At 37.9% G+C, this 71892-nt stretch overlaps 5 protein-coding genes across 9 annotated transcripts in view; 4 read left to right on the top strand and 1 right to left on the bottom strand.

Moving 5' to 3' along the window:
- LOC306902762 (alpha-(1,3)-fucosyltransferase 7) overlaps positions 1-867 on the top strand; it is a gene marked incomplete at both ends in the record, with an annotated part of 1059 nt that extends 192 nt beyond the window's left edge. The window contains one exon of the mRNA XM_079471601.1: positions 1-867. This exon is cut by the window's left edge and continues 192 nt beyond it. Coding sequence (XP_079327727.1) covers positions 1-867 — 867 coding nt within the window.
- Positions 868-3173: 2306 nt separating this feature from the next.
- On the top strand, positions 3174-6855 carry carnmt1 (carnosine N-methyltransferase 1). The gene is made up of 8 exons (XM_079451158.1): positions 3174-3448; positions 3659-3854; positions 4024-4202; positions 4416-4556; positions 5432-5610; positions 5731-5844; positions 5945-6048; positions 6176-6855. Exons 1-8 carry the CDS (start codon positions 3216-3218, stop codon positions 6362-6364), a joined length of 1335 nt encoding a protein of 444 aa, XP_079307284.1. The 5' UTR covers positions 3174-3215; the 3' UTR covers positions 6365-6855.
- A 163-nt stretch (positions 6856-7018) lies between these two features.
- LOC306904122 (uncharacterized protein) lies at positions 7019-8522 on the top strand. Its single transcript, XM_079473808.1, has 3 exons — positions 7019-7251; positions 7339-7490; positions 7734-8522. Exons 1-3 carry the CDS (start codon positions 7137-7139, stop codon positions 7881-7883), a joined length of 417 nt encoding a protein of 138 aa, XP_079329934.1. The 5' UTR covers positions 7019-7136; the 3' UTR covers positions 7884-8522.
- A 289-nt stretch (positions 8523-8811) lies between these two features.
- On the top strand, positions 8812-28756 carry trpm6 (transient receptor potential cation channel, subfamily M, member 6). Of its 4 annotated transcripts, none has more exons than XM_079483352.1 (40): positions 8812-8904; positions 10571-10634; positions 10715-10794; positions 10889-10927; positions 11648-11831; positions 12078-12291; positions 12411-12535; positions 12733-12904; positions 13287-13461; positions 13650-13773; positions 15022-15094; positions 15822-15922; positions 16011-16142; positions 16228-16281; positions 16367-16507; positions 16638-16739; positions 16844-17091; positions 17804-18032; positions 18875-19030; positions 19109-19210; positions 19298-19426; positions 21203-21451; positions 21680-21854; positions 22373-22487; positions 22874-23064; positions 23169-23301; positions 23435-24375; positions 24457-24527; positions 24613-24733; positions 25147-25190; positions 25286-25350; positions 25440-25462; positions 25592-25642; positions 25723-25788; positions 25882-26174; positions 26296-26378; positions 26885-27090; positions 27179-27230; positions 27307-27416; positions 28055-28756. In XM_079483352.1, the coding sequence occupies exons 2-40, from the start codon at positions 10632-10634 to the stop codon at positions 28126-28128; spliced, it is 5646 nt and encodes a 1881-aa protein (XP_079339478.1). In that variant the 5' UTR covers positions 8812-8904; positions 10571-10631; the 3' UTR covers positions 28129-28756. The 4 variants fall into 4 exon arrangements, with proteins under 4 accessions (XP_079339478.1, XP_079339479.1, XP_079339477.1 ...); XM_079483353.1 differs by having other exon boundaries at positions 8853-8960; XM_079483351.1 differs by lacking the exon at positions 8812-8904 and adding an exon at positions 10037-10147.
- Positions 28757-30026: 1270 nt separating this feature from the next.
- rorb (RAR-related orphan receptor B) lies at positions 30027-52794 on the bottom strand. 2 transcript variants are annotated; one of them, XM_079485735.1, is made up of 10 exons: positions 52484-52794; positions 38022-38107; positions 37161-37302; positions 35761-36180; positions 35551-35672; positions 34470-34602; positions 34256-34363; positions 33648-33758; positions 33400-33512; positions 30027-33282 (listed from the first exon to the last, which is right to left on the bottom strand). In XM_079485735.1, exons 1-10 carry the CDS (start codon positions 52488-52490, stop codon positions 33124-33126), a joined length of 1401 nt encoding a protein of 466 aa, XP_079341861.1. In that variant the 5' UTR covers positions 52491-52794; the 3' UTR covers positions 30027-33123. The 2 variants fall into 2 exon arrangements, with proteins under 2 accessions (XP_079341861.1, XP_079341862.1); XM_079485736.1 differs by lacking the exon at positions 52484-52794 and adding an exon at positions 38689-38861.
- Between the last annotated feature and the right edge of the window lie 19098 nt (positions 52795-71892).

The following is a 71892-nucleotide window of genomic DNA, read 5'->3' as shown; positions in this document are numbered from 1 at the left end:
AGAGATGTGTGTTTGGAAAAATACGGAATCCCAAGATGCTTTCTGGAGGATAACCGATCCCTTTACACTCAAGCAGATGTTGTGGTGTTCCACCACCATGAACTCTGGACTGGACGCACCAAACTTCCTCTCCACCTCCCCCGTCCGCCTTTGCAGAAGTGGCTTTGGTTGTCATTGGAACCTCCTGTGAACAATCACAACCTCAGCAACTATAATGGCTTGTTTAACTGGACCATGACTTATCGACGTGACGCGGACATATTCATGCCATATGGAGAGCTTGTTCCGAAACACACCAATGAAACATTCATAATTCCTAAAAAGGGAAACTGCCTGATCGCCTGGGTGGTCAGCAGATACAACGCCAGTCAGAATCGCTCTCTAGTTTTCCAGCAGCTTTCGAAACACGTTCCATCTAAACTAATAGAAGTATATGGTAACTGGCCTAAGCGGCCACTGTCCAACAACAACCTGCTGTCCACTATATCTAGATGCTACTTCTACCTTGCTTTTGAAAACTCAATATCAACAGACTACATCACTGAGAAGCTGTGGAGAAACTCCCTTCAAGCAGGAATTGTGCCGTTGGTGCTCGGCCCACCCAGGAACGTTTATGAGCTTTCAATACCTAGAGAGTCGTTCATTCATGTAAATGACTTCAGCAGCATTAAGGCACTGGCTACTTTCTTAAGTCAAGTTGCCGTGAATAGAGAGCATTATGAATCTTATTTTAGATGGCACCGTCACTATAATGTTAAAACATACACAGACTGGAGAGAGAGACTCTGTAATATTTGCAAGCGTTATCAACAGTTATCTAAGCACAAGAAAGTGTACAATGATCTGTATAGCTGGGTCTACAGGTAACACTACTTATGGCAAATATTTTAGGCTATTGTTTATTTGATAAAATGTGTTTAGTTATGTGAAAAAACATTCTCATTTGCTCAAGGCAAAAGGTTACATCAAGACAAAAAGTTAAGCATCATTGAAGAAATTATTGGGCATGTTTTGGTCATAATGTGTCAGAGAACACCCTTCTGATATGCATATTCACTTTCCTCAGAATGGACTTAATTCTCTTCAGTTCTCGTATTGTTTCTCTTTTACAAGACTATTAATGGCTTATTTTTTGTTTGTTTTACCCCCAATTTCTCATACTTAGTTTCTCAACCGTTTGTTAAGATTAAGCAATACAGCACACTAATTCTGCACCCATGCTGCAAGGGTAGGGTATTCTCAGACTGAAAAAACTGCCAACAGAAAACCAAAATGAGTCACACCTCACCTCAATTTTGCAGCTGTGGGATGTCGGTTATATGCCAGGGTGTTGGTTTGATATAAAAGACATAACTTTTAAAAACAGCTTTGTTGTGCCCTTGTTTTACTAAAAATGTCCATCAAATGAAAGGATTGTGGGAATTATTAGATATATAAATCTTTATGTCAGCACAATGCTGTGTTGCCATATAAAAATAATTTGTTAAATTAAATATAAACAATAGAATATTATCCTATTTCATTTCTAATGTTGAAATGTATTAATATTTCTAAACATCCTGTGTAAAATCACACCATAAGTGAAGTGATACTCTACAATTTTTAGCAGTAGCACTTGTCAGTAAGGCTGCAGTTCACTTTCCTGTAGAGACCACAACAAGCCTTGGCTTAAAGGGATACTCCACCCAAAAAAGAAATTCTGTTATGAATAACTGTCTTGTTGTTCCAAATCTTTGTTCGGTTGACCACAAAGAAAGATATTTGGAATAATGTTAGCAGCTGAGAGTTCTGGGGCATCATACCATGGTAGAAAAAACATACATTTGAAAGAATGTAGGAAAGTAAACATACACATTCTAATATGGTAGTCAATGATGCCCAGAATTGTCAGTTGCTAACATTCTTCCAAATATCTTTCTTTGTGTTCAACCGAACAAAAACATTTTTACAGACCGTGGAACAACTAGAGAGTGAGTAATTTGTAACAGAATTTAAATTTTTGGGTGGAGTATCCCTTGCATATATTTTTTGGAATAACACCTTTATGGTACACAATAAGGTATTTAAAATAGGCTGTGTTGTTGTTTTAAATCTTATGATGAAACTGATAACGTACAGTATGTCTTGTAATCAGAAAAATACACCCTCTTTAACAATAAAGCATCTTGAGCAGATTGTTTTTGTGGTTTCATATAGTTAACCTTTCAGAAACGTTTACCGCAGGAAGGATAATATTCAAAAGAACTCAGTGTGATGCTTTTTGAAAGGTAGGATTTCATACCATAAAATGTGAGAAGAGCAAATGTCTTACTCTTAGGGAAAAAAGTTACATTTGGTAACAGCAATGATAAAAAAATGTGACAAATATAATATAAAAAGCTTTGACAGTAAAACATAACGTCATTTGTAGAATTATCGCTCATATGTTTGACTCTTTTTAATCCTCCTTCATTTTGTCATTGTCTGGGCTACACAGAAAACTGACTTAAATTTACAGCTTCAGAACATGTATGCTACATGCTATTTTCTGGTAATCAAACCCCTGACCTTGGCACAATGCATATAGCAAACAATGCCGCAGCAATAGCAACCAGTTTGTCAGCCAGCCTAACCTCCTGGGTTGTTTTGGATGATCAACCACCTGTATGATGTCTTTCAGAATCCTGGACCTAAATTAGCCCCAACATGGCATTTTCCCAAGTAATATCAATATTTTTTTTCTCTCTTTTTTTATTAACAACAAAAAGAATTCTTTACAAACATTCGTGTATACAATGAAATACAACATATATATAATAATGATTTGTACATTAGGGCGCTATTGTCAATTTACATGAAGATATTAAAGCATTTACAAATTTACAATGTTTTAATTGCTTTTTGCTTCATATAACATCGGAGTGAATCAATATAAAGCTCGGTTTCTTTCTTGAATGAAGTAAAACAGGGTTTTTGCAGGAAAATTTACATTTGTGAACATAAAATTTTGCCATTAAAAGAGTACAAAGAATTATATAAACCTGACTATGCTTGATTCTACTGTTCTCTCAAAGACCAAATAAAATATGTTTCCAAAACAACATAAATTGGTTATCAATGTTTCTAGTGATAAGATCACCATACATTTTGCCAGAATAAGTGAACCACAGTTTCAGGAAGTTGGCTCCAAAAGAAGCCTGTTCAATTTCAGTGTATGACGTCGCCAGATTGCATCGATGAATCGAGTGTGCACGTTCCATTATCTTTTCTGTATCTGGATATTTGGTCGATTGTCGATTACTTACGCCTGCGGTTGTACAGCAATGGCTGACAGCACGGATAAAACAGCATCTTCCAAACAAGAGGAAGTTTGCAACTACCGAGAAAGGATTAAATGCTCTCCTGAGCAGGAGGCGACATTAGAGAGACAGCATTTTTGGAATGTGATCAATGCGTTTAAATATTATAGGTAACAATGATTGCTTAAGCATCAAAAGTCCCCAACACTCCACAACAACACAAACGACGAAATGATGAAATTGGAAATAGATCTGTTTTTCTGATCCTTTGATATTTTTAGAGTTTCGATATTTATTTTAATAACTTATTTGATCTTTGTATACATTCCGAAACTGAATCTATATGTATTCGAATCCGTTTTCATTTCTCCTTGTTTCAGAACTCACGTTGACGAACGGGTGAATCGAGCCGAGAGGCATTTCCGATGCATTCCAGAACACCACCAGAAACTTTTGCCAAACTTTCTTCCCAACCTGTCTAAAATCAGCTACTGTATTGACCGAAACCAGGAGGTGCTGGAGGCCATAGTGCTCAACTGCATCCATATGTTTGAGAACATGGAATATGGAGAGGATGTAGGTGGCATGCCCTGGCAGTAGGTCTTACATTTGTTATTGTATTGCTGTAACTGCTGCTTTTTCTTTTGTGATGACTTTATAAGTGTGGCTTTTATGTTCTTATAGGATTGCAAATTGCATGCTTTAATTCTAAAGCGTCATGAGTGCATTGAACTTTTGTTTTTAGAGCTTTTTAAAAGATGACCCAAGAAAAATACGGCCTGCCTCAACTTTTGACATGGACAAACTCAAGTCCACTATTAAGCAGTTTGTTCGTGACTGGAGTGATGCAGGGAAGGCTGAAAGGGACAGCTGCTATAAACCACTTATAGACGAAATCCAGAGACTGTTTCCTCCTGACCAGTGGTAAATATGGCCATTCCGTGGATGTTTAACTATCTTATTTATGATTTGTTTGAACTTTTACCTGAAATGTGTGAGAGACAAGAAATGTGTCTTAGGGCAGAAACCGTTCAGAAAGATATTGTGTAACACAATTATCAGCAAAACAATGTTCTTTAATGTTTAGGACCTATAATAAAAGTATAAAAGTTATGGATCTTTAACGTCTCTCTGCAGTGATGTGTCTCAGATAAGAGTATTGGTGCCAGGAGCAGGTCTAGGTCGGCTGGCATGGGAGATTGCTCATCGGGGCTATTCGTGCCAAGGGAACGAGTGGAGCTTCTTCATGCTCTTCTCCTCTAATTTTGTTCTGAATAGGTATAACACATTTTCAAAGCAAGAAAGTGTATTTCTTTTATTTATCTATATACAGTTAGGTCCATAAATATTTGGACAGAAGCCAATTTTGTTATTTTAGCTGTGTAACAAAGTGTATTCGAGTTACAGTTTTATAATGGATATTGTCTTAAAGTACACACTCTCCGTCTACATCTAGATTAGCTGAAGGCTTTAGGAATTACAGCTCTTAAATATGAACCCCCCCCTTTTTCAAGGGACCAAAGCAATTGGACAGTTGAAACAAAAGCTGTTTTATTCAAAGGAATGTACTTTTCCTGAAATAATTTCTTCATAAATGAAGCATGTTAAAGGTCTGGAGTCTTTTCTAAGTGTGGGGTTCAGGGAGATCTCCATGCGAAAGTGAAACAGACCATAGTTAGATTTCAAAATCACAACAAATCCATCAGAAAGATGCAAGGAACATTTAAAGTGGCCAAATCAACAATTTGGTACATTCTGAGAAAAAAAACAGCTGAGCTCATCAACAAAACAATCCTGGGCGTCCATGAGATAAAAGTGGTGGATGATGACATCTCCATGATAAAGAAAAACATCTTCACAACATCCACAACTAATACATTTTGATACACAGCTAAAAGAACAAAAAATGTGCTTCTGTCCAAATATTAATGGACCTAACTGTATTTGTTTTCAGTTTCCCTCTGGCTCATAATAACACATCCTAATAATAAAACATTCACATTTTAAGGAAACGACCCTATGATTTTTGGTGATTATTTAGAAATGTACATTATGTTTAAACCGTTGAACCTCACCTTGAGGACAGGACACGTGTTGTACACACATACATTGTGTTGAATAAACCTTTTGAGAACAGAATTTTTGTTTTTCAGGTGTGATGAGGAGAATACTTTGACTTTGTATCCCTGGATTCACCAGTTCAGTAATAACAAAATGTCGTCGGATCAGATAAGACCGGTGTCCTTTCCAGATGTCAACCCACAGAGTCTCCCAGAAGACTCTGACTTCTCTATGGTCGCTGGAGACTTTCAAGAAGTATACACTGATACGGGTAAATCTTTTATAATTACAAACATGTCATTATTTAAGGGACTTAAACGGTGTTCTCACTTTTCGAGGAAATCATAATCCAAATGCAAAAAATTTGTTTTTGTCTTGGACTCTTATACAGATATTTGGGATTGTGTTGCTACATGTTTCTTCATCGACACAGCCCACAATGTTCTTGACTACATCGAAACCATCTGGAATATACTAAAACCTGGTGGTGTCTGGATGAATTTAGGTATGTGTGACATTGAAATGTTCTATTCTGTATCTACTCTGAACTTAAAGGTTATATAGTGTACGGGAGACTGAAAACAGTTTTGTTTTCGATCTCAAAGGTCCGCTTCTTTACCACTATGAAAATATGGCCAACGAATTGTCCATTGAGCTAAGCTATGAGGACATAAAGGCTGCAATTTTAAAATATGGATTTGTACTGGAGGTAAGCTTTTTTCAAAAATATCATATTGTCATATCGTACATGCATTAAAACTAGTTTGTCTCCGAGCAGTTCTGCAGAAAGAAAAATATTTTGTTAGAAAAATGTATCATATTTCTTATTTCCACAGTTGGAGAGAGATTCCGTTTCCAGCACATACACAGAAAATGATCGCTCCATGCTTAAGTACCTTTATGATAGTGTTTTTTTCATTGTACGGAAACCTGTGGATCAGTTGATCAATGGAGACCAGACACAGAAAGACGGCAAGATTGAGGATTCTTTATACACAGAAAACATGCTGGAAAAAGCAACATGACACTAAGAAGACTAAAGCTCTGGATCAATCATTGATAAATGGTCCAATAATAAACTGATGTTTTTTTAACCATAAATGCCAGTGTTATATCGAATTCCAAGAAGAACAAGATTGGATTATTATTGTGTGCTGAATTATTTCACATATGTATCAAATGTATTTGTCATGTTGTAGTGCCTCTCTTCACACTCATGTTCCTCAGGTTCTGTGTGCTGCTTCACATCATACAAATGATACTTTACACATGTCAGTGTTTTCTCAAGCTTGTTTACATTATCACAGATTTCCTTGCCCTGTTTTCTTGACTATTTCTCCTCTCACACAATGACTCCAGTCTATTTGAAGGACGAATATGACTGTGTTGGGAATTTAATTTGTAAAAGTTGTTTTAAACTTGACTGATTGTGAGTATGGTGCTCGTATGATATGATGCAATAAAGCTGTTTTCTACAATAAAAAACAAATCATGTTTAAAAAATGTTCAGGTTTTCGATACTTTAGAAATTGCGAGATAACCATCATAATACGGCAAGAGCTATATTAACATTGTCACAATTTTTAGGGAACAGGACTACGCAATAGATGTTCTGATGCTTTTTAAATCTCTCCATGCCATCATACAATGTACATATGCTAATGGCCACAGAGGGCGCTACAGTCCAACCGTGTTTCAACTTCATCGACGACACAACTGTCGTAAACGAAACACTGAACGTGCGCGGTTTTAATAAAACGTGCTACGTTACACTACTTCAAACGATTGGACGCACACATGACCAAACGGAGTGCAGAAAACGTTTTGCCTCCAGAAATTCCCCCCAAAAGGTGTCTTCGTTCTCTTTCCTACATCGACGACAAAACCGGAGGAGTGACTATGGTGCAAAACGGTAACGTAAATCTGTTACCACTTTTATCATGTGTTGGACAACGGTGCGGAAAAAGGGCGAACTATAATGAAGACTCGCACATTACAGATGACATACCGAGAAAGGTACCTGCAAACAGAGTCAATTCAGCGTTGGCAGATAAGAACACGTGCAGGTCTAGAAAATTCGAGAAGGCTGGTAAGCCTGTCGCGCCGGAGGATGAGACAAATGGACAGAATGATGTGCACACAGGAGACAAGGTGTAGTTTTTACTAAAATCACAATTGTTTGCAGGCGACGGTTGCAAGTAACACTCGAACGCAGACGAAGAAAGTTGCTGGAAGGTGTTGTATATGCAGTGGTTGTAGACGAACACGCGGGGGCGCTACAGGATTGTAATTACTCATTGCTTAGTGTGCCTCCAGTGTGTGATTTGTCATAAAGCAATAATTCACCCCAAAATAAAGTTATTTCAGCATTTGACAATTCTTATATCTCAATAGGTGATGCACACAGATGATGGGCTCTCTGCTTTTAACACCTTCCAGTTCTGGCGAGTTCCACTGCCAGAGTTGGACCTCTCTCTTCTGGAGACCACGGATGGGACCGGTACCGCAATTTCCACAAAAGATTTAGAAGCGATGGAAACCTGAGGAGTATCACGGAAGAGCATAGCAATGGAGAGGCTCATTCATGTTGAGATGCTAGGTGTCTCGACCTGACTTAACATGTGCACACACATTGGCTACTGATGAGGTGATTCTGTGTGACCTTGCCCTAGATATTTGTCTATTAATGAAGCCTTTTGTTGTTTGGAGGCCTGCAGCAAAAAGTCATTTCACGGGAACATATGATGGACACATGACCTTAGTGTTCAGAAGTGGGCAAGTATGTACTAGTAAATGTTGGCATTAGATTAATCATGGATTTGTTTTATTTCTGTCAGTTGCTGTAAAAGCAGTATCTGTGAAATTGTTCTGTGCAGCATCTCAAAAAAGGTTTTGTAAGCAATGCGTAGAGATGGAGTTCAAAGTATAGGATTGCCTGATTCATAGTGTTCAGTAGGACTTAACCAGTTCTATTTCGTCACTGTTCTATTTTTTACTTTAAATTCTTGTTTCTTTTCTCTGAGCCACTTTTTGTAAGATTGACACTTCCTAACGGTATTTTTCATAGAGCTCCAGAATGCTTGCCGGGTTAATAAATGCTCTGTATGTTTCGGCAGCCGTCATTGTAATTGCACTCTGATGTTTTTGAAATTGCTCAACAGCAATAAAAAGTTTTTTATACGAGTTTTGCTCGCGCAGTCTTGTTCATCCTTGACATAGAAACACGCTTTAGTTTGCCAACCTTACACAACATGTCTATTTCAATGTTTCTTTCATTCTTTACTAAAGTTGGTGATTACATTTATAGCCGAGCTTCAGTCTTTAATGGCTGTTCCCTCTCCATCAAAGGGAAGTGAAATATACCTTTTTCCACGCTGTTGTGTTGTTGACCTTTGATCTAGGAGGGTACCGAGTGAAACTGGAGAGCAAGCCGTCTTTATCAGGGGATTGCATTGCCACTGATCAACTATTAGAGAAACGTATGTTCATCTGATAAACGAAAGCAAGCGTATAAATCGCTTAAACACATCACTTGGATGCAGAATGGAGCCAAATGGAAATATCTGTAAGTGACCTGTATTGGATTTGTTGGACCAAGCTTCAATAGATTCTGCATAGCTGGTAATTATTGTAGCTGTAAATAGTGCAAATATCTTTGATGTATGATTTGCTTGCTTTTGATAATAATGTCCACATGTCAGGTATTCTTAAACACGAACCACTCGGGATTTAGGAGAATGTTTAGAATTTGTCATGTGTACTACCATATACAAGCTTGAGACAGGACTAGGCCTTAGGATATAAATCAGGATATTGAAAGGTCTAGTGTGTCATTTTTGGGATGATCTATTCATAGAAATGCCTTCAGAGGTGTATAAAGGGCGTACACAATGAAGCGTTATGTTTTTGTTATCTTAGAATGAACTTATTCTATTTACATATACCACGGGTCCCCTTGCATAATTCGCCGTGTTCTGTCAGTCGATGTAGTGTTTCGAAAGGTAAGGGACGGGGTGGAGTGAGCATGGTTGCATTTCGCAACCTTGCTGCTAGATATTACTGACTGGACCTTTAAGTTGTATTTAAAATATACTTTACAAAAAAACATTACTGGTGTGAATCTTGACACAAAACCATCACACTGATATATTTGAACATGCTGTATGTCAGTGCCAGTTGTTTTCGATCAAGCCACCTCTAACATTTAAGTTAGTCTGGAACTAGTCTTAAGCCCTGTCTGGGAAACTGCATGGCACAACACTTCACAGTATGCAATACAATTATATAGTCATGGGATAACAATAAAAAAAAGAGTTGTTCAAATGTAAGATTTAGAAAACTTTACACTGAATAAAAATAAATATATATAAGTGCAGAAATACTTAAATACACAAAGAATCAGTGGATACATAAATATGATTATTAAATGATGCAAGACTAGATGCATTTTAATTTCTAGAGGTTACAGATACAGAAAAATGATGGTATGTTGTTTATCTGTTCATATATTTCCATTATTTGGACTAACTACCGTGAAACGGTACAACAAGTATATTGACCCCGTGGCTTCCCAGAAACACACAGAAAGCTAGACTGAAAGTCAGTCGGTACGAATTCTAATGCAACTTCTATCGGACTTGAGTTCCAGCGGCGTGTCCACACTTGACACTTTACAATCTAAGACCACCCACTTCCCAGGGGTTTGTATCACTTCAAGTATGCGCGACTGCATAACTTAACACAGGGATATTATTCGCCGACTTTATATAAAGCATGACTGGGAAAACGAGACTGTTATCCGCACACAGGTAAATAAAGTCCTCGTCAGTTCAATGATGTGTTTATGTTTTGACTTATGTAACGTGTATATTAAATCGACAAATTAAATCGTCGGGGGAGTTTTAAGGCATGTTAAAACGTGCGAGTTATTTCATCCTCATTCCACAGCTGCTTTGCGTGGACTTGTAAGCGCCTTTTCGCCAAACGCACAAATGTATCGATGAATGTTTATATGCATGTAGTTGTATGATGTGTTTCTGTTGTTGTAAGTGAAACCGGACAGTACTTTGCGTTATTGTTTTTGCAACGGGACCCTCCTTTGTTGTGTTTTTCTATTCTTCGGCTAGATGGCGTCATTCGTGGTTAGTAGTTTTAGTCTTCACAATTCCTGGAAAAGGATGTATACACGGAGTTTTCCACCTCACGGGTATGCATTGTTTTTTTTGGCGTAGGAATGACTGAAAATCGTCATTGGTGACTCGAGGACTAACGTGACAGCTAGAGACTTGGAAAATGGTATGTTAAACTACCTATAACTTTCTCTCTTAGTATTCCAGTTGAGTTATAATAAACATAATACAACTATTTCTCTCCAGTCTAGACGGACTTGGATACAGGCCACTTTTAACAAGAGAGAATGTGTCGAATTTCTGCCATTCTCACGTGACCATCACAGGTATGTTCTGAATATATCTGTTGTTATCTTTAAGCAATGATTGTGAGTATAAAGATGGACACATGATATGACAGCAGATTTAACTATTTTGCAGATGTGATCCAGTCTGTCAAGTGTGCCAAAGCTTAGTGAGGTATCATGTTGATCATCACAAACTTTCTTTCTTTCTTTCTTTCTTTCTTTCTTTCTTTCTTTCTTTCTTTCTTTCTTTCTTTCTTTCTTTCTTTCTTTCTTTCTTTCTTTCTTTCTTTCTTTCTTTCTTTCTTTCTTTCTTTCTTTCTTTCTTTCTTTCTTTCTTTCTTTCTTTCTTCCTTCCTTCCTTCCTTCCTTCCTTCCTTCCTTCCTTCCTTCCTTCCTTCCTTCCTTCCTTCCTTCCTTCCTTCCTTCCTTCCTTCCTTCCTTCCTTCCTTCCTTCCTTCCTTCCTTCCTTCCTTCCTTCCTTCCTTCCTTCCTTCCTTCCTTCCTTCCTTCCTTCCTTCCTTCCTTCCTTCCTTTCTTTCTTTCTTTCTTTCTTTCTTTCATAGAATAGAACTATAAATAAAACATTACAGTCTTACATATATATTTTGACAATCTAATAATTAATACATTTTGCATTTGCAATGCATTTTGCATTATTCAGTTTTCTTCTAATGTATATGCCTTTTTATTCCTTGAATCTCAACTTTTTGTTTTCTAACCTGTTTTTTTTTCCGGAAACTTTGCAACATTGCAAAACTGTGAAAAGTGCTACAGAAACGTATTTGAAATTCTTTCTCTCTTGAACTCCCAGAAAGGCTCTGTTTTGACTAAAAATAATCTAGAAATGCAGCGTCCTCCTTTATCTAGATTTTATTCTCACCTCCTTCGTCAGATGTTGTTGTGGGAGGCTTATCCTGGAGCATGTGGGTCCTTATTCCGGTCTCCTGGGACCCAGCCCTGGCTCCGCTGACGGGGAGGAGGAGTGGTCAGTTCAGCGACACACCAGCGTCAGCCCTACTGATGCTTTTGGATCACTAGACTTCCAGGGCAGCACGAAACGCACATGTCGTGCTAAGGTTGGTGAACACGAGAGCAATGTCTGTTTATAATATATACACAGAATTACAGTCTCACAGAAAATACATTTTTGAAGGGGCACTAGTGAAAGTCTTGGTATTGTGCGTCTTTTGTATTAAATGAAAGATTGTGTATTCTTTGTTCAGCGTGATGGAGTTAACTCAACCTACAACCAAGCAAATTCCCAACCAAACTTGACCGCAGCAAAAATAAACCTGTAAACTTTATATCCTTTTTTTCTGCAGTATGTGCGTCTTTCCAGTGACACTCCATCAGAGCACCTGCTCCAGCTGATGCTGAGAGAATGGCACATGGAGATGCCCAAGCTGGTGATTTCAGTGCATGGAGGAACAGATAACTTCTCCCTGTCACCACGAGTGTGCCAGGCCTTCAGTACAGGACTCATCAGAGCTGCAGAGAGCACTGGAGCATGGATACTGACGGATGGGATTAATATAGGTTTCTGATGTTTAATGCACTTTACTTGTTTTCTTGCTATTTTTCTAGAAAGTAGTGCATATGCCTCAAATGATATCTGTTAAGCATGCTGCTCAGCCTTTTTTTGCCATTCTCTCTAGGTGTGTCTAGGTATGTGGGTGATGCCGTAAAAGAGTATGGATCTCATGACCACAGGAAGAGGAATGTTGTGGGAATCACGCCGTGGGGTATCATTGAGAATAACAGTGACCTTATTGGCAGAGATGTGAGTTTGTTACACTGTATTATTGAACTACATTGTAATGTATATACAATCTGTTCTGAAAAAATATATATAATTATATACATTCAAATAAAAAAGAGTTTGTGTGATAAGTTTGCATTTATTATTGATCTGCTGTTATGTATATTGAGTATACGCATAAATTAGCTAGATGTTGGGATGCATTGTCGTTTTATCAGATGCTGAGGCACTACCAAGCTTTGGGTAATCCCCTGAGTAAACGTGCCAGTCTGAATGGCATGCATTCCCACTTCCTGTTAGTTGATGATGGAACTATGGGTAAATCTGGATGTCAGGTAGACCTGAGGAAGAGACTGGAGAGGTACATACATTTTCAGAAGATCCACCCCAGTAAGTGTCCCTGTGTTTTGGGTCCACCTGTGTAAACTGTAACTTAAAAGGAAGAGGATGTTTAAAGGGATCTTCACTCAAAAATAAACATTTGTGATCATTTATTCACCCTCATGCCATTCAAAACTCGTGTTTGTCTCTTTCTTTTGTGTAACACGATAGACGATAGACGTTTGAGAAATGTCTCAATGGTTTTCTGTCCATACAATGGAAGTCAATGAGGGGCCAATGTTGTTTTGTTATTGACGTTTTCCGAAATATTGTTTGTGTTCAGCAGAACAAAGAAATGTATACAGGTTTAAGACCATTTGAGGGAGAGTAAATGATGACAGAATTTATTGTGTGTATTGTGTGTGAATCTGTTTGTGTGTGTTCTTTTTAGGATTGCATCAGCATGTGCCTTTGGTGTGTGTTGTAGTCGAGGGGGGTCCTGCCGTCCTCTCTGTCGTCTTGGAGTATGTGTGCCGAAGTTCCCCGGTACCTGTGCTGGTGTTTGAGGGAACAGGCAAAGCAGCAGATCTGCTGGCTTTATTTCACAAAGAGACTGCTCTAGACAGGTGTGTTTACTGAATGTAGCAGTAGCAAAACTACAAAAAAAGTACAAGTTTCCATTAGATAGATTATGTACTCAATGATGTGCAATGTCTAGTTTGCACTTCCTGTTTCTGGTGTTTTATGACTTCTTGTGTAATCTACAGCATCTAGTTTTTTTGTGTATCATGTGTTATGTCTCTGTTGCCCATAGAAAGCTGGATTCAGATATTAAAGAAGATTTTGTACAGAGGATTCAGGAGATGTTTAGTGTGGATAGACCAGAGGCGGTTGATCTTCTCAACACACTTATGGAATGTATGGAACACAGAGAGGCTGTGAGTGAAATAACCTGAATTATTTGCAGATAGAAAAACTGAACCAGCTTGGACTGCTGGACTCCTCTTCTGCTAGAGCTGAAATTAGAATTTTTGGAGGTGACATCACTTTATGAGATACAGATCAGCTAGGAAGTATATTTGAAGATTTTGATCTTCAATTCAGGAAATGAAATTCAGTTCTCCCAATTAACTCACGCCCATGCCATCCCCAACTTCCTTCAGTCAAACACAATTTTTTCAAATAAAAATATTCTTCACCCTACTTGTCCAAACTTGTTAAAGCTCCAAAAAAGGGCATCTAACCATCACAAAAGCAATATATATCACATGTTTTCACATCTCTGATGATGTCAGTCCAAACAAATGTACTAGATAAATCTAGATTAAAATGACAAAAAACATCATAATTATATAAAACAACAAATTTGCATGTGTAATTTCTGCTTCTTACACTTAGCGTAGCTATTAACTTGCATGGAATCCACCACAAAGGTAAAATGGACTAAATTTGTTTTCATTTTGAGGGGATTTTAGTCATGAACTCTTTACTCAACAGAAACATTTCTTTTAAACTCTAGGCCCAAAATATTCAAACCCTTCAGCATTTGTACATTCTTTCTCTCTTCCTGTCTCTCTCTCTTGCCGTTTCCTCTTCTTCTGTGTCTTCCTCTCTCCTCCTACTTGGCGGTAAACAGTGGTTGTTTTGTGTGATAAGATGCCTGCTGTGTATCATCTCCGTCATTTTGCCGAAAGCTCTGATGTTAAGCCTCCATCAAACAGAATGTTGTAGTTTACCACACCCTTCCCACATCTCCAAGCTTCTAAATTGAGAGAGAACAGAATAATTGGAATGATGGCGCATGAGACGTATTTCCATATTAATCGAATAGAAGGGATTAATTTGCTCCCCAGGCGCGCAGATTCTTTGATTGGCTATGAATCACTCATGTGAAATTGAAATGCCAAAGGCACGTTAAGAGAAGAAACATCTCCTCTGGGTGTCTTATAGAGTTACATGCCTTTAGATGTTGACACAGGATGCCGGTGGTTTCACGCTAATACCAAACCAAATAAATAACTGCTGGCGGTATTGAAGATGACACAATGGCAACAACACTAATTTACAAATCTGTTTTAATGTTGGCCATCCTTATTAGTTGCAGTTGTTTTTTGTGTTCAGTTGAAAAATAACTTTTTTTGGACGTGTTGATGAAGTTCTTTAACGTATGTCTTTTTACATTTTAGATCACCGTTTATGACTCAGAATCAGAGGATCTTCAGGAGGCAGATGTTGCTATTCTCACGACATCACTGAGAGGTGTGAATGTTGTAAAAAACATTTTATTTTCCAACACAAGATGTTTCTCCTAAAGTTGCTTAAATAGAAACAAACCGGTAAAAATCTTAACATGCATTAATGCCGTGGAGCTGTAATTTAATGTAGATTGTATAATCAATCAAAAAATCTAAAATGTATTCAATTGATATAAAAATATTGACCTGTTTCTCTGGAGAAACAGTTAAGACACGACACTTAAAGGACACTTAAAGTTCAACCAAATATACAAATTCTGGCATCATTTACTCAAGATCATCATCACCCTCAAGATGTTTCAAACCAAGTTTCTTTGTTCTGTTGAACATAAAGAAAGATTTTTGGAAAACTGTACTGAGCCGTCATCCACTACCATAGTAGTACAAAATTCTGTTGAACACAAAATGAGATTTAGGAAGAATTTAGGAAACTATCCGGTTCTGGGGACCTTTGACTACCATTTATTTTTTGCTACTATGGTACTCGATGTCCCAGAACTGGTAGCATTTCTTCAAAATATCTTTCTCGGTTATTACACGAGGGTGAGAAAAAATGATATCCCTAAAAAACTATCCCTTTAAGCAAAAACTTCCATTTGCTCTCCCTATAATAACATTAACGTGCAGAAGAATAACTGAGATATTAAAGAGATCTCATCTGTGATTTTGAATTCTTATGGGTGGGTCTGGTTCTGGAACTTTACATTGTAAACTGCTACATGGAAATGCAGGTACCAGAGCCTCTCCTGATGACCAGTTGAGTATCTCATTGGCCTGGAACAGAGCTGATATTGCAAGGGATTACATCCTCGTGTATGGGCAACAATGGCAGGTACAGAGACCCGTTTATATTTGTATCATGATTATACAGCCAGAAATGGAGCTTGTAATGTATTGAAGTGGTTCGCTGGGTGTTTAAGGTAGGATCCCTTGAGCAGACCATGTTGGATGCTCTGGTGATGGACCGTGTCAGTTTCGCGAAGCTTCTGATCGAGAACGGCATGACGATGAGCCCCTTCTTGACCATCTCTCGCCTGGAGCAACTCTACGTAGTAATGACAGATCCACACATTCATAATGCTTTTATATCCAGTACAAGCGAGCAAGGACGCTTATGTGATATTTGATATTTTTTAGCAAAAAGGTGGAACAGATAATTTTTTACGACACCTCATTGAAGATGCCAGACAGGTTTGTACATTGCTACAGTAGATCGATAAATGTTCTACTTGTATATTCTGTGTATGTTTCTATGAGCACGCGTGTTTTTGTGCAGACTCGACTGCCCGCTGTTTATAAGATCTCTTTGATTGACATTGGAATGGTGATTGAATACCTGATTGGTGGAGCTTATCGAAGCACCTATACACGCAAGAGCTTCAGAACAATGTACAGTCGCCTTTACACCACAGCGAAGGTATGTCTTCCTTCAACAGATCAGATGCGTTGTGTACGCACAGTATATACAGTGCATATGCACTGCACTTGAATTCCTAGTATTGTAATAAATATATAATGTTTGAATGATCTATTTTGGTCTGAGCCAGGAGGGTTCCAGCCCCTTCAGCAAAGGCAAGAAAGCCTCTGCAACTCCCGAGACCACCCCACCTCGCTCCTATTTCTACAGAACTGCTCAGCCTTGCAGACAGGTCCTTGAACTTTCTGTTTTCAGACACCATAATGTGTCATATGCTTTTTGTGACATTCCCAACCATGCCATTTATTAAAAACAATCAGAACTGTGTCTTTGCAGGAGGGTGCGGTAGTGCCTCAGGACCTGAAGTCAGCCCCGAGCTCCGAGTTTGTATGCACTTTTAATGACCTCTTTGTGTGGGCAGTGCTCAAGCATCGGCAGGAGATGGCGCTGTTCCTGTGGCAGCATGGAGAGCAGGCTATGGCCAGGGCCGTGGTGGCCTGCAAGCTCTACCGGGCCATGGCAGCACAAGCTAAGCAGAGCAATATGGATGACAGCACAGCTGAGCAGCTGAAGAAGAACTCGCTGTCAGTTTCATGTTTTTTATGCTTATTTCAGACTCTACTGTGAACAATGTGTGCTCTAAATGGATATATATATATATTAAAACTCTTTATAGTATTAAAAATATAATAATAGTATTTATAGTATTACATTTTTTTTTTAAAAGGTCCGGTGTGTAATTTTTGGATGATCTGTTGACAGAAATGCAATATAGTATATATAACTATGTCTTCAGCGGTGTATTAAGACCATACACAATGAAGCCCTATGTTTTTATTACCTTAGAATGAACTACCTACACCGCAGGTCCCCTTGCATGGAATCGGCCATGTTGTTTCTACAGTAGCCCTAAACGGACAAACTGCTCTTCCCGGTGCATTTCGTAAATACCTTATCGCCTTTGGCCGCTAAATTTCATACGCTGGACCTTTAAGTTGAGTTTAAAGCAGTTTCATTTCAATATCACTCTAGTAATTAATAAAAAATAGTGATTGGTTTCAGACAGGTTTTCGGAATAGTTTCTCATCTGCCATTGGTCAGACAAATGAAAGTTCCGCCCCATCTTACACTATTGGTTGAGCCAATGTTGTAAAAGCATCACAGTTTTTACTTTTTAGTGTTGGGAGAACAAATTGACTTTGGATAATAAAACATAACATTGAAAATGTAACACACTAAGATTTAGTGTCAAAAAGTAACGCACAACAATAAAGTGATATTGACTTATTTCATTAGAGAGTTCGGTCAGTTGGCTGTCGATCTTCTGGACAAAGCCTTCAGAGAAAACGAACGCATGGCAATGAAGCTGCTGACGTGGGAAATGAAGGACTGGAGTAACTTCACCTGTCTGCAGATGGCCGTCTCCTCCAGACTCCGACCCTTTGTGGCTCACAAGTGCACTCAGATGCTCCTTACAGATCTGTGGATGGGCCGGCTCAACATGAGAAAAAACTCCTGGTTTAAGGTTAGTTCTATTGAGATGCTACGTACATGGTGATGATGTACAAGGAATACTGTTTTAAAGTTTTAGTTTAACATAGAATAACCTGTTGTTCTGGACAGTAATAGTAAATTTCCTATTCAGAGATAGCTTAAAGGGAGAGTTCAACCAAAAATGAAAGTTCTGTTACAATTTACTCACCCTCAAGTTGTTTCAAACCTGTTTTGTTGTTCTGCTGAACACAAAGAAAGATATTTGGATGAAAGTTTGTAACCAAATGGTACTGGGGCACTATAGAGAATGTGAAGCCATGTCACAGTGTGTTGCTCCATCTTGGGAGGATCGCTACCAGTGCGTTCAATGCAGTGTTTTGTTTTTCTTGTTTGATTAGGAAATATAACTATGGTGGGCTGGTCTTTCGCTGTTAAAATCTGCAATAACAGTACGCAGAGTCATTCAGGAAAAGCCCATCGTTCTTTCCCTTTCGATTTCTCCAAATATCAAACAAAACAAGTAACGGTACATATCAAAACAATAATAGCAGTGGAGTATGAGCCTCCCAAGATGGCAGCGCCACTACAACATGCAACATATGGCGTTACGTCAGCTTCACATTATCCATTGACTGCCATAGTAGAAAAACTACAAGGGTATTTAAAGATGCCCCAGAACAGTTCAGTTCCCGATATACATTCTTCAAAGTATATTATTTTGTGTCCAACAGAACAAGATATGTATACAGGTTTGGAATAACTTAAGGGTGAATAAATGTTTTGGGTGAACTATCCCTTTAAGCTCATTCCCACTTTGATCTAGATCTGCACTTTCAAGAGCCTGTTGTTCAAAACCACATCCTTTCTTATCAGATCATTGCCAGTATCCTGATGCCTGTGTCCATTCAGCTGCTAGAATTTAAGAGTCAGGCAGAGATGTCCCACGTTCCTCAGCCCCAGGAGGCCTTGCAGTTTGGGTGGGAAACAGGAGGCACAGGAGCATCAGAACAGGAAGGGACACCAAATATAGTGAGACTCATACTATGTACACATATTATACACTAAAAGCGGCATCCTTTCCATCTCACTTCATTTTGACATCTTTAGAACCAGGGTGACGAGGAGAAAGGAGCCAACTGTCTTCCTTCCTGGACCAGAAAAGTGTATGACTTCTACACTGCTCCTGTAGTCAAATTTTGGTTTCACACAGTACGTTTCTCTTAGTTCTATACATATCCTTCTTGACTTTTCTATCTGACCATCATTAAATTGCTGATTTCTGATTTAAACGTACAGATGGTGTTCCTGGGCTTCCTCATGCTGTTCTCTTACACCGTGCTGGTAAAGATGGAGGATAAGCCCAACGTTCAGGAATGTTTGGTCATAATGTATGTACTGAGCACGGCGGCAGAGAAAGCTCGAGAGGTGAGCACCCTCAAAATCACAGTCCTCTGAAAGATACTCTTGAAGTATGGCTGTTAGAAGATAAAGGAATGAGGCATCATCATTAACGTCTCATGTGTTCGCCTGCAGCTGTTCAGGGCAATTACAAAATGACATGTTTTGGAAAAGTCTTATCTTTATTGGGCTGGATTCAAAGGTCTCTTGTGAGGAGCTATCTCTTTCTGATTACGGCTTTCTCAAATTTGCCTGGAGAATTTCCCCGTCTCACTCTCCTACCTTTGTTACCTCTGTGAACTCTGCAGCGGTGAAAGGATGGGAATTATTAACAGAGTGCTGCAGTTACCAACAATGTGATGTTTGATGCATTTAGTAATGCTCTGAAAAACATCTTAAATAAGTACAATACAATTTTAATCAATAAATATATATTATAAAATGTGATTATATAAGGCAAATATAGGCAGATTGGGACACTTTTGATACTGAAAGACCGTCAAAAGCCGTTCCAAACTACTGTACCTGAATTTACTCTATTTACAAAATATATAATAGTATATTACTATTATACTATATTATTATATTGAAAAAAAAAAAAAATATATATATATATATATATATATATATATATGTGTGTGTGTGTTTGTTTGTGTGTGTGTGTGTGTGTGTGTGTATGTATATGTATATACACTGTGTGTGTGTGTGTGTGTATATATGTATATATATATAGCTAGTCGCTGAAAAATAATAAAATAAAAGACCATTCCAAATTTTAATTTAATCAGCATTGATACAGTTGTGGCCAAAATGATTGGCTTGACATAAATTTTGTGTTTCGCAAAGTTTGCTGCTTCTGTATTTGTAGACTATTTTTCCACATGTTTCTATGGTATACTGGATATTTTAAGTTAGCATAACTTAAGTTTAAAGGCGTTTTTTTGGCAAAAACATGATACAGTATATGCAAAGAGTCCACATTTACAGTGTTGGGCCTTGTTTTTGATAATCTCTGCAATTCACTCTGGCATGCTGGATATCAGCTTCTGGGACAAATCCTGACTGATGGCGAAACTTTCTTTCCTTATTAGTGGTCTGAGATGATCGCAATTTTTGGGCTTAAGCTTGTCCGCTCAATTTTTGAGGATTGACCACATGTTCTCTTTATGGGATTGACATCTAGGGAGTTTCTTTTTTTGCAATTATTTAAAATTCCTCTAATCACTGCATAAAAATACTTTGGCTACGAATATAGATGCAGTGTCTGTTGAATTTCAACAAAACCAAACATCAGGAGTGACATAAAGTCATCCAACAGCAATGTAAAACACAGACAGCTTGACAAGACACATGAAAACTGTGATAAAAATCAAGGTTATAAAAAACGGTTCTTGAACTTTTTCTAAATACAAATATTGCAGTTGAATTGCTTTTCTTTGCAGCCTTTGAGGTCTGAAAAAAATCTTTTTTTGTCTGCATCTGTTTTGACGTGTTTCTCCAGTTTTCATTTTCTGCAAATAAATGCAAAAATAAAACTGTATTTTTATTTGAAATTTGCGAGAAATATTGTTGGTTGTTCACAGAATAAAACAAAATGAACTTTTTCTTTAAACACATACCTTTAAATAGTCAATTGAGGAAAACTGAAAATAATTTTGAAATGGTCTTTTAAGGTTTTATATATAAAATATACACTTATATATTACATTAAACATATAGTTTTCTTTTAGTGTTTCTTCAGTGTTTTTTAATAGAATGGAGTAATATACTTTTTATATAGTAATTATACGTTTTTTTTTTTAGGTGTGGGTATTGGAACCCAGGAAGTTTAGTAAGAAACTGAAGGTTTGGTTCAGCGAATACTGGAACATCAATGATTTTATGGGAATCCTCCTGTTTCTTGTTGGAGTCTCTCTCCGGTGGCGCAAAGACACACTCACAGCCAGTCATATTGTTTATTCGCTGGATTTTATCTTTTGGTCTGTCAGGCTTCTGGATGTGTTTGCTGTCAATCAGCATGCAGGACCCTATCTGACCATGATAACAAAAATGGTGTGTAATAGAAATATAAATGTGTAAATAATAACAGCTTTAATGCAGATTTTTTTTTCTTATTAAATAGTATTTTAGATTTAGTTCTTAGTAATAAAAATGCAATGCAAACTACAATGAAAACATACTGTAACATTCAGAACTCAAAACTCAGAAACTATCTTAATAAGATTATTAATTTGACTTTACTTTGCTAACATTATAAGTGCATGTGTCTTTTTCCCACAGATGAGCAACATGTTCTACATTGTGGTCATAATGGCAATTGTGCTGGTCAGTTTTGGCACATCCAGGAAGTCAATACTGTCACCCGAAGAGGAACCATCTTGGACTCTGCTCAGAGATGTGGTCTTCCAGCCCTACTGGATGATATTTGGGGAAGTGTATGCCGGAGAGATTGATGGTACGTTAAATCATGCACATATGATTTAACAAAAGTCAAAGCTGTTTTAATTTGATTTCTAAGGGCGTGTTCACACTTGGTATTTTTTTACAAGAAAGCATTTTGGTTACAAATGGCAGCCGAGTGATTCTTTTGTTACTATAACAACAGCTCCAATCGTAGCATAGAGTTGTGTGATGCAGAAATGTAGAGAAAGAGGAAGTTAGCCTTGTTCTCCAAAACTAGAATAATAAGTCTACCAGCACCTTCTCCGGTTTTTTGCTGTTCTTGTTTTTATGGCAACGACAGGTCTTGCTTGTCATTGGTCATCTGTGAACAGGTTTTTTTCGGTAAAGTAGAACTTGTTTCAACTTGAAACTTGAAACAAAAAACTCTCAGCAATGTTTTGAAAACACTGTTTTCATAAAATTATAATGTCAAACAGATGCTCGCAGCTTCGATAAAGAAAACAAGTGTGAACATAGCCTTAGTCATTTAATGTTAAAATACATTTAGAGCATGTCTTGTGTCTTTGGCAGCCTGTGGTAACCCTGACACCTGTGTCCCTGGAGCTTTCCTGACCCCCTTCCTGCAAGCTGTGTACCTTTTTGTTCAGTACATTATCATGGTCAACGTCCTCATTGCCTTCTTCAAGTGCGCATTTCACTTTCATCTTTAAACAAGACTTAAAGGGATAGTTCACCCAAAATTCAAATTCTGTCATCATGTTCCCTCATGTCATTCAAACCATGTATGACTTTGTTCCAAAAATATATTTGGAGAAACGTCTCAGTGGTTTTGTGTCCATATGATGGAAGTCAATGGGGACAGATGTTGTTTGGTTACAAATGTTCTTCAAAATATCTTCTTTTGTGTTCTGCAGAAGAAAGTTTACAGTTTTTTTGGGGCTAAACTATTCCTTTAACACAAATGTCATTCCATGTTATTTAATATAATATTCATTTCTATTAAGTTGATGCTAACGTTCTGTGGATTTATTTTGCGATGGTTTAACCTACTTTGTCTCATTCACTTCACAGCAATGTTTACTTCGACATGAGCGCCATTTCTTGTAATCTGTGGAAATACAACCGCTATCGTTACATCATGACCTATCAGGATAAGCCGTGGCTGCCTCCCCCTCTCATCTCTCTTAGTCACGTCACCCTGTGTCTCAGCTCAGTGTGGCAGAAGCGCAGCAGAACATCCAAACAGAAGAGAACTGGTCTCAGTGAGTGTGTATTCCTGCATCTACACATACTGTATGGGAGGGAATTTTTGTTACGTCTTAATTCATACAGAATGTTACCTCTGGGGTGTTGCTGGTGTTTACAGAATTACTCTTGGCCCCTGATGATCTGAAGAAACTCCATGAGTTTGAGGAGAAGTGTGTCGCTGCCTATTTTAGAGACGAAGTAGAGAATCAACAAAGCAGCGAAATCAACAGGATTCGCTCGGCGGCTGACAAGTGAGTGAAATCTTCCAGATATGGCCTTTAGTCCATCGACAGGAAATTACATCATTTCAGTCATCAGTTCATTTTCAGACAGGCAAAAAAGTTTTGATGAATTTAGCTTTTGTTTGGATCATATTGTTCTCAGGGCTGAAGAGATGGCTGGAATACTGGTTGAGGTTTCCGAGAAGGTTTGTGTTATCCAGGATAACCTGCGCACTTTAGACAATCACTTGGGGGAGTTGCAGGACTTGTCCGCTCTAGCGGTGGACACTCTTAACCTTCTCTCCGCCTCAGACAATCAGCAACAAGAGGTGGCCCGTTTGGGTCAAAGCCAGCCAACGACATACCAGCACGAGAAAGTGTCCCATAGCTGCTGCCTCCGCATCGGCGGAAGCGTTGCGCCTAGCCAAGCCCTCACGTCCCCAAATCATTACCGTAGCACTCCCCCTTCCTTGCTCCGAGGCTTGGGGCCTGGCTGGCAGCGTCCTTCTATCGAGTTGCCACCGGCGGGCGGTGTTGGACACTTTGAGGTCCGAAGTAAGGGCATGCTGGGAAATCCAGAGGATGAAGGCGGAGATGGTATTAGGTGGCCTTTTCAATGCAGTGATTCTAGAGAAGGTGCATCGACGGACTGTCGCCTCACACTTGGTTCTTTACCTCACCTGTGTGCTGGGTGGAGGGACAAAGGCGTGTCTGGATCTGGGGAACCATCACGCACCAGTTCCCCCACCATGCCTTTGATGAGAGATATCCTCATCCATGAACTTCCACCCAGTCATGAGGAGTCCATGGAAGAGGATGATTACGAGGATGACATGCGTAGAATATCAAGAGCCTCCAGCCACACCTTCCTGGTCCCGGAACCCCAGAATGATGGAGAACAATCAGTAGGCATCAGAAACCCAGCTTTTTATAGTACTGATGGGGGACAGCTTAGACGAGCTCAGGGATTCTTAGGTATTAAATGGGACTTTGATCTAGAGCAGAGTCGCTCGCTCTCCGCCAGTGTGGAGGCTTTGGCCATGCCTGACATAGAAACACCAGAGCAGACTGTTAGAGAGACACTAACACCTCACCCCCAGAGAGGTAATGTGATTCATGTCATGAATGAACTTCTACATTAATAAATATTTCAGTTTGGTGATCAAATTATGTTTGGGGTTGAAGGAATATCCAAGATCTTCAGGAGGTCATTTGGAAAAAAGTCCATCAGGAGCAGAACTGGAACCTCTGAGGATGTAAGCAAGACTGCTGTTTCAGTTTCACTTCAATTCATCTTTTTGCTAGAAAAAGTGAATGGACGTACTGTATATCTCTTCGTAGGTGAAACTGGATGAATCGCGGGGTTCCATTCATGAGTTTGACCCACGAAGAAGAGTGAAGAGGAAAGTAAAGGGCCTTTTGGACCGGAGATTCAGAACGTCTGTTAGTCTCACCCAGCTGAGTATGATATTCTTTACCCAAATTACATTTACAAAAATATGTTGTTTTCTTAATACAATTAAACAAAAAGCTTTTTTAGTTTCTTTTTTAAATGAAAAAAATGAAATTATAATATTATATAATACCATGTTTTTTATTGTGCATTCTAATTATTATCAATCAAACTTCAGTTGGGTTATTTTAATTTAGTAATAATAACAAAAAATACAAATGTATAGTTATGAGTTATTTGTTTTTGCAAATAAACTCTTCAAATCTATATAATATCATATAATGTTATATTTTTGTTTTTAATATAATCTATTAAAAAAAATTAATGGAACAAATCAAAAAGATTTTGCTAAAATAATAAATACAAATTTGTGTAAATAGTAACCAAACAATGCCAACCACCGACCTTTCATTGTTTTCTAGATGTCGACCAAGTGGATTTCAAAAAACCGGCCCCATTGTGGCTGGTAAGTTCACCTGTAGCATCATAAAGTTGTTTGCTTCCTGTTACTTCCTGTTCTGTCAGAAAGATGATTGGCTGAATGTCACAATCTCTTTTCAGAACACTAAGAACCCCGGGCAGCCGCTGCTCAGCAACTGGGCCAAATCCATCAGTCAAAGACCCTCGTGAGTTAAATTTGACAGTTGTATTGATCCCAAGTAAACATTTTGACTATATTTGCAGTCCTAACACCTCACTTTTCTACCCAACATAGGATTAGCAGCATAGCACCAGAAGGTAATTGACTTGCATACAATTTCTCATATGTCATTAAATTGAATATTTAGATTTTGGTGAACAGAGATAAGTGTTTAGCTTCTAAAATGTTTGATTGTTTTAATAATTGTTCTTCCACATGTCTCTTAGTTAGGAGCTCTACATTCAAGTTGACTGAAGATTTAGGCCAACACTACTCCGGTAAGTTATTATTTTTGTTTTACATAATTTTGATTGATTTTTGTTTGGTTTCATTTGTTGATTCTGTTTGTGTTTTCCAGCAATGGAAAGGAACAACCTAATGAGACTGGCTCACTCCATTCCATTCACCCCTGTGTCTTTACTGGGTGAATTTTTAAACCACGACTGTTATTAAACTAATCACGGACAGACTTACATGTAGATGTTTTTGTAATCACATCTTGATGCTGTTTGTTCAGGTGGTGATGAGGTCTGCATTTATACGCTGGAGGAGACAGATGCAGGTTCCTCACAATCCTCTGGCGTCTCCACCTGGCTTCAGCACGGCCGTACGGCTGTCCTGCAACCGTTAGCTCACCAGGAGGTGCTGGTTGGAGGTCTATGCAGGGCCACCAAGGTGGTGTGCACTTGGGCTGAGGGCGATGTGTTGAAACTGGGCTCGGTGTATGTGGTGAAGTCCTTTAGGCCAGAGGTGGTCCGCATCTGGCAGAAAGTATTTCCAAATAGCACCTCGCTGCATCTCTGTCTAAGGGTACATCTTTTCATTTTGATCATATTTACATTAACTGTATAGTAAACAGATGCGCTTTTAGATGTAAGTGTAATGTATTGTCTTCTCCTCTCTTCCGTGTTAATTCCTCCTCAACTTGTAGGAGATCCAACAACAGAAAGCAGCGCAAAAACTCATGCGGAGATTCAACCAAATGAAACCCAGCTCTGTGCCACACAGTCCAAGGTCAGAATCAACCCCATCTGTATTATTGGTCCAGAGGGTCATTTTTGTAGGATCTATTGACAGAAATGCAATATAATATACACAACTATGTCTTCAGGGGTGTATAATATACACAACTATGTCTTCAGGGGTGTATGAAGACCTTACATAATGAAGCGTTATGTTTTTATTACCTTAGAATGAGCTATTTCTATCTACATACACCGCAGGTCCCCTTACATAGAATTCCCCATGTTGTTTCTGCAGTAGCCCTAAACGGACAAACGCCTCCACAGAGCGCGTTTCATAAATACGTTATCTCCTTCGCCAAAGAAGCAAAAACGTGACAACATCTTAGTCCTGTGTCAGCCACCGTAGTGCTTTGAAAGGGAGGGGTTGAGGAAGCTGTTGGTTCCAATTCGCAAAACCCCACTACTAGATGCCGCTAAATTCATACACTGGAGCTTTAATGCAATAAGAGATTTAAAGAGTGATGCTTGTATTTCTAAGCATGTGCATGCTTGCAGGTTTCTGGATGTCTCCTTGCTGTGTTGGCGCTCGGACGGCCAGTGGTTGACTATTGAGAAGAACATGAGTGGTCATTTTAGGAAATACAACAACAACACTGGGGAGGAGATCTCTCCTTCATCTAGTCTGGAGGAGACCATGCTAGCTTTCTCTCACTGGACGTACGAATACACCAATAAAGAACTGTTAGTGTTGGATCTTCAAGGTATAAACACGCTTTCTCAAAAACTCTGTATGATTATTAAACGATTGTAGTCTAAAGGAAAATGAGCTGATATAACTTTCGTCTGCAGGTGTGGGAGAAGACCTCACGGATCCCTCATTGATCAGAGTTGATGACAAAAGGTATTCATGTGCACTTCTTTTGAATGTGTAAGGATAGTTGGGAAATCTTCTTGAAACGCTTTTGTTTCTGTCGTAGCTTGTCTGGTGAGATGGCGTTTGGACCTGCCAATCTGGGTGATGATGCAATTCAGAGCTTTGTTGTCAAACACACCTGCAACTCCTGCTGTAAGAAGCTCGGTCTCTCAGGTGAGCTGACGCTCATGCCAACCTCATGTCAGAGGGTCTCTGTGAATGTCACTTTCAGTTTGCTTCATTCTCGTTCCTTGCACCGGCACTTCTTCAGTCCAGACCTCCGTGTTTTCCACTTGATATTTATATACGAACGAGTAAACTTTGAAGTGAACAGGAAAAGCATAGTCTAATTAAGCCTGAAGGTCTTGGAAACAAATTCTAATGAGTCTGAAATTATTGCATTACCATGACAGCAAAGGAACGCAGAAGAGGGGCGTGGCTTTCTTTGCGGCATGTGTGATGTTTTCTTTGATTACATATTTAATAGTTCTTTGTGCGTCGGAGGGTGTTGACTTTGATAAGATATTAATTACCGTCTCGTGGAAGACATATGAGATGCCTGTTGTTTGTATCAAGAGGCAGGCTCGCCTTCAGATGTAGAGGGATGAAAAATAAACAAGCGAAAAGCACTCCGCCACATTTGTTTGATATTTCAAAGGTGCTTTGTTTTTCTCATCTTGCGTCTTATCTGAGAAGCACATCAAATCAAAACAAATTATTAATGCCAAATCCACATTTCGGATCTTAAGAAAATGATCTCTCGGTGATGAATTATGAATACGCGATTGTTTATGTTGAGTTTCCCTCTTCAGATTTGAGGGGGGCGGAAGCGAGAGGAAGTCACTTCCTGCCTTTGATGACCCGAGCAGCACAGTTTAACCTTTGACCAGGAAGGAGACTTAGACATATCCATAGAGGGTATGCAAAGGCTGCCGAATACACAGCACATCTGTACACTTGTAGAGACTGAATGTTTAAAGAATAGAGATGCTTAAAGGGACAGTTCACCCAAATATTCTGTCATCGTTTTCTCACACTTTTGTCATTTTAAACTTGTATGACTTTCTTTATTTTTCGTCAACCGAACAACGGCGGTACCCATTGACTTGAATTGAGTTTGTGTCCATACTAAAAGTAAATGGGTAGCGCTTTTGTTCGGTTACCAACAATATTTTATTTTGTGTTCTGCAGAAGAAAGTCATACAGGATTGAAATATAAGGAGGGTGAGTAAATGATGACAACATTTTCGTTTTGGAGTCAAAACTTTCAGGGGACAAAACATGTATTAGGTTTACATAAAACATGTTTTATTATGATATATACTATATATGTGTAATCATTTTCTTATCTGATGCTTTCTTTATAATTAAAGTGCATAGATCACATTGCTGATAAATAACAGGTGAATTTGCACCACAAAGGGAATTTCCTATAATTGTTACTTTTTGTTTATAAGATATAAAGTATGTATATTTATAAATAAATTACTTTCACATTTTGAGATATTCTTTATAAAATGTGCATTTTGTCTGTGTTCAAAGAGGAGAAAACAACGCATGAGTTCAACACGAAACAGAAACAGAGATTGCATCCATAGATTTTTCTTTATTTTTTTTATCCCACAAAGAAATGTCTACAAAAGCCATAAAATATAGAATTTAACAAAAATCACTTAAGTCCTTTGCTTAATATGTACAACATGAAGGAGACTCCTTAAGGTCCTGATTAATCAGTACTTGTACATGTCCATCCCACAATGTCCGCACTTCAAACTCGAACCCCCGCGCAACCACACATAATCAGTTATCATACAAAGTGCTATTCACCCTTCATTTATATACTGTTTTGCAATACATTACAGATTACACACACACACACACACACGCTCTTGGCAAATGAACCCCCCCCCATGCTACATGTGCTTTAGACTGTGGACATGTGCTCAAGTTCTGTCAATCAGAGCCCTATCTCCATCCACAAACAATTGGTTGTCTGAATTTTCACACTTGCATCTGAATTCCACTTATGATTGCTTCTCAAGTAAACGGACCCCCGTATGCCATTCACCTTTACTTCACACTAGCTATGGCACTTGAAAACAAAAACGTATCTTATACATATTTAATACATACACAGATCCTGTACGCCGAGTACAGTCATAAGAGTTTTGGTAACAGATGCTACCTTTGTACCTTTGTTTGTTTTTCGTCATCCGGGAGGCAGACACATTCAGATTCAGAAATAAAAACGAAATGTGTGCTTCAGTAGTGTTGGAGGAGCTTCAGTAGTTGTATGTGGTTACACAAGAGTGTACCTCAAATACACACACAGATACACACACACACACACACACACACACACGTGTGTTATTTGTTCCTTCATGTCAGGTGTGGGGCAAGTGCATGCTCATATACTTTGGGCGTTATTTTAGAGGCGTTTAGATTAGCAGAACAAACAGTAAGATTGTAATTGCAAACCAAAGCGACTGTGTAATTTGTATTCCTACACAACAAGAAATACTTCGTGTGTGTGTGTGTCTGTGTGTGTTAACGGAATGAACAGGGCGTGTTATTCAGTTTCAACACTGAACAACTACCAGGTAACATTCAGAATAAAATGCCCACCCCCCCGTTGCCCAATACCCCCCTCCCTCCCGCAACACATAAGAAAACACAAAAGCCCAAAGGTTTCATTATTATGAACCAGCATGCAAAGATAACTGAACAACAACAGAGTAATAATAATATAATTATAATAAAATAAAATTCTTAGAACGCAAACATGACTGTAGTAAATGCTTCATTATTGCTACAGTACCTAACAGTGTTCTCCACCTCACATATACAAATTCTGATCGCCTTCGATTCACAGTCTAGTACAAAAAATGCCTTTTTCATACGTTTAAAACGCGATTTCTGACTTCATCTGTTTTCTGTAATGAGCGTAGAAATAGAGCAGCTTATTAACGCTCTGTATAAATAATCTAACTTACATAAAATCCATTTCATTTCAGAAGATGCTTAATAATTACAATGTTTCTCATTTGGAGCACAGAGATCACCGCTGGTGCATCTCTGCACGTCCGTATTTACAAAAAGATTGAAAGCGGGTGAATTCGGCCTGTTTATCCTCTCGTCGATACAGTAGGTACACGTTTTACACACATACACATAGCAAAGCCTTGTCTGGGTGGGTTTCGAGTTTGAGGAAACCGCTGTGATTGTATGTTTTCCTTAAAAAGGTCCATATTCTTAAAATAGTACTCTCTATTGAAAATATTACAAGAGAAGTCCCTGAGACGGATGCTTGAAAAGTTGCACCCAGAATTGATTGTCTTGAACAGGAAATGGTAAAATCAAGGAATTGATTCACTAACGTTGGGCTGGGTGTTTGGTTACTGAGAGAACGATTAACAATTGCTTCATCTAACTAAATGTGTGCATGTTGTGTCCTTCATGTTATAATTCCTTCATAGTTAAGTGCTTTCGAGTGCATTTCACAATATAAATGCGTCAAGGGTAAAGTTCACTTATCAGTGAATCCGAATGTTCTTTTTCCTTCATATGATACTGACATATGGCTTTAGATCCAGTTAGTTCAGGTCAAGGGGGAAAGTGCTCTCATAATCGCCATCTGGTGGGATGAGATGGTACTGGAGATGTTTTCTCTCTGGACCAAGCAGGTCCAATCCCAAACTGTCTAGAATGTTGTGAAGTGTCTTAAACTTTATCTGACTGAACAACACACACTCTTGTCATAATAGCAGCACACAGTGCTATGAGTCTGCAATGTGAGTACACAAAGTGACACAATGACTTGAATGGCTGAATGACACAAAGATGATTGTCAGCACATGTCAGTAGATGATGTAAAAATGCTTTGCTGCGGATTACATAAATGCAGGATTTTAAATGACAGGAAAGTCTATTTAAAGGGATAGTTCACCCAAAAATAAAAATTACTCTTATCATGTCGAACCTGTGTGACTTCCTTTCCTCTGCAGAAAACACAAAAGAAAAATGGTGGTACACAGTTACTTCTATTGTATGGACACAAAACCAATGCAGGTGAATGGTCATTTTTGTATTACCAACATCCTTCAAGATTCCTTCATTTGTGTTCTGCAGAAGAAAGAACGTCATAGAGGTTTGAAATGATAAGCGGGTGAGTAAATGATGACAGAATTTTCATTTTTAGCTGAACTACTCCTTTAAGAATGCCTATCAATGGATCCTTATTTATTTATTTGCTTTGCTAAAATAATCTTTGACCAATTTAGTTACAAGAAATAGTTTTTAATTACCTAGTTGAGCCGTTAGTTTCAGTAGGATATATTATGTGGTTCTTGAACAACTTCAAGAATCTCATTAGGATCCGGTCCCAAAACTGGGAGCTCCTACATTATTTTCAAGGTTTTACAAGTACCCCGTATGTTTGCTGTTGACTAATATTGGTAATAAATCAAACTGCAATATTGGGAATGCTTCGTTTTAAAAGAGTTTATGATTGAAGAACGATTTCTTTCAAATGTCTCGAGTCAACATAAATTGTGTCCCTGCCTCCGAACACGCAGTTAAAGCCATTTTTTCTACATAAACTTGTCCCACATAATGTAAAGAACATTCTGTGAAAGTATAATCTAACTATCTTTAATATTAACTGAGTAATACCATGCCAAAGATTAGATTATAATTAAATTAATGCTTGAAATCAAACTTAATGATTATAACATAATCAGATTTTCCGACTTTATCCTGGTTTTTACAGATTGGGTCACTATTGCAAATTGCAACAAGATAAAATATCGAAATGAATTGACAAATAAACAAATGATGAGTGTTGTTACATTTTAAACCTACTGTACCTGATCTGGGCATTTGATGATGGTTTAGATATTATTGCTTAAGTAACAGATTCTACTATGAAGGCAACAGAAAAGAGATCTGATTGTTTAGCTACATATGCTTTCCCAGAATAAGAGCTACTATAACTCAACTACACTGATGTGTTGGTTTTGGCAGTGTGGCAGTAAGAACATATTTTGAGGCATTAAGGATAAAAAGGATTACAGATTAGAAGCAGTTGTGGGGGCTTCTTGTAAATCACGACTGACTGGATTGTTTTTCAGCAGTTAATGCAGAAAGTGTTATTGCAGCAATGACTGACAAGATGCTAATCGGCCACACATTTTTCGTAAAATATATATCTCTATAGTTACGTATGGAAAAGTATCCATTATCAATTTTCCCACTTTAAAAGTTTAAAATTAGTGTGTGCTTTTTATACATATCTACATAGCCCAGACAAGGCTTTTAAACGTGGCCAAACAAAGTTAGTCCCCTGTTAACCTTACACCAGTTTCTTGAATATTCTGTACAGGTAAAACTACAAAACAAATACGAAAAATGACATAGACAAGGTACGTGCCGCAAAGACGGGCCGCTGTTGTTTTTAAATATTGTCTAAAATATTAACAGAACGAGATTTAATACTGGAATACCGCTTTGTACTAAAGAAAAGACTACTTGATCATTTTAGAATGCAACCCCAACCCTCATTTCAATATAACAATATTTAAAAAAAAAAAAATTGTCAACCAAACAAATAACCGTACTAAATTTAAAGACACCTTAAATTGTCCTAAAGTCTGTACATTTCGTGGTCAAACTTGAAGGCGCCTTTTGTCGTTGGCGTATATATACATTCTTATGACTGTACCGGTGAAATTGAGTTGAAATGTTTTTGAAGTTCAGGACATTCCGAAAGTTTTTTGTAGCTGCAAAATATGGTGGGTACTGCGACATAGTGTTCATCGTCGGCCCATCGCTTGCCGAAGGAAAGACCTGTTGTTTTTCCATCCATTGTTGTGAATGTGCACGGTCATTTGGGCATGACGCTTGCGGCATCAGGGTTGAAGAGCTCTTTATAAAGGGGTGGGAAGAGCATGTTGACCGTCTCAGGGTGGAGCTGCTGAAAAGCCTGTAGCTCCTCGGTGTGGAGAGTGCACAGTGCCGACAGCGTGGGGATTCGACCAATCAGCTACAAGAGTGACGGAGGACCAGCGGAATAAGGGTCATGTGACTACAAATGCAATTCTAAATGTAGCTTTCTATTTGAGTTGAGGTGTATGTCTTTGGATCACTTGAAATGACCTACCTTGGCTAGCGCGTCCTCGTCCAGATGGTTCTTTTGCATGATGTGCTGCAGGGCAAAGTAGATTTTCTCTTGTAGCTTCTGCACTTTCCTGGGCTCCATTAACCACGGCCGGTCTACAAACACGAGAGAAAGTCAAATCAGTGTGTTTTGTGTAATACTGTCACGCTGCAAAGAATTTGTCCGGTAGTGAAGATTAGTCGTTTCGAGATGCTATAAGAAGAGGTTACAGATTTGCATTGGGCTCTGACCTGTAGATATGAGCACTGCAGCAGAAAACAGGGCGATCTCCTCTTCGGTTAACTGCAGTGAACACAGACTCTTGGAAAAGTCGAACACTGCACTGACCAGATCATCACACCCTGCAGGTGATACACACATTATATTTATTATACAGTAATATCACCAGCAGTTTACCATAAAAGGGACAGTTCACCCAAAAATGAAAATTTGTCATAATTTGCTCACCCTCAAGTTGTTCCAAATCTGTATAAATGTCTTTAATTGGAGGATTGCTTGAGACCAAACATTTCTGGGTCACCATCGACTACCATAGTAAGATAAAATGCTTTAGAAATGTATTTGTTCGGTTAAACACAAAAGACGATTTTTCTTTGCGTAATGTAGAAAAGCAAACAGTTCTGGGCCACTATTGACTACCATTGTCAATTTGTCTACTATGGTAGTCAATGGTGGTTTGGTTACAAGCATTCTTCCAAATATCTTTCTCTGTGTTCATCAGAACAAAGAAATGTATACAGATTTGGAACAACTTGAAGGGGAGTAAATGATGACAGAATTTTTATCTTGGGTGAACTGGTTTTCCTTTTGTACAGTATAAAGCGCAGAAAATGTGTACCTAGAGCTTTAAATATCTGCATGCCTCCGTATTTCCCCTCAAATAGAACCGTGTTGTTGAGAGGGTTGAATGCGCGACACATTCTGACCAGAACAACTTCCAAACAACCTGGAAAAGAGAATTATGAAAAGTATGTATATGTGTTCTAAAAATGATATTAAATAATCGTGTTAATAGTTTCGGTAATTGTGATGTTTTAGCAGCTGCTCCTCACCTGATTTCAGCAGTAATATCTGGTCGTTCTGACACAGTTCCATGAAGCCAGTGATGCGCTTGGCAAACTCTACCACATACTGAATGGCATGAGTTATCTGTATAGCGCACTGCTGCCACAACACGTCCCGTGTCTGAAACACACACAAACAGAGGCATCGTGGGTAAGCTTGACATTGCTTTCTACCTGCAAAACTTTCTGTTTCAATATTAAAGTGACAGTTCACCCAAAAATCATTCTTTCATCATTTATTCACCTACATGTCATTTCAAACCTGTATGACTTTCTTTCTTCTGCAGAAGATATTTTGACTTCCATTGTATGGACACAAAACCACTGAGACATTTCTCAAAATATCTTTTTGTGAATTACTTTTTTTGAGGGGGGGACTATCCCTTTAATGTTTGCAGCAAAGGTGAATTTGGTTATGCACCAAAGCTTTTTTTTATTATGTGTTCTTCAAACAAACAGACTCATCGACACTATTCTTTATAAAACATTGAGCTTTAACTAGACTAGCGGAGCAGAGTACAGCACTTCCAGTTTTAATTTAGTTTTAAAAAGTAATGGTAACATTTTTCCCTACTCATCATGAAAAATTGCAACAAAAAATAATTTGTAGTTTTTCATTTATGATATGTTCCAACAGAGCGCACTGAATATTGAAATTGTGATATCAGCAAATTGCTTTTGTGAGCTCTGCAATTCTTTCCCTGCATAAAGAATATTCATAGGCACCATTTCAAAGGGCTTTTCTGTAATTACCCATAATCCATTTGACACAGAGAAATGAAGAGGGCTTGAAGTGCGCCTGGCGCCCTCCACTATTGTGCTCCAAGTGTTCGTTAGCTAAATCTGTTAGCTCGCTTTCTTTCTCTTTGTATGGCTGCAGAGGTTGGATAGTATCGGCTCCAGCCGACTGAGATACTCTAATGAACTATGAGGGTGCAATCTGACTAAACATGAGAGAATTGCACGAGGGATGAACGCCGGCACCAGGTGTAAAAGCATGTAAATGAATGTACGACTGTGAACGAGGAGAAGTGAGAGTGCTCGGCTGATCGAGGAAGTGACCTCACACCTTGCTTTGGTACATCTTGACCTCTTCGTAGGAGTGCGTCTGCCAGGCTAGCTGCTGAAGCTCATCTGCTGTGTACTGACACGTCTCCAGATGGGACTTTATGATGTTCTGCGCGATTCGGTCTGGTTAAGAGAAAAACAGAGGATGTTGTCAACAGTAAGTTCATTTGAAACACAGTAAAACTACTATGAAATTCACGGTTATCCATACCTAACTCCCCCATGGACACTCCAGGTGCCAGCTGGCTGTCCTGATAGGAGCTGTAAGCGAAGAGGTTGGGAACGGGGGTTAAATCGTATATGGGTTCCTGCTTGATCTGCTTCATTCCTGTCATATCCAGACCAGACTGATCAGGGCTGGGCTGGGTGGAGTCAATGCCGTAGTAGCCTCCGGGGATGGCGTTCGGCTGTCCCTTGGGCATGTCTATGACGTGACCGTTGGCGTACGTGCCTCCTATCTCGTGGTTGAGGGTGCTGAGGCCGTTGGTGAGGCTGGAGGAGTAAACGCGGGCGAGGGCCTCCGCCTCGCCCGTCTGCTGCTGCCGCTGTTCCTGCATCCGCTGCTGGTGTTTCTGCACCTCTGCGTACAGAGAGTCCCTCTGCTTCTTCGACATGCGCCCGAATTTAACAGCTGGCGAGGGGAGAACAAATGAAAATGAACTGGGAATGAAGTAGCTTTTAAAGATGGTTGATGATGGGTGACTATGCCAGATATTTAATTCAATGTTAAGTTGGTTCTAAGAAGCACATAAAATAGATTTCTGTGAAGTATTTTAAAAGGAGACTGAAAGTATATAGACAGTTTATAGTTTTTTTTACATTAAATCAATGTTCAATTGGTTATGTTCAACATTGATGTAACATTAAATCAATTATCTTTGCTATCTGGTACTAGTATACTTTTAAGTGTATTATTTGAATACTACTTGGGACGAAATTGGCCCACTCTTTTGTTTATAAGTGTAGTTCTAAGTGTACTTGAAATGTAATAAACTTTAAATACACAACTAGTTGACTTCTAAACAGCATAAATCATATTTCTGTGAAGTATATGAAAAGAATACTGAGAGTATACTTTCTTATTATCCTACTGCTAGCATACTCTTCTGAAAGGACAAGCATTGTTGGATGATTTTTTAGTATACTTTGTGCCGAATAGCAAAGATAGTTTTTGTAATGTAGAATCAATGTTATATTGTATATAAAACTTAAACCTAATTCAACATTAAATCAGTTATCTTTGCTATCTAGTACTAGTACACTTGTAAGTGTATTATTTTAATACTGCTTGGGACCAAATTGGCCCACTTTTTAGTTTATAAAAGTGTACTTCTAAGTATACTTAAAGTGTAAAAGTAAATGTTGAATACACAACTAGTTTACCTCTAAGAAGCACGTAAAAAGATTTTGTTAAGTATTTAAATAGAAGAATGAAAGTATACTTCCTTTTTTAAATATTAGCACACTTGAATAACTCTTTTTGTAAGGAAAAGTATTTTTGGATTGCGTTCTCCAAGAAGTGTACATGCAATTCCCTTGAGGTAAAATTCTAGAGACATGGTTTTGAAACAGAACAAATGTTATTCTATAAAACAATAAGATTTCGCTCACCATCCCGGGACATGCCCAGAGCCAGGCACTTCTGTAGCCGACAGTGCTGGCAGCGGTTGCGGTTCGTTCTGTCAATCAAACAGTTGCGCTGACGGGGACAAGAGTATGAGGCGTTGTTCTGTTGACTCCGCCTGAAGAAACCCTATGATAGACACAACAACAATGAAAGATGCATTGTTAAGGATCCTATTAAGTATTATTCAACTTCAAACTGGGGGTCCCAAACTGGATCAAGGGGGGCCACAGTTTTGTGACATTTTATGAAATATATAATACATTTTGTGCAACCAAACGTCAGAAAAACAAGACCAACAATCAAAAGAATAAATGTTCTTGCATTGTATAGTTAAATATTAGTTTTTGGTTTAGTAAAAATTCCATGTTAAAAGTCTTTATTTTGGGGGCCACAAAAAGATTATACACTCTATTCAAAAGGAGTCTTACAACGAAAAAGTTTGAGAACCACTGACTAAAACAACCTTTAAAAAAACATCAATACTTTCGCACTTAAATGTTTATTTAGTAACATTGAAACATTAGAATAACACATACAGTATAATATAAAGAATGTTTCATAAATTAATTATATGTCTCATATTTTTGGCATATGTTTGCATCCTCCGGACGACTGTGAGTGCCATTCTAGTTGTGCGGGTAAATACTTCAATAGCACTGTAAAACCATCATCTCCAACGTTCAACACCTATAGGTACAGTGGTAAATATCTGTTGACAGTCCTAACAGTCATGGCACAAATGGTGGACTAAGCACTTGATCCAAAAAAAAGTGACTAGGACGATTTTGCTAAGGCCATTGATGGTTGCAATAGAAAAGATAATAAGGAAAAAAACATTCACTAACCTTGCAGCCTTCGCACGTGATGACTCCATAGTGGATGCCCGATGACTTGTCTCCGCAGATTTTGCATGGTATGACTTCAATTTGAGCTGAAAGGAGCGAACAGAGGTGAAAACATTACACAACCATTCGCCATTGTCTGCTTTGAAGATGCACAGCAGCGTTCCTCTCGGGTGACTATGACCACCTCAATTCTAAACATGATGTTGCCTTCACATTGGACCAGGATGTGCCTTTATAATTTGTGTCGAGAGACAGTTTTTCTTGCAATTTGTGGTTTAAGGAAGATTACACTTTCAGAGAGTGCCTTGAATGTACTATATCTGAAAGTTAAAGGGATACTTCACCCAAAAATGAAAATTCTGTCATCATTTACTCACCCTTAGATTGTTCCAAACCTGTATTCATTTCTTTGTTCTGCTGAACACACAGGTGGATATCTGGAAGATTGTCAAATCTCAGAGTTCGCTCAGAACTTTCCTTGTTGGGTGAAGTATCCCTTTAAGCACTTTCCTAAAAGTTCTCATGAAAAGCATTAAAATGCATTTTTGCATTAGCCTCTTTAAACGTAATGTTCGCTGTCAATTAATCAAGTGTTTTCTTGGTTACAAACAACCTTGCGCATTTGCTGTTAGAAGACCAATGTAGGAAAAGCTACAAAGCGACTTACTACAAACACATGGCCATAACCCTCCAACCTTTTCAGCTCAAGCATGTGAAACTAGGAAATGTAAAACGAGAACAAACCAAGACAGAACCTCAGGAGAGATAGAGAGAATGATAGAGAGAGGTGCAGAGATAGTAGAGAAACCAGTCTCTCTGCTGAGACTGCACACTTACAATAAAGAGATTAGCCAACCAATCTAATCCTAAATTATTTCCCACATGCTTGTTCCCCTGCTCTCACTGGGCTTATCTGATGCAGCAATTCTATATTAATCTTTCCTCACTCAAACACAAATTCACTTCTGTCTATTATCACATACAGAAAAAGAACAAATTATAAATTTTTGGCTTTGGACTAAAGGGACAAGAAATTAGAAATAATGCTAACTTATGAAACATAAACAGAGCAATGACAGACTCAGACACAATTTCAATACAGTGACAGCGATGATCACTCAGTATTTAAAAACTCTCGTGACAGAACCACAATCTCAAAACGATACTATTACAACTTTTGTAGCCAGGCGAGCCAAGATTGCTCTAGTTATTGTTTAAGTTAACGTTCTAGTGTCATTCATTTCAATATGACACTGTAAACAAAGGTTCAATCAAATATCTAATTGTACCTGAAGTAGCTGTAACACTCATTTTGTTGGTGTAAACTAAAGTAGTCGGATTGGTTTAGTCATATGAAATTATTTTTCTACCACACGAAACACAATTTCTTACCCGTTTACAACAAACAGAAACTGAGATAAACACCATTTAACCAAACAAATGACACAATCATTTTTCTTCTATGCCTCAGAAATGTTGCTAACACTCTTCTAAGTATATTTCTATTTTTACATCAGAACAAAGATCAGGAAGATGGCTAATAACATCTTCCACAAAAAAACACATACAAATGTTGATGCTCTCTCATTTGTAAGTTGCTTTGGATAAAAGCAAAATAAATGTAAATGAAATAGTTTCTTACCTATAACATCCGTCTTCATTTTCAGACAAAAGCACTTTAGTGGCAAACACACACAAGACTGCCGTGTGAAGCTCAGACGTTTGTAAGTGTGAGTACATATGTGATTGACTACATACACGTGTGTGTGTGTGTGTGTGTGTGTGTGTGTGTGTGTGTTTGTGTGTGCACGCGCTGCTAATCTCACTGAGACAATGTAAACTAAGAGAGGCAAACTAGTGTGCATATACTGTATATAATATGTAGAGAGCTTTTTGTACTCTGAATGTGTGTGCAATCCATTTATTGAACTGATTTCAGACCTGTATAGGTATGTGCAATATGTGCATAAAAATTGTACACACACATTCTGGACAGCGTAATTGGATTAACACAGAGACATGCACACATGCATATACGTTGACTAGTATTGTATAGTTAAGCTGTGGCTGGTCTACCTCTGCGTCTTCCTGTCTCTGTCTTTCACCAGATAGACCAAAGCCACAGTGTCTGTGAGTTTGGCGGTTAAGGGGGTGGGGGTGCGCCCCCAACGACCCTCAGCTATAGGCGCCACACGCAAAGTTGTTCCCATGGCAATGTCACCTTCTGTCAACTGCCTGTCCCTGAACTCTCTTTAAAAACGGATGCACTTGAGTAAATATAAATATGTGTGTCATTTTAGTACAAAGTCGCAAAGACAATTTCCTTTAGGTTAGGTGGATGCAACATATCTTCTGACGTAATAAACAAGTGAGATTATAGAAACCACTATAAAATACTGTATGTTTTCTTTAAACGACTCACCTCTTATCCCCGAAGCTTTATAGAAACGGTCTTTGAAGTGGAAAAGTGCTTAGCACATCACATCAAGGTCTGAGCAGACGAAAGCACTTTTGCTTGTCCGAGTGCTACGTTGTTTTAGAAATCTTCGTTGTCCTTCCAAAACCTTGTATGTTTTACTTTTTCATGATTACATACTGTGTTGTCAAAGTTGACATGCACTTTTCAATAGTTTTTATTGATTATAAATTTGCAAAACCCTGTGAAAAACATAAAGGGTGACTAAAAAAAGATTCATGACAAAAAATGTAATCACAAATATAGAGATACGAGGTTTCAGAAGGAAAAACAGCAAAATATAAGCCATTCTTGCTTCTTGTAAAGGATTTGGATGTCGACAAAAGCGTTCAGCTGCGCACAATTTCAAGATCATTCGCATTTTTTTTTGCGTACGTTCGTTCTGCGAATCACGTAAACAAGCTGTGAGATATTCTATGTAAAATCAAATTTAGCAGGGTTTCTACGCAGCATTTTTTAAATGAGGCCCTTGGGGTGCACATAAACTGAAATACATAAAAATCTCTTCTCAAAAAAAAACTAGCACATGCTCTTCTTGCTTTAAAGGTCAAATAATAGAACATTGCGTTTCAGCAGACAAGTCATGGCTGTTTCCTAACAATGTATAAATGCATCAGGAACTGATTGAGTTATTGGCCCCTGTCTCAGAACACTGGACTGGTTTCTCTCGTGACCCACTTTGACCATTGCCAAAACCAAACTGGGTCAAATAGAGGCCTAAACCTGCCGTGAACACTTTCAGATACACAAAAACGAGTTATTAAATACTGCTTTCATCTTGAAATGTACAGAACCGGCATCCAGCTATTTATAGTCTTACGAAAGCGGGGCATTAGGAGTGCCAGGCCATATTCCAATGTGTGTTTGTTTATGTATTGCTATACTGTGTATGCGTTTATTATTATGTTTATTTAGTCGCCAACACAGTGTAAACGTTTGGATTATCTAAAATAATTGAAGAAATTGCAAGTGAAAGTTAAGAAATATGTGAGGTTTTGGTCCGAATGAATATATTGGAAGTGTCTGTTTGTGTGTTAGAATGGCCACAGGGTCTGTGTGTGTAGACCTGTCATAAGTAATAAGGAGACGTCCGTGTCAATGTCACGGTTGCCAGGACGACCACAGCCTCCCTGGGTTTGTGGGTAGGAGGGCTGTATAGTGTGCCTGTCAGAGCGATCATCCACACCACCGTGACATTCCAACAGGATGTGATGTCATCGCCAGCCCTACCAATACAACCACACTGCGCATTTTTCATTGTTTCACATATACAAATTGGAGCTTTTTTAAAGGATTAAAAACCTCAAAATATGCAAACGGAAAACCTGTAGCGGGCTGTTATTTGGGGAATTAGTAACGTCTAAAATCGTGTATATAAACCCATTACAGATTCATGTTTTATGGCACGAAGTGTCCATCTGTCAAAACCCATCAATGTCAAACCAGAGAGTCGCAATTAGTTGATATAGTTATAAATGAAACTGTTATTTGACAAAAGGAAGCATGCGGTTATTCAGACTGCCGTTGCTCATGAGGTTTAGGCCACTCGGGGGTTACGTAAGAAAGGGAGTGCAACGCTGGCGATTCCACAGTTAAGAGGAGCTGAGCCCTCCAGGCTTAGCCGAAGATGGACAGAGACTGCGGATACCACACACAACATTAAGCAAACTTAAATCACAGGGAGGCACTGTTTTACATTCCACACAAACAGGGTTGATACCCGTGGCGGGAGTTTGAGAGATTCATTTATGTGTAAAGTGAACAAGACACACGCGAGAGGCACGTGGATGGTGTAATTGATTCCTAATGATATGAAGCTAATTTCTGTCCCAGGAGAAGTTCCCACTCTCTCTAAATAGTTCTTTAATTAGCTTCATTAAAGTAGATATGAGCACCCCTGCAACTTCATTTATTATAACACACGCACGCCCGCACGTGACGGAGAACGCTGATAAATATTGGCTTTCTGTACCACCTGTCATGTCGGTTGTCTGGGAGACAGATGTGTATCAACATGGGTCGTGATGCAATAATTTGGTAAACCATAATTTACATGATAATAATTGTCACTTTTGTGACAGTACCTGCCAGCTGTGTACAGTATCTTGTAAATGTACCCAATGTATCCATACAGAAACCCGATACAGTTTTAGAGATACATATCTCTAAAATTTCACTTTATATTTAGAAATACAAGTATATATCCGTACATATATTACGTATAAAGTTACGTTTGAATTACATAGATATGTAATTTTCCCGGCACTATTTTTGTGGGTATTCATTTAATAAAATGATAATGACTCCCTGGAACCTAGTTTGCGGCATAACTTCAGGTGACTGAACTGATAACGTCAAGGTCTTTTATTTTAGCCCGTAGACGGAAGGCAATTTAAAGCCTTTGCTGTAAATGACTCCTGTATGCATACGATAAGATGTTGTTTTGTCATCTGGCAGCCGGCCCAGTGATATTCCTTGTTGGGATACGCTTAACAGTGACGCTAATACATTGTGTAGGTGGAAGATTATCTTGAGCATGCACACTTGTGAACATGTCAACAGTCAATGTCTCTTTAGAAACAAACATTCGATGATGCATAGTCAAAATGGCACCAGTATGGGCAGTGTCGTTTTTTCAGCCAACATCTGTCCATTGCATACAAATGTACATTTACTGTATGTTTAAAGAGTCGTGGTGAGGGGCTAGTTGTAATGGCAGCTCATCACCATAAGGTGGCACGTTGTCCAGATTGACAGGTGCCTGGGGTGGAGGTTGCTTGAATCAAGAGGGGCAGCCTGTGACAGCATGTGGCGTTCATCTATGTTTTACATCATTTCCTTCAGGGAAGGGCTCTGTGATAAAGGCCTTGGGCGTATAGCTACACAGCCTTCACTGTCAGCAACATTATCATCCTGATTCTCACAACCATCCCGTTGAGGATTACTACAAAAGATAATTAGGACAACTCCGTATGGGAATAGAAGACATATTTCACTTTTTATGCCTCTTAGTCTTAAAGATATATGTATATAGCCACCCGCAGTATCTTTATTTAAACACCCCAACATTTTTAAGGGAACCATTTTTAGAGATTAACTCTTGTACAGGGTAGCGTTTATGAAGCCAAATTATACCGAAACATCTGCAGTCCTTGTTTGGTTCATTGATTTATGAAAAAAGTAAACTAAGACTTTGAATTAAGTGTAAAGTCCTTTTAATAAGATAATAATAAATATTATTGGGTAAATGTTAACTTTGTGATCTATTTTATTAATGTCAATGCTAGTGCCCTTGATGTATTCTTGCACAGCAAATCTCACTGTACGTCTGTTGTCTATTTGGCACATTGGCTCGTATTTAAACCTGTTGCTGAGGCGTAGCTGTTAATTGTTTAATGGATGAACATTTTAGATCATTCTGGTAAGCGCACCTGCACTACCTTCTTGTACAAACGCTTATTGTAGGGGCTGTGTGAAAACTTGAATTATTCAGATTTTATTCCTATTCTATCTTTTAAACGTTTTAAAGGAACGGCGGTAGCCTATTTATTTGTGCATCTTCATTTATGTCAAAGAAGTTTCCATACTTTTGCATTCTGGGTAATAATGACACCCCTCCCCCTCTTGCATTGTCTATCAGTGCATCTGTACATGCAAGGTGAACAAGAGAGCGAGAGTAAGATTGTAGAGAGAGAGAGTGTCAGAAGGTGCTCACTTTCCTAAACCATCTCACCCCTCCGTGTGTGTGTATGCGTGTGCGTGTATTGAGCACTTTTATGTCAGAGGGCATAGTGTTGCTGGAGTTATGTCTTTAGTGCGGTGTGTGCATTTGTTGATGAGGCTGCAGGCATTTCCCCATTGGCCTGTCATCAGCTGTGCCAGGCTCAGGCATCTTTGATCTGAGATTTGATTGGCTGCCTCGCTGAGGCTACAGAAGGGGACACGCTGGCATGCATTCAACATCTAAAGAACACAGCACAACATACTATATCTGATATTAAAACTACAAGAACTGTGTGTTGGTTTAATAGTGTCATTAGAGCATTTATTTAAACAAAATGTATTAAGAGAACGCAATAAAACACATTCAACTAAAATATTGAATGCAGGTGTTTATATATATTTTATAAATTGCCTTTTTTGCCATTAGCCTTAATAATCAACACTGTAAAAAAAACGTAATTATACAGAATCTTACTGTTTTTTAACAGATTTTTCACGTATAATCGCCCCAATAAACTGAAATTGTATCAGATTTGACTGTTTTATTAACATATTTGTCTTTTTTTTAAATACGGTCAAAACTGTCCAATTACAGAAAAACACTGCAAATTTTCAAGAAAACTAGAAAAATACATAATTTTATGGGGAAAAAACTGTTATTTTTACAGTATATTTCTAGTGCCCCAGCTGCCAGGAAATGTCTGTAAAAAATGTATACAGGATTTTTTTACAGTGAAGTGAGATTGCTATATGAATGATAAGTCTTACAACAGACAGTTTGGACTGCATAGACATCCTCATCACAGAGTCAATGAGGAAATACACAAGGCAAGATGTTTCTATAAAATTCTATACATCCTCTCTTCCCATCCCGGTGTGATGTCAAACTGAAAAAAGGCATAATACACAAAGGAAAGGAAGTTGTCATGGCCAAACCTCTAATTGTTGGGTACATCTCTCAAAAAGCCTAATATGTCTAAGATGCATACGGACAAAAGAGTGACCTCTCAGTGTTATCTCAGATAAAATCACTTAAGACGACTGTCCTCTACAGAAGACAAAGGAACTCGCAGCCCTTTTACGATAGCTTCACTCCATCCATCTGACCTTCACGACCTGCCTGCCCTCAACCAACACAACCCCATTGACCTACTCAACCTTTGAACTTTCATTTAAGACACAATGTGTCTGTGGACAAGTGTTTAACTAACAAGTCATTAGCAACAAAATAAAAAACACCCCTTTTCATATTAGAGACTGATGTTTTGTTACTAGCAGTTTTAAGTGGACAGAGTTTGCACATACTGTAACACAAGTCTGTCACTGTGGCCCATTGGGCTTCTGCATGTGTGTTTGTGTAAACTGTTAAAGTGGGTTAGTAAAAAGTCACTCAGCCTAAGGGTGTCATAGTTGTGTCATATCTTTATTTTTGGACAGTGTCCTCTCTCAGTCTTCTCCCTTCAGAATTACATAATCCTACATGATTGGTCAAAGGATGTACAGTAAAAGTTTAATATGTAAACATGAATGTAACAGATTTTAACTACATTTAACGGATGTTCCTTTTAACAAAAACTGTAAAAATGAACAAGGATTAGAACAACTTTATTCATTTAAAAATTAAGTGGGATAAATTGAGTGGATTAGAAAATGTTTAAAGAAATAAAAAAAACCACTAAAGATGGAAGGTAATAGCTGCACTTCTTACTCTTATGAATATGTGAATGGTTTATTTAATATCAAATGTATGTACATAACTATCAGATCTACAAAAAAGCTATTGAACATTTTGAGCATTACTGGGAGGTAAAGATTCAGTTCATTGACCACTTGTGTGTGAATGAAAACCAGAATTTTAAAAATGAAATCTTTTATTGTACAGGAGACCGATTATATAAGCTTTGCAGCTTCATTAAAAAATGTGTAAAACAATTTATGACCTGTTTATGAAACAATTCATAAAACCGGAGAAATTAAAAGGTAACAAATATAAAATAATTTCTGCACTAGAAAGGGATTTGGAGGATAAAGTTTAAAGACTATTCTTTAATGGGGTGTTTAACTATGGAAAAAAATAGACGTCTTTTGACTCAAAACCATACAGGGATTCAATAAATTTAAAATGTATTCTACAGATATAGTCATATTTTAATAAAATATTCAGTAAACATCATTCTAGAGTGATTGCTGCAACTGACATCAATTAGCTGTGATACTGATTATTGCCTATTATTTACATACTACACATACAGTATTGGGACATGAGATGTTTCCACATCACAGCTGGCACGGAAATAGTTATGTCGGCTGCTAAATGGCAAACCAGCCCTGATTTCCATCAAAATGCCTCTGTTCTCTAAATATTGGTATGTAGATGTGTGTGCGTGTGTGCTCTGTGCGTCTCTTTACAGCTTTCCTCTCAGGACGGGATGGTAATAGCTCGCCTTAGGCCACAATTTAATTCCATGTAACGAGGTCCTTCCCCAAAGTGGCCCCAGGAGCCCCTCTCTGAAAGAAGCAAATTGATCACAAAGACAAACTAAGGCCTCTCTTCACCTGAGAGCTCAGTCTCTCTCTCTCTCTCTCTCTCTCTCTCTCTCTCTCTCTCTCACTCATCATTCTATCTCGCTTGTTCACTCCATCTCAGTATCCTTATCTGTCTTAACTTCTGCTCTTCATCTCAATCTCTTTAAAAGCCTGTTTTAAAGGCTCACAAACAACTCTCCTGTTATAATTTTTTATTACAATTTCAGTCAAAGGCATATGCACACGGAACGATGACATACTTCCGCTAAAATCTAAGCCAGCTAGGTCACTTCCGCTCTCATACCACTAAGCAGATTTTTCACCAAGTGATAATAATGTGTTTAGTAAAAAAACGTATATTCTTAATATTCAGGCGAACCCACAGAACTACTGGTGAGCATTAAGTGCCTCTGTGATCACTTTTTCATATTTGTTGATGTACCTTGAAACTGAGATTTTACGTCATTTTGAAATTATGCACAATTAATCACATTAGTGTGCCTTTGAAGTTTGCTGTGTAAGGTCAGGTGTGCACTTTGGAGATGCAATGGACAGAGGGTAATGAAATATAATATGAGTTTCTATTGAGTTTCTATCAGTTTTCCCTGAAAGTAAATTTAGAAGATACTGATTGAGGACACAAAACTCATTTACCACAGAGAGAGAGAGAGAGAGAGAGAGAGAGAGAGAGAGAGAGCTCCCTTTTCTATCCAATTTCTGTGTAAGATAACAATGTGTCTTAGGAGTCATATGACGCGATTTCTTCCTGTATCTTGGGTGTTCTACAAGTTCTTCATGCATATATAAGATGTAAAATGGTAAAAATTTTGGTTCTCAAACCAAAAGAGATGTTTTATTTAAAAGCGGGGGCTAATCCAAACCTGCCTAAATGCCTTGTTTAAACACGCTCTCTCCATCAGTTCTTGAGAAGCATTGAAGAACACCGCCCAAAATTTATAAGCAAGGAAAGAAGGCGTGTCTATTCCCGCTGTATTGTTGTTGTTGTTGCTGCCGCCATGTCGTGGAGGCGCTGTGTGTTTCATTACGAATTAAAAACTACTGAGTTATAGGACAAAATTATAAATCGGTGGTTACGTTTTACAACACTGTTCCAAAACAGCACAATAATGCAGGGTATGTGAAAACTAATGTGGTTTATTTTAACGCAAACCGCGGAAACACTCTGTATTACACCAAATACACACAATAATTTTCGTTTTAGCCATCCAATATGACCCCTTTAATTCTGCCCTTTAGTTTCTCTCCGTCTCTTTCTCTCCTCGGTGCCTGAGGTGGAACAGTAAGTCTTTCAACAGAAACAACATATTTCTGGACACACTGTATCATGCTGAAAAGACTATGGGAAAAGGCCAGCAAAAGTATGTTTATGTAGTTTACATATACTGCATCCAAAATAAACAAATAAACAATACATGTTGAACAACATGTATTGTAAAGTCTGTCTCCAGTAGTGACCCCTAGCAATGCCACAGCAATGCCACTCTACTCCCAGGAAAAACACATCCCGATACAATTTTACCTGAGTGCAATGTCACTTTGAATACAAGTGTCTGATGAATGGATACATCTCAAATATTCTCCAAAGATGATGTGGAGAGCCTCTCAGACCCCTCCTGCAGCATTTCAAAAGCCCCAGGTGTCACTATCCACAGCACACTTTGCTGAATGAATGAACACCAAGTGAAGGCAAGACCAGTCAAAGAGAACTAATAAAACCGACAAGCACCAAAGCAGAGAAAACATGCAGAAATGCAGCTGCCGCAATACCGCGGGGAGGACACGTTAGCCTTATAGTTTCGTCACTCAGAGATGTTTTCTCATGCACACTAAAGTATCTTAAACAAGCTCTCGATAAACAAATGACACACATTGTCAGTCAATACTACAATGCTTCACAAAAACACTTGAGGGGATAAGACAACACTTACAGTTTAGGAAACTTATGCAGTCACATAGCATTAAAATCTTTACCTTTCATTTCAGTACCTACATAAAATGTGAGTAGGATTCTGAATTAACTTTAGGAAATCTGTAAAATGAAGGGACTAAAGAATGTAGCATACTGAAGGGATTAGGTTTGTGCCGGCTACGCAACTCAGTTTCGTTCTCACTTTAGGGGATTACATCTCCGGGTTTTCTTTGCGTAATCTTTCTCAGGTTACGTAAGTACAAGCTATTAGTCAGCAGAACAGTGAAGGAACTAACAGCTACAATAAACAATTGATCATATGATATTAGTACCGATCTAATCTTCAGACATCAAAGCGAAACACTAGGACCACAGTGAAATTCACAGCACTCACCACAATGTGGACAAATTACAGTACATTTACATTTATGCATTTGGCAGACGCTTTAAACATTAACCTGAGTTCAGATACCCTGTCTTGTGGTTTTGCAGTAATAACCGCTTCTACTGGAAACCCCAACGATCTGAGTGCTGAACTTTATGGAGTATGAAATAAAAAAGCTTTAGCCATTTATCACACCGGAATACCTCAAGGTAGCCTTTTAAATTACATTTGTGTTTTTTTTTCAACTTATATGAAGTTTTTATTGTTTTTGCATTAAAAAGGGGATACTTTAAACATATATTTTATGTAGAACACAGCCCATAAAACAGCAGCACAGTTATTGATAGTTATTGTTGGCCTGCTGCCTAGTTAAAGATTTGGAGCAGTTTGTAATCTATCTTTTAACGTGGTCATGTGAACAGTGATAGTTAAACAAATGCAACACTCCATAAGGTTGTACTTGTTAACATGAGCAATGCCGTTTTGCATGATTTAAGTGTTGTTAATGTCAATACAATTTTCCATGTTAGTTCATGCCGCATTAACTATATGTTAACAGCTACAAAATCTGATTTGAAAAATGTATTGAGAAATGCCAAATTTAACATGAAATAACATGAATAAAGTCTGTTGAAGTATTGTTCATTGTTATGTTAATAATCCAGTGATATTAAAACATACATGGGTCAAAAGATTTGCTGTGTGGTTCCTGCTCATGGTCAAGCAGGCCATGCATATTGATCCAACTCTTCAGCAAGCCTAGCCACGCAACGTCAAGCAGGTCGATGGAGAGAGGGCCTCTCCCTCTGGGAGCCAATGTGATGCTAAAAGCTATTGGCATTGGGAGTTCATGCGTAACTTTGTCTCTTTTTGTGTCTGTGGCTTTGAGTTTTGCGCAGCACGTACTGAGACGAGCCTGGGCAAAACAACATGGCAATACAGCTCAGTAATATTCACAGAAATCACAGGCTGGCATGGAGTAAACACGCCAGACATGTTTGCTTGCTTTCCTTTAAAAAGCAAACAAATAAAAAATGGGAGGGGGTTTGGATGTGATCAGTTTGAATGTGATCTGCGTGTGACAGAGTTGTGGGAAAACTAACACCAGCCCTGAAGCAGCACTACACAATGAAATAGAGAAGACGTGGTTTGAAACAAGTCACTACAATGGACACCATAACCCCTGAGATATGTATTGAAACACATTGAATGTCTGTGTCTGATCAGCACAGCAATCTCCCAAATGTGTTGACCAATTGAAAACATCTGTGTAAATGATTACACCCTTACACAGCAAACAAACTTAACTGTATTAGTGAGATAAATGAAATGCATGCTTTCAGAAAGTATTTTAAAGCATTCCTGAACTTTCTTTTTAAATCAATGGTGAGGTTAAAAATAAAGCATTAAGCATTGTAAAATAAAGAAAAGTCAATAATAATTGAGTGAAAAGATTGGCTTCTGCTTGAAGTAACAGGCTACTAACTAAATCCTATAAACAAACATGAAATATTGCGTAAATTGTAAATTAAAACCCATAATAACTAGCAATGATGAACAAATAGGCTATTTAATTAAAAAATAGATTTATTTCATTTCAACGTTGTTTGTCTATTACACAAAATCTAGCTTATTAAGAAATAACAAATGGAAGCGTTCTGAACAAATAATGGAAATTATTACCGACCATTCCCCTAAAAAAATCTGTTACGAAGTTTTTCCCAAAGATGCGACGACTAAAATGAAATAAACAAATATAATAATATTTTAAGATTTGTGTCACCTTAAGTATTTAGATTTTTTATACGTAATTTTCATTTCTATACAATTAAATGACAAAGTAGTGGAAAACAGGAGCACCGCAGTTGGCCAACGGAACCGGGTTCAGAAAGGGGCCTCTTCTGATGTAATTCTTTCTGACACGGTCCTTTGGGGCATGGAAAGAGAGAAGCAGAGAGATGCTCTGGGGCCGAGGATATGTTGTGTCACAGAGATGGAGTTTTTAGCGTTTCCCCGGGCGAGCGGCCTTTTCGGACATTCAAAAGTTTGTCCGGGCAGAATAAAAGAGGGACAAACCTGCGCAGATTTCCCGTCTTGCAAAGTTCATGTTTAACATGTCGAAACGTATTGCCCATTTATTTATAGGCTGCATTTGTTCAAATATGTTACTGGACGAAACACTAATAAATAACGGAACACCAAGCGCAACAACACGCGTTCTGAAATATATTTTAAATAAGGTTTAACGTCAACATTTTTATTTCTTTTTTTCCAATGTTATGTTTTTCGATGTAGGCTAATGATGTTACAGTTCTGGAAATGATACACGTTATACATAAAATAATATAAGTTAAACCTGTGAACAAAACTTTTTTTGAAAACAGTACTATATTATAAAAATAGTACAAAGACGCCATGAACTGAAATTTGAAAAACTAATATCGCAAACTAATAGAACAAACGAAATACTTTTTTCTATGTTGCACTGTGCTATATTTTGCACTTCTCTTTCAACTCAAACTCACCATAATCTAAGTTTTCAGACGTTTGCACGCTATGGTCGTTGCGATTGATGACAACTTGAATGCGCCTACAACAGCCCGTGGAATAGGGAACGCGCGCGCGCTGCTCCACGCGTGTATAACTCGCAACACGGGTCGCGCGGACACTGCTGCACTTCGACGCTTTCAGCGCGCAGCGGCGCCTAACTGACGGAAATGGGTCAGTAGAACGCATGACACAAACTCGTGCGTTTGCACACGCCGTGAAAGTCTGTCTTAAAATATTACGCACCTCACTTCCCAGAACAACACAGGTAGTGTGGATGCAACTCTGTTCCCAATGTGTTCACTTTTTTCTGCGCGTACATCCAGAGAGACTTTGGACTCCTACTGTAGTCCAAAGAGGCTGCCTTATCTCACATCCATATAAATATTTAATTAAAGAAACAAACCTTCAAATCGATAACGTGAAGTATTCGGAAGCACACAAACAAAACTCTTTGGCAACGACACCCTTTAGGAAAGTTGGAGCGGAGTTGTTGTCTCGTTCTCTAAATAAAACTGTCTGTTAAAAGCGCGTGGACTCCATAAACACGAGATTGGGATTAATGTGCTGCATAGCTCTTCGGAACTCGAATTCTCGTACATGGACCTGAACGTGAATTGCATCTGATTTAAGGAACGCTTGCGTGTACGTTTCTTCATCTGACACATGTCTAGACTTAACGCGTCTCTTTAAAAGCCCCATTAACACGAACATAATGAATTTATGAGTAAACGTGTATCTTTAAAAGCTCCATTGCCACGAACAGAACGAATTTATGAAAGCGACAACAGCTAAATAAACTGTGTGCGGACAGGACACCGAGATGAGAATAAGACCACAATCTATTCCTACTCAACCGACGGTTGCGTTCCTACCTCGCATAGTGGTGGCGTCTTGCTCCCGAACGCGTCAGTCATGAAGAAACAAACATAAACCAGAGTAAAAAAACAAGATCCTTGGTGAAGTTTCGTCTTGTCAACGTCAAAATGCGAGACTGCCGTGCAAAACCATTCCAGAGGCGCGCGTGAAGCGGTGGAGAGGGAGCAGCGCGGTAGTACGACTCTTCAGGCCAGCATGCGCGTTTTCACATGACATCTGCGAGCGCATATACCCAGCGGAGGTTTTCACTGCCCCCGAGAGCGCGGAGGAGAGCGAACGGCGGGCGCGCGGAAGCCCGGATTGGACTGACACTTTTTGCTCCGCCTACTTTCTAGCGTCTTCAGTCATTAAGTTGTTTAAAGCTGATAGTCCGACACTTTACAGACACGCGGGACTGTTCACGGTGCACACACGCACACCGCGCGCGTAGACTTCGTTTCTCAGTGATGTCTCTAGAAAACCAAGAACTCCTTTTGCATTTATCAAGTTATTCATGCGGTTTTCTTTTTCCTTGTAACACTTGCTTCGTGATAGTATTTATTTTCCTTTGGATAGATTGTGCATTGTGGATGTACATAATTATAAAGTAAATATTTTTATGCATTCATATATTTGGTTCATGAGCATGAAATGTCATCAGATAAAGAAAAAGTTCTTTAGGGTGCAAAAATACATAAATAAAAAACACATGACCTTTTTTTAAGATACTAATGTATACATCACATCTCATTAGGGCTGATTCACTACATACATTCTAAAAGCAAATTGCACAGCATATGAAATTGCCCACTGCCTGTGTATGTGTGTGTGCATAGGGGGAGGTGGAGACTGTGCCATAGACCCATCCAGGCAAGGCAAGGACTAACTGCCCAGAGCACATCACCACTGACCTACATTTCTTTTTTTCCCTTTTTTATTTTCCATTTCCCCTGTATGGGCAAACTCATAATTGTGATGTAATGACAAGAAGCGAGCATGACAATAAAGCAGACCGCTCCATTTGAGATTGTAAGGTATTGTCCAGCAGTGACAGCACGGTTGTTGAACAAAAAGCTTTTTTGCAGCTATTCAGGAAAGGGCTGAATTTTGAAAAATGAAATACATGTAACCCGTGAAGTGGAATGAATAGGTCATAGTGCATGTTACATGTAATTCAGCAAAGAAAATGTAAAAAGTCTTTTAAAAACACAAACTGTAATAAATATGTGTCATTTTGTGAAGAACTAGCCAAATATGAATTCTGGTGTCTGAAAACACACTTGCCACTGTACCGTAATATACCAAAAACTATAATGAGCATTACATGCATTGAGCATCCACTCATTCTGTTCTCTTCTACTGTCAGTTTAATTCTGTTAAATGTATCTGTTTTTGTAATATATTGCTGTCAAATAGAATTGATCCAGAATGTCTAAATTGTGATGTTATTTCTCATAAGTGCACAGTACTCCTCAATAATGATTTGTCGGTCGGTCCACCTCACCATTAGTCATTTTTGGGCAAAAAAACGGATAGGGGTCCACAGACAGAATCATTAGAAATTATTTATATCTCCTGTTTTAAGGTTAAAGCATATCTGTGCAACTCCGTTTGTCCTTGAATCGACCATCATGAAGTTAACTTAAATATAATTGGATAAGTTTCCATTGAAAATAAAAATTAGGGCACTTTTTCTCAAAGGGATTCCCCTTAACTCTCAAATGACATATGTCTTTATATTGCACTCTGGAAACAAGCAGGTGTTTGTTAAAAAGATAATATTTTATGAGGAAGTGATTTAAAATCACAGACCTGAAGATCGAGAAGCGTTTTTATGTGTATCTATGTCAAGTATCAATCTTTTTCTATCACTGTTTAATCTGTTATTTAGGTATGTAGATCAGAGTTCACCAGATAATTGTCTCCCCTCGCAAATCTTCATGTCAAATGTCAACATGCTGAATCTCAGGCAAATCCTTGCTGTGGTAATGAGTTGAGAGAGAGAGAGAGAGAGAGAGAGGGAGTGAGAGAATGACATTGGCTTTCAGAGAGAGAAAGAAGAGACAGAGGGGAAAATACACTTGAGAAATTTACAGAAAGATACCACAAGTGACAGAGGCAATTTCTGGGAAAGAATTACTTCATCATAATTTCAATCCCAAAAAGAATTGGAAAGAAAGCCCTAAAGGAGGCGAGCCATGTCACCTTGAAAAATGGCAATGGAAAAGATCACTAAACTTCTCTATGCACATACCTGCACGTGCTCTCTTACTCTTACACACATATATACACGCACACAAGCACCACAACAAATTAAATACTTTTTTTTAATCTTTTTTTATATTTTGCATTCCACTCGACAGAAATAGTGCAATGTCTTCCTGAAAGGTACATAGAGTAAATCATGACATTACAAATATTGACAGCTCTCTATTTAAAAGTGTGTATATATTTGAATATAATAATCTTAATTATATTATTATTAATTACGTTGTGCATACTGATATATGATCAGATATACAATAAAGAATCATTTCGGCTCCATGTCAAAATGGCCCAAAATAAAGCCAAAGGGACAGAGTTATAATTTCATTGCGAAACTAATGAAGTAAGAGCTCATCTCATCTGTATCAGCAAGTAATAAGCTGATTTCTCATCAAAGCTCTTAATAAGACCAACAATGTAACTGCCTTCCCATCAACACAGTACCGAAGTCTGCCAATCACTTCATTTTAATTGGATTTTTTCACTCTTTTTAACAAAGCTATTAAGATATTAAATCAAATGTTACATGGAGTGTGTAGAGTTTTTGTATGACACATTAAAATATACTCACATGCCCCGAGGCAAACTCTCCAAATAATTTTCCTGCTGATTTAGTTTTCAAAGTGTATAGAGTACAGAATAACTGTGTTTGAAAACATTAATACTTCATATATTTCTATACAGCTTGGCATGATGCTTAACATAATCTCAGGATTAGAATGATCAGCCTACATGCCATAGCATATTTAATTTCCTTCAATGAAGGTCCAGTGTATGACATTTTGTGGCATCTAGCAGTTCGATTTGCAACCAACGTCTCACTCCACCCCTCCCTTTCCAAGCACTACGGTGGCTGATACAGGACTTAAGATGCCGTCACATTTAAACTTCTTTCCTGAAGCAGATAATACACATTGGGCCATTCTACAAAATTCGTGCAAACTGCTGTCCCACGTCAATAAAACACATTTAAAAAGCAATAAAGTATTCAAATCTTAGCTTACCAGTAAGCTTAATATATATAAAATTATCATTTATTGGGTACTTTTAATTGGTAGGGTGTCCTGGATCCAAACCCCCCAAAATATCATGTTTTTTATTTTAATAAGTGAAGTTCATTTTATTTTTAAATGATTCAACTTTATGTAAAACAATGTTTTACATAATTTTAATGTCACTTTAAAGTCACTTTAGTGTCACTACCGAAACAGTGTATTTAGTCCATAGGCCGAGACTGGTTTTAGCCACACCCCTAAATTTTTATCAAGAATATTTACAGTGTCCCTCTCTCTAATAGAGACATGGTGAGAAGATCGGTCTTATCATTTTGAAGTAAATGTGTTAAAAGTCTGAAAATCTGTGTGTCACTTTAGGGAACATAACTACCCAACTTCTCTTTTCTGCAAGTATGCAAATTTTGGGGCGTTATTCCATAAAATTGAGTAGTTTGTGTGTACATCTGTTCAGAACTGTGCTTGCTAACCATGTGCTGATTGGCATCTTTGAGCTAGGCTCAAAAGTTTTCAGAAATTGTCACTACCGAAACAGTCACAAACTAAATGTATCACAGGGTAACATTGATTCAATAATGACAAAAATAGTTTCGGTAGGGATATGAAGGAACACTTAATCCTTTATCTGGGGAAATCAACAAAATTCAGTAGAGTTATGCAAATCATTAGTATTTAGTATGTTTAAGTAGTTATATAGTATGTGAGCTGTAGGTTTTCTATTAGACATTTACTGTCAGATGTGTGTCTGCTATATGTGCTGGCTGCGCATGTGCAACATAGTTATTTTTAATATTAACATAAAATGTTGAAAGTCTGATTCAGCTGTGCAAATTAAACAGTGTGATCACTACCAAAACATTACCATTACTACTAAAAATGTGTGTGTCACGACCAAAACATGGGATGGTTTGTCAAAAATAAAGTATATTAAATTATAAACTAAGATGTTATGATTGTGTTTGGTTCAATGTATATATAAACGTATGAACTTAACTTTGAAATCAGTATGATCAAATTTATTGATTTAAACAAAATCTTAATATGTAAATCTAATCCTTCTTTTTAAATGTGACAAAACTTTGGAAGAGGAAGAATGTTTCAAAACTTTCTGAAATTACAATATGAAAATTAACTGCACATTTACAAGAAATGTGTACCTTTGATATTATACAATTTGCATACATAAACAATTTCTGGAAATAAACAAGATGTTTCAAGAAGTTTGCAACTCTGATTTTGCATTTATGCTCTATAGAGCTATTGTAGAAACAACATGCAAGGGGACCCGTGGTGAACGTAGATAGATATTTAGGTAATAAAAACAAAATGCTTAATTATGTAAGTTCCTAATACACCTCTGAAGACATATCTAGGTATATAAGATTGCATTTCTGTCACTAGATCCTCAAAAAATTACACAGAGCACCTTCAAATCTACCCTCCCAACTTATAAAACAAAATAGTCAATATACAAGATCAATTCAGGTAGCTGTGAATTCCAATTCAGATCCTCATACTGTATATAGAGCCATCCGAAGCCAAATTCTGTGTCACGGCATGACCTCTATGCCCTACATAAATCCAAGTTCAAACAAATCAAACCTTCTTAGAACTTAGTCTAACCACAGATACACACCATTAACTTAACATTCCTTATTCATCCCCGAACATAACTCACAGTTAATAATTCACACCTACATATTTGATTAGTGCAATCATTTTTTAGGAACCATTATCCCAGATTGGCCTTTGCAATTTATGAACCTAAAAGGGACGGTTCTAATGGGGGAGACCTTCACCTCTTAACACCCCCCAAAGGATGAAGGAAGTTTTTGATGAGATGTGGCTAATGGCTGCGTTGTAGTCACCTCAGGGGCTGAAGACTACAGTCGAAGAGGTTGAGGTAATGGAACATACGCCTGCAGTTGCTGAATTATTCACTCGATCCTTACGAGAGCCATCGGTGCCATATACACTAACACACGCCGGCTGCCGGTCTTGAGTGAGTTTCTTTCTTCTCTCTGACTTGCACCGTTTCAAAGATTCTCTGTCTTTTTTACATCCCGTTCTTCACTTTGATGTCTGTCATTTGTCTCTCCTCAAACATTTGTTCGCCTTTCCACAGGTTGTCACCGTTAAACGCAAGACATAGATTTTTCGCATTGGCTGGTGACCAATGCACATCTTTTGGTATGGTGGCCGTCACTTTTTCCTTTTCTTTCTCATGAAAAACAGAATAAGATAATGAATTGATGAGTTAGTCTACGTAGACAAATAAAGTTGCATTACAATACAAGAGCAAGGATAGACACAAAGAAGAGGTTGCATAGCTTCTCTATTGTTCGGCTGTGAGAGCATAAAAAGGCCTGTCTTGCGAGCCAAACCGAAAACAAAGGGGAACTTGTTGCCAGTGTTGGGGAGAAATTACAGTAGTGTTGTGATGCTTGTAGAGACAGGGGGTGGGAAGTGAAGGGGGGGTTGCCAGACTCATAAACACACCGACAGAGACATTTATTGTGGCAAACCTGAGAGTGCAGCTGACAGCTTGGACCGTTGAGGGATTATGAGGCTTCTCGAGGGAAACAGAAGGGAGGGGCTGTGAGTTATAGGATGATGCTGATAATGTCTTTATTTGTCATCTTACATAAATACTATAAGAAATGGCGACTGTGTTGGTAATGCAACTTTGGTAGAGAAGTGTGAGTATTTATATATCACACCGATCACCACAAGTTATCAAATGAAAGTGACATATCATATAAACCACAGGTGCAGAACTCTTGACATTTGCCCCTGGATCATTGGCATCATCTCTGAACCCCATCAGAAAATACATTAGGGGTAGACGGCACATGGTGCCCACCAGAGACTGGGCTCTGGCTATATCCGCTTACTGTCTGCACGACACTCAGCGCATCACCACATAAGCACTTTAATCTGTCCATGAGAACTGTTTTGTGGGAGTGCATGCTGGGGAGTTTGGGTTTTGGGGGGGTTGGGACTGGTGCGTGTTTGTAATAATGACAATAATGGTGGGGGTGATGAGACCTTCTGTTTTTAACTCCTCCCTCACTCTCGGGCCTGGTCGGCTTAATCCTGAGTCTAGTAGAGGGATTAGAGGACACTCGACTGTACCGACATCTCACAACAGGCAGATTCTTACCACACACATCTATAAGATAACGTATATAAGCAGTTTGACGGCTGCAGTGTAGCGTATGATTATTATTATAATCTGTCGGTGACAATGATCCTTTATGCATAATTAGAGGACGCGTAAAACGTAAACATGCAAACACATGTAAGCAATTTCTTTTTACTGTGCAATTGATCATAGATATTACATATCGCTGCTGTCATTTTGAAACATCATATCTGCACATTTTGTGATTCTTTTTATTTAATTATTATACCCAGTTTGTGACTGGGTTTTTCAAATGTAACCGATAAAAAGTTACAAATGATATGCTTCTGTATTTTTATTACATGTGTAGAACTTGTTCATTCATTTTTAACGCAAGTTTTAAACAGCAACTCAAGTATTTTAACCCTTAAAACACGGTTAACATGTTTGAATGTCATTGCATTAAATGCAAAAAGTTAAAAAAATATTTTTTTTCCATTTTAGTATCAAGTTTACTGTCAATGTATTTAGTTCATATCCTAGTAAAATACTACTTGTCATTTGTATCTCTCGTCTGTTATGTTTGTATTAAATGTCCTGCATGTATTATCTTAAAAATAAAATGGCACCTCATACATCTTTAAAAGTGACTGAAGTATTCAAATACATTCCGGAGTCTGTGTGTTCATTACAAGTTGTTGGAATAACTTTTTTCATTAGAACAAGTGCATCTCTTCCTCAATAACTCAAAGGTATCATCTGAGAACTGTGTGTTTTGTGTTATTTCTGGTATTGATGTCTTTGTGTGATTGTTCCCTCTTTCTGTCATACTGTCACCTTTGACTGTCAGGCAGATCATTTGATCTTTGTCTCAGCTGAGCTAGAGTCATTAATCTTGAGGATTAAGTAGCTGCATCTCAAACAACTGTGTCTATGGTGGTGGGGGCGACGGAGATATAATAAAAGGACAAAGAACATTACTAAGCTTTCTTATTGAAACAAACTATACATGCAGCCATTTATTACCCACAGCCAATTCGCAGGAATATTAGCATCATATTTGACATTTTTGATATTGCAAACGTGACAAATGGCGTGATAACTGAAAACAAATTTGCAAACTCATACAAAATTATTTTTCAAGTGAAAATGCATTTATTTTTCCCACGTTTTGTCTCAAAAATGTTTTTGCATTTATTGTATATCATGCTTTAGCCGTAACTGAGATTGTGTGCTTTTGTATTTTTGTGTGTGTATGCGTAAGAGGGTAAAAGTATTCCTTAAAGCCAGACACAATTTATGTTATATACTGCCTTGTTGTAAAAAGCCCACAGAAAAATACACATTAACACAGTCCAGCTGACTCATTCAATACCTCCACAAAGTGAATGCAGAGAAGACAAATATATTTCACTATTTGAGTGTGCTTGGCTCTTTTATCGTTTTCTGAAAAACATGATAGAGGTGCTCTTCTGGACTCTAAACGTTAATGGGTAAAAACTGAAGAGCATATTATTTTCCTGCTATAAAGAGTTAGCTGGGTGTTTATAATCTTTATATTTTTAAGAGAAAAAAATTACTCTTACATTTACCTTATTTGACTATAACTTATTTCTTCCTCTTTGGACACATCTCTATCTCTCTCTCTCTTTGTATATTTTCTTCTCTCTACATTTCTCTTCCTCCCCACTCTCACATTTTCCCCATCTCCTCTCTCTCTCTCTCTCTCTCTCTCTCTCTCTCTCTCTCTCTCTCTCTCTCTCTCTCTCTCTCTCGCTCTCTCTCTCTCTCTCTCGCTCTCTCTCTCTCTCTCTCTCTCTCTCTCTCTCTCTGCGTGTGTGAATGGAATGGTGTTTGTAATAGGATGTAGGTCATCAGGGCAGCTTGGCTGGCTTGTGTCTAGACTCAGTCTTCAGGGCATGAAGTCACAGAATTGTGCACATTGACCAGCACAGTCCAAACTGTGGCGCTAACACTGCTCACACACGCGCACGGTTGTATGCGTGCAAAGAGCATTGATACGTTTCAAACATAACCAGCACTGTATGTATTGTCTTCAGCACACTTTAAAAATGTCATATGATGAGTTTGGGGTCTAAATGATTTTAGCATAGAAAAGCCATATAGAAATTTGCTATGGATTGCTATGTATTCACTACAGTAGATTTGCTGGCAGCTACTGTAACAAACTGAACATGCACGCATACCCTCCTGATGCATGCGTCTTCTGAAGCCCCAGGTGAGACACAGATGAATGTGTGTCCCCATCACACTGTACTGCACACATTACATTTATGCCCATTATTCCAGATGAAGCAGAAATGAATCCCCATCTGTTTTATATAAAATCATTTTTATTAAATCCTTAATTGATTGTGAAATTATTGTAAGCCTGTTTTGTATTCATGTTGACAACATTCAATAGTGTTAATATTTCTAGCTGTTACTACATTGGTCTCACTCTCATTCTTTCTTATCTCTCATGGGTTGTGATAGTAAAAGCTGTAGTCTGGCATATACTTTACAATGTTTTATTCATGCCATCTAGCTATGTTTTTTCTCACTAATGGAAAAACCCTAAATGGCCTTTCACCCTCTTACAGTAGTATAACTCAGGAAGGAAGAGGTTTAATAGACTTCAGTCATACGCAAACCTTTACATATTACATATGAATATATAAATGTAATGACATTAATTGCCTAAATTTAATGAGAGAGAGAGAGAGAGAGAGAGATTATTTTGATTTTCAAGCCCTTTTTATTACTGTGGCTCATATTACAGTGTACATTAAATAAATCCTATACATTATTAAACCATTTAACCAAAAACAAATCTATACAATATTTGTAAAGAATAACTCGTCTTCAACAACTGAGCATAGGGCACCATGACTACACCATCTTGACTCGAAACTCAAAAGATCATTTGTTGATTCGTAAAAATCAACTAAAATACAAGATTTAACCAGATTGAAAAACTAAAATACAACATCATCACCAGTTTTTCCTTCCACCTTATTTTTTCCTGCTCGTGTATATATAGCCAGTTTGGCTTGACCTAAGGTAAAATAATTTCTCTGCACAAGCTTAAAACCAAAAATGACAATAAACATTGTAAAAGTCTCATTGAAGGAAATGAAGATAATTTCCAAAACTCCAAACAAAGACATCAATCTTTCACATTCTTTAAAAGCATGAAAGCAAACAAAATGGACCTTTTTCACTATCACCCGGATTAATAACTGAAATTAAAGCATTTACTTCAATTGCACAGTGCAGTACCTTCCATTATAAGTCCCCAGCCTTTTTAGACAACGGTGGCTTATACAGAGTCCTCCACTCAGGTTCTACACACTCCACAATGTTAAAATATTACGCCCCGTTGTATCAGTTCTACCATTTAAAACCTTTTTATTAAAAGCCTTAACACAAGCTTTATAAAAGTGTTTTCCAGCGGCAGAATAAAAACTGGGACACAGACTCTTCATCATTCAATAAAAACCCACTACAGTCATCTAACCAAGGGGAAAAAGCAGCTATAGGAAGATCATTCTTTGTAGTATCATTATACATATCTCTTTGACATTCCATCAATATACTGTACGGTAACTTTTTCTTCATGGTACAATAATGATTTCCATTCATTTGGCCTGGAAATCTCTCGGATGTCACCTAAATATTTTTATTTGTGCTCCGAAGACGCCGGAAATTCTCTAAACATGTTTAACAATATGTGGGTGAGTAAAAAGTCACACAAAGTAAATTTTTGGGTGAACTATCTCTTTAAGACAGAAAATAACATTAACAAAAAGCCCATTAAGCTGTACAATATAAGAAAGCCCAACAGATGGTCTGAAAACTAAAGAATATCATAAATATAATAATAAGAAAATAGATAAATAGATTTTTTCATTGTCTCCCTCACCGGAAACTGCCGAGGGATATGAACTTGAAAAGCGGAAGTCACGCATGCATATAACCTATTGAGAGCCTGCATGCAGAACTCTGTAAAAATATCTTACAAGTGCACAGGCACACAACAAACAATGCATGCAGGGCAGAATTGGCAAATATCCACTGATCCTAAAGATAAAAGGGCAATCAAATTCTGGAAACATCTAAAACACAGTGACCCTCACTCATATCGTTATAAAGTCCGAGACGAGAAAAGAAATGAATCCTCTCTCTCAGCTGGTTCAGAGCTTCAGTCCTGATGTTTCAGTCCTAACATCTACTGATGCTCTCAACCACAACAATACTGACAAAATCGGACTTAACCACAAATTACAAAGAATACAGTGTGGCAGACTATTTGTACAGTGACAGATAAAAAACTAAGAGCCACGTTGACAAGATACAGACTCAGTGGACAAAAAACAAACATGGCTGCCACAGGACCATAGACTGTGTCCACTGTGATCTCAACAAAATTGAGATGGAACTCCTCTTCCTAACAGAATGCACAAAATACTCCGATATAAGGACAATGTTTCATGGAAAAATCAAGTCCAAACACGAGACGTTCGAAAGTCTGTCAAACAATCAGAAACTGCCATATCTGTTAGGAGAACACAAGGACTGCTGTGTGTAAGCTGCACAACATGCGTCTGTCTGTTACAACAAAAGCGAAAACAATAAATCTGCCCTGACCTAATGTTTCCAATATATGTAGCTAAAATTATATTTTGATATCCCTTTACTCTGCTACTTAAATGTAAATTTCCTTCTGTAAATCTTTGTTTAAACTATACTTTATTTCTGATTTATATATTTTAATATATTATAAACCACATTTTATTTTATTTTATTACTGGATAATGATCTTTCATTTTGTTTGTTTGCATGCACTATTTGTATGCAGCCCAACTGCAAATGCTTTGGCAATACGGATTTAAACTATGTCATGTCAATAAAGCACACTTAAATTGAAATTGAGAGAGAGAGAGAGAGCGAGAGAGAGCGAGAGAGAGAGAGAGAGAGAGAGAGAAACTGAGAAATATGAGATCCAATGATCCTGTTACAATATACCTTTATTGTCAATATCGTGATATTTAAAAACATGATTATTCTTATTGATTATATTTACTCGTGGATTATATTTAGTCGTGGATTATATTTAGTCGTGGATTATATTTAGTCGTGGATTATATTTAGTCGTGGATTATATTTACTCGTGGATTATATTTAGTCGTGGATTATATTTACTCGTGGATTATATTTAGTCGTGGATTAACTCTGCTGTGTGTGTGCACACGCGTGTGTGTCAGTGCATGAGCATGTGGGGTTCATGTGTTTGTGCGTATGCCATATATGTATTTTTTATTTTATGCATGGAATTTGAAATGGGAGTGTATTTATTCACATTATTCTACTTACTTTCCTTTATAAATGTGCAATATAAGTAAATTTGAGTTGAGCTTCTTAATAACATGGTGATGGGCAAACTCCTAAAGCAGTGTCTGAATATATGCTTGGCACAGTGCTGAAACCATGACTCAAATGCAAATGTTGGAGAGGAACAGCTGAAGGGACAAAAACCGCCAAGACCTGTCAAATGACATTAACACACGTGGACTGCACTCTGAGAGAATATTTCATACCCTATAATGTCTGTATGTGTATAACATTGAATATTTATTTTACACCTGAGTTCGAACATCCATGCAATTTCATGCAAAACACACTTTCACTTGAATTTTATGCAATGTTGTGCAAAAGTAACGCAGTTTGTTTCAATCCATATGCGCAGATGAGATTTTGAATTCAGCCGATGTACGAACCAAATGAAATATTCCTTACATAATCAAGTTTTTAACAGGAAGTGTGGCTGCTCGTCTGAAAAGCCCTGCCCCTCCCTGCTGCCACCTTGTTAGGCTCCACCTTCTCAGGGGAACCCCGGGCGGAGCTGTCAGGCCCCATCATGCATCTCCTTCAGTAGTGCAGTTAGCGGATCTATTCGTAGGTTTGCTGTTAGCGCCAGGTTTAATTATAGATTACAATGAGCTATGAGCATCCACTCTCCTTTACAGCGGCCATGCTTGGTCGTGCATGAAAAGCCTAGAGCAAAAATGATGCTGTGTTGTAAAATTGTAATGCCGAAAGGAGCAGTACATATTAAAGTACACGATCAGTTATCATTAGCATGACCAACTCACCGACTGACCACACTGATATCTTTTAAATAAAAGTCCAAATATTCAAACGCATACCAGGTCCTTCACCGACAGCTTCTGATGATTTAATTCAGTCTATCATCACTTGCATACAGAGGTTCTGCACACAGAATGCAGAAAGATCCCCCTCAGTCCACCATTAAACTTGAAAATCTCAAGCAGATCATGAATATTTCAACTGGCATTTTGCAAACAAAAATTGCATAAAGTATTGATAAAACAAAGGGCCGAGACCCTACGCATGTAGATGTTTAAAAGCTTAGCACCCCTCCCTGAACATTTCTGTTCTCCCATCTTTATCAGCGGATGAATACGGGTTCAGAGGTAGTTGGCCACTGTTGTTCAAGGTAGGGGAACATTACTGCTCCCTCACAACGAGCCGCTGGGCTGCCACATTGAAGGCTATTACACGCATCAGCCATTGTGCACCATTATTCCTGAGATGCATTTATATAATTTGTCTGTCCATTAATAGACAATAACACGCAGGCCTTAGAAGAGCAAATCATATAATCACTGTGTAGAAAAGAGTTTCCATTATGTTTCAGAGAGATGAAACACAGCAAAAGAAAGATGGGGAAAGAGAAAGAAGCAGGGGGTTTCATGTTGCTCTGATCAGCCATTGAAAATACAACAGCTACAAAATTTATACGGTAAAAATAGCTGTTTTCATGGTGCTTTAAGTTTTATTGTTTATGTCTTAATTTGAAATATGTCCAACTATAACATACTTTGAGGGAAACAAAGATTTACTCATATTTAAGATGTAATGAAACTTGGGGTTAGGGGGCACAGGTAACACATTATTAAGTTGTATCTGAGGCAGATGTGCTGATTTATGCCTGTATGTTTAGAATAAATCTTTTTTGTAATTTCTGAAAATAAAATGCATAATTATAGCCATTTAAAATAGACAATGTCTAAATACAAATTAATATGGCTTTTATTTGTTTACAACAAGAATATTTTTAATGACTTAACAAGTTTCATAGATCAATTTCATAGACGGTTTCAGTAGCACCAACATAACAAAGGCTACGTGGCCCAAACTTAACTTCTGGTAGACCTCCGCAAAGAATCAATGAATGTTGAGTAGTTTTAATTTAAATTAATACAATTAATTGACAATACCCGTGCATATCTGCTCTTTTACGTATAAGTGGACAAATAAATTGTCTTCAGGCTAATAATACAACTCATTTTTTACATTTAAAAACGACAAAAAAAAAAAATTATCATACATATTGTTATTGAAATGTTAATCAGTTTATAAATTAGGGGTACTAAAAAAAGAATCAACAAGAGATCAACACACAAACCCTCAGATCAAAGCCAAGTAAAAAACATGCCATTCAGAGAAGGATGTGTTGTGATGGTGATTTCAAAGTTTGTGTGACTTAGGCTCCATCCGGATCAGACTGTGTCAGAATCATGTCTGACCTTCAGCTTCCCTGTATGATGAACATGACCGAACATGCCAGAGAAGCCCACAGCAAAAACACGAACAAGCCCCAAAACAACACCAATTCAGTCAGTTCCTTCAGGACTATATACTCAGTTGAATGTACAGTACCGTATTTCTTTCTTTTTTAACCTCTCTGTTGGATGACTCGGGTGTTTGTGTGTGTCTGTATATGTATGTGAGGTTGTATTTTTAGTAGTGCCGATATATCATTTTATAAATTAAATAAATCATATACAGTTTGTAAATATATGGTAGAGACATTAAGGTTATATGAATGTATTGTTTATGATGTTGTATTAATAACATAACCTAACATAAACTAACAAACAGTCCATTTAATACATTATTAAAAGCAATTTATGCAGTCTAATCTGAGGGTCCCTTGACCCCATTCTTTCAGCTCAGTATTCTTTAAATTGGAGATAAACAAGAGGGTATATAGCTGTAGCGTAGTCGGTCAATAATTAATGACTGATGTCATATGTTAAAGATCAGTTTGAAACCATCATTTCATTTGTTTAGCTGACTGCCACGCTCCTTGCAGAAACCTCAGGGGTCCTTCCAGCTATGAATTGTAAACTACTGTCTATTATTAATGGCTCTCATTATTATAGATGGCCTAACAAATGATGAAAGTCAATTCTTAGATATTACAGTTAATTACGGACATCACATCTTTTAGGTCTTTTAAGATCTTGTGTTATTGTGAGCAAATCTGAATGTACTTTTTTTATTTAGGGTAATCATTATAAACAAATTTTTTTCAGAATTTGCTTTCACAGTTAGGTATTAAGTTGTTTTCCACTTTTGTATATATCTACTGTATTTCTTTTATTATCATTGAACGAGTCTAAAAAACATGTAACAGTTCTTTATACTTAGAGGCATAGATCTACATATTTAAAGAATAATTTTATGAAATTTTGATGGCAAACCTTACTATCTTAAGACATTAGAAGGTTGGGAAATTATTGAGATCTTCTCTGAAATTTCATGAGCAATTAATACGATTTCGGGAGAAAAATCTGAGGAGCATGACATCGATCTTTAGAATTTACACTTTTTGTCTAGATTTTAGTTTTCTGTGGGTAGTTATGATGCATATTCTGGCGTTGTTTAAAAGACATGCAGATGAGGGGCACCTCACTCACATCTTTCAGGAAAAAGGGGCAAAAGCTGTAACTAGTATACCCAAAAAGATGCTTATACTGTATGTACCATTTAGGTACAGATATGTATCCAATATAGAACAAATATGTACCTTTGAGGTATTAATACAGTATGCACTCTTGCAAATTTGTATTTTTTATTTAAGTGACAGCTTCTGACCGTGCAGAGAAGTTTATTATGTCTGTTGTTAGACAACAGTGAGATTAAATGGATATTTCTCACATTTGTCTCCACAAGAGTTTTAGTAGAGCAACAAACTGAGCTCAGATTTGCTAAGGCTATGAATCGATATTATTGAAGATTTAAATTTAAACTCAAACATTACTTTTCCAATTAATCCAAATACAAAACACTACAAATTGATAATCTCACAGGACATTGCTTGGTTAATATTGTGTTTGTTTATTGTTCTTCTAGTGTGTAGTGTAAAGTCCACCGCAAGTTGTTACTCTACTTCAGAAAATATGTGTTTAACTGGAGATGCAGAGACCCAACAGCATTGGTTGAAGTGTGTGTTTGTTGGGGGGTGGGGATGAGAAGAGGGTGTGTCTCTGCCTCTCACTGTCATCTAGATCATAATTATTATGTTGGCAGGATCTGAAAGATTAGACACATCAATAGTTTATGGCTCTGTAGAGAGTTTAACTCCCAAATCTATAAATTACTAAAGAAGGGCATTTACATCTCTGTTTCTTACCAAACTTCTCAGTCTTTCATATTCTTTTCACCTTTTCTAAGCTAATGTCCCTATGAACTATGGGAACATTCAAAGGGATATTTAACCTTACTGCAGGGCCAAGATGTTAATTCAGATATAAATCTCTGGCCTCTCTTAAAAAGGGAAAACAAATTACATTGTACAAATGTAAGCACCTAAAAAGAAAGACATAATTAATAGATGTGGTCTGCCGACACACATGAATAATGCAGCTTTTATATTCAAGAAAATTACAAACTATACCCATCGGGAGAGCATGGAGGAGAATCATTAACTGCAAACTAGAACCTTTGCAGAATCCAGCAAATTTTTAATAATTTATCCACATAAACAAATAACACATGAATAAAGAATACTTTAAAAAGAAAATTATTCTGCCACCCAAGCCACGGGAGCTGCGCTCGCTTTACTTCCTGTGAAACTGTGTGTCTGGGGACAAAAAAAGGTGGAAAGAAATAAAGAAATAAAAACAAAGTTTGGATTGAGCATTATTCAAATGAAAATAGTTAACTTTGCTAAGTTTCCTAGAGTGTTTTTTCCATTTGATATAGGATTCTTTTTGTCAGAGAATGTTTTATGTACAGAAACCGCCAGAGCTCGCGATATCATTATTGTAAACTGTTTATACATAATTTTAGCTCAGCGTTGACATTACTGAAACCGAATGGGTATATAAACATGATCAGGAGACGAAGAAAACATCATCTTATTAGATTTCCAAACAGCAATCTGGAAATGATGGGATATTGTGATAAAAAAACAAGTCTGAGATCAAATGTAATCCATCACTTTGGAGCTGTACATATTATAATTCAGTACAAGAAAATAACGCATTCTCCAGTATCTAACATTGAATTGTAAAGTTAGTTCTTTTTATTTGTACGCCGCTTTTCACAATACATATTTTTTCAAAGGAGCTCACAAAAAATAACCCCAAATGTCTTACAGATTGCAGTGAGCAAGTGAACTGTGCCAAAGGGAAAAATCGGGCATGGTTTTGAAAAAGTTAACAGAATCACTATAACCAATATCCTTTTTGAAAGGCTATATCTCATTCAACTAGCCAAACATCTATGATGGTAAATTACGACAGTGGTCTATAATTTTGAGGATGTGCTGCTGTCTGTAATATATGGTGGTTACATTGGAGGCAACCTCATGCAACCTTGACTTCCTGCTGTGTTTCTGACACACGGGAAATCAAGGGCATTCATCAGCTGCAGTTAAACACGCTGTCAATTATGTGTGCCGTTATGTGGTTTCGTATTTGTGAGGGCGGGAGGAGGGGTGGAAAGAGACCCTGCGGCGCTGATACTGGAACGCCCATGGAAACGCAGTTACTAACTGGAAATGACCAACTGGATTGTAACACACTCACACTTGATCAAACAGTGTCGCGTAAGCTACATTAAAAAAGTAACCAAATAAAGTGTAGAATTATGGGAGTTACGTTATATAGTGCAATCTGTTGGGTTGTGTTGCTCCACATTTGATATCGTCCATGTTCTTTTGAAACCTTTTTTTCAGGAAACTGCAAAAAACACTGTACTTCTAAAATTATTCAATGCTGAGTTGGGGAAGTTGGCAAGAAGTTTTGAATACTTTTCATTGGTAAGATATTTGCAAAACTCAGTGTCAAACATAAAGGCTGACAAATAATAATGATTTATTGCAGAATAAATCACGAAATATGGAGATACAAGGTTTCAGAAGGCCAGCAGCGATATATCACTCTAATATATGTTTTACAATGTTGATTATAATCAATAAAAAGACTCTACAGACAGGCTTTAAAAAATTTGGATATGAAGTCAAATCTGTATTGTAACTGTAAACTTGTAACCAAATATGATCTTTTAAATTGCAAAAACATGAATAATTTTGCAGACCAGAAGAATCCCTGAGCATACCTGTAGAGTTAAGAAAAAATGTTTACTTCTATTTCTGCATCCATACATCAGTGGTTATTGGATAACCAAACATGTCTTCATGATTTGGAGTCATGTGTTGCTTTTGTTTATATTTGAAGTGATTTTGTATTTGTGTTGGCTATGTGGCAAAGTGCTATAAAGATTTTTTATGTTTTGTGTACTTCAGATTGTTTTTAAACAAAACCAAACAAAACAAAATGTATAAATAATATTAATACTAGAAGATTCAGACAAAGGTCTAAAAAATTGTCAACTAAAAGCATTTATGTACTAATGCAAAAAATGTTTTAACATAACCTCACAAAGTGGAGGTTGTTATTGACACACGCTCCCAGTAAGCCATGCAAACTTACAGTAAAAGTGCCTTACATTTAGCTTCTTGTAGAAATGTTAAGTAAGACTCATTATTTGTTTGATTTATTATTTAGATTGTATATATTTTCATAATGTTAACATTAACAATGTAATCCAATATTTCTATACTTGTAGGTGTCACACGTTATGCCGCCGCTTACTGTGCGTTCACACAGCCAGCGACAAAGCGAGGCGATGTCATTCATTTCAATGGAGAGCCGACAACTTCCGGCTCACGAGCAACGGTGACCATAGGCAAGTGGGCGTGTCTACCGACGCGTCAAAGTTGAGATTTGCTCAACTTTATGCAAATGATGAGCGACTATCGGGAGCGACTACCAACAAAAAGCAGCGGAGCTCACGTCATCCGTCTCTCGTCAGTTACTGCAGACAGAGTTGCTGGCGGTGTGAACACACAGTTACACACAAACATAGATTCAAAGTAAAATATGATTTTGTTGATTTATGAACCTGCTTTAGTGAGTACCATCTACAGTACATTTTCCAGCATGTTTCCCTATATTTGTGAGGACAACTTAAAAAATCTTTCTCTCAGAGGTACTAGATACCACCTAAACTTTACACACACTCACATACGCACACACAGGAAGAAACTATTTGTAGCTATACATCTTCATATAATTGAGCGTGTGATGGCTCCTCTGAGCTTTCTCACAGCCAGGGGCCTTTCTCTAAAACTCCAATGATTCACACCCACCAATGTCACTGCTTTGTTTGCACCCACCCTTCATTTCATCCATTCCTCCAGCTCTTTTCTCTCTCTCTCTCCATTTTCCCCTCTCTCCAGTGTAAACACACACTTCTCTTTTCACAGGAGCACAGTCATTACAACGTTTATAATTTTTTCATTATACCACCATTTACCAATTACCCACTGCACATGTTCCCTGCTCTGGATGTCATTAACCTCTCCTGAAACTCCCTTCTCTCCCTGTCCCTGCGACTCGCTCCGCGAGGGAAAGGCTGAGCGTGCCGATCCTCTGGTCTGATACTGGGAGAGTCTCAGTCAAATCATCGGAGTGCTTCTCTGGTCTGCGGCTCCTAATTGCTGTGTGCCACAGGGTCCTTATGAAGCAATCAAGCAGGCAATCTCAGAAGACGCCTGTGCCGTAACACGTTAACAATCCTTCCCCTCCCCTCTCTCTCTCTCTCTCTCTCTCACTTTCACCTCTTAGTGGAGCTGGGCTACCCC

The sequence above is a fragment of the Barbatula barbatula genome (genome assembly GCF_947034865.1).
Source record: "Barbatula barbatula genome assembly, chromosome: 2".
In the NCBI taxonomy this organism is placed as follows: domain Eukaryota; kingdom Metazoa; phylum Chordata; class Actinopteri; order Cypriniformes; family Nemacheilidae; genus Barbatula; species Barbatula barbatula.
Note: the sequence above shows the minus strand (reverse complement) of the source record. Positions and strands in the feature narration are given on the sequence as shown.

Coding starts and splice junctions, on each gene's coding strand:
- trpm6 (XM_079483352.1), top strand. Junction 16,143..16,227: donor GCCTGGAGCAACTCTACGTA/GTAATGACAGAT, acceptor GATATTTTTTAG/CAAAAAGGTGGAACAGATAA. Junction 17,092..17,803: donor CAGCTGAAGAAGAACTCGCT/GTCAGTTTCATG, acceptor TTATTTCATTAG/AGAGTTCGGTCAGTTGGCTG.
- LOC306904122 (XM_079473808.1), top strand. CDS start 7,137: ATGACCAAACGGAGTGCAGAAAACGTTTTGCCTCCAGAAATTCCCCCC. Junction 7,252..7,338: donor AGTGACTATGGTGCAAAACG/GTAACGTAAATC, acceptor CGCACATTACAG/ATGACATACCGAGAAAGGTA. Junction 7,491..7,733: donor ATGTGCACACAGGAGACAAG/GTGTAGTTTTTA, acceptor ATATCTCAATAG/GTGATGCACACAGATGATGG.
- carnmt1 (XM_079451158.1), top strand. CDS start 3,216: ATGAATCGAGTGTGCACGTTCCATTATCTTTTCTGTATCTGGATATTT. Junction 4,557..5,431: donor TCTAATTTTGTTCTGAATAG/GTATAACACATT, acceptor TTTGTTTTTCAG/GTGTGATGAGGAGAATACTT. Junction 6,049..6,175: donor AATATGGATTTGTACTGGAG/GTAAGCTTTTTT, acceptor TTATTTCCACAG/TTGGAGAGAGATTCCGTTTC.
- rorb (XM_079485735.1), bottom strand. Junction 34,603..35,550: donor TCAAGATGTACCAAAGCAAG/GTGTGAGGTCAC, acceptor TGTGTGTTTCAG/ACACGGGACGTGTTGTGGCA. Junction 34,364..34,469: donor GATATTACTGCTGAAATCAG/GTGAGGAGCAGC, acceptor TCTCTTTTCCAG/GTTGTTTGGAAGTTGTTCTG.